The sequence below is a fragment of the Homalodisca vitripennis genome, chromosome 5 (genome assembly GCF_021130785.1).
Source record: "Homalodisca vitripennis isolate AUS2020 chromosome 5, UT_GWSS_2.1, whole genome shotgun sequence".
NCBI classification, from domain to species: Eukaryota; Metazoa; Arthropoda; class Insecta; order Hemiptera; family Cicadellidae; genus Homalodisca; species Homalodisca vitripennis.
Genome location: NC_060211.1, coordinates 93,934,944 through 94,002,196, shown reverse-complemented (window position 1 = coordinate 94,002,196; position 67,253 = coordinate 93,934,944). Strand labels below are relative to the sequence as shown.

General features: G+C 33.6%; 1 protein-coding gene across 3 annotated transcripts; it reads right to left on the bottom strand.

Annotated features, from left to right (window-relative positions):
• Positions 1-6,705: 6,705 nt before the first annotated feature.
• LOC124362538 (remodeling and spacing factor 1-like) lies at positions 6,706-58,988 on the bottom strand. 3 transcript variants are annotated; one of them, XM_046817136.1, is made up of 21 exons: positions 58,616-58,988; positions 53,665-53,852; positions 52,905-53,101; positions 49,022-52,059; positions 47,826-48,137; positions 43,145-43,314; positions 40,924-40,974; positions 36,289-36,425; positions 35,918-36,081; positions 35,241-35,437; positions 33,515-33,829; positions 30,372-30,518; positions 28,502-28,755; positions 26,539-26,678; positions 25,006-25,117; positions 24,387-24,501; positions 14,864-14,971; positions 12,849-12,951; positions 11,814-11,834; positions 10,523-11,555; positions 6,706-8,496 (listed from the first exon to the last, which is right to left on the bottom strand). In XM_046817136.1, the coding sequence occupies exons 1-21, from the start codon at positions 58,770-58,772 to the stop codon at positions 7,620-7,622; spliced, it is 7,836 nt and encodes a 2,611-aa protein (XP_046673092.1). In that variant the 5' UTR covers positions 58,773-58,988; the 3' UTR covers positions 6,706-7,619. The 3 variants fall into 3 exon arrangements, with proteins under 3 accessions (XP_046673092.1, XP_046673093.1, XP_046673094.1); XM_046817137.1 differs by having other exon boundaries at positions 28,502-28,752; XM_046817138.1 differs by lacking the exon at positions 11,814-11,834.
• Between the last annotated feature and the right edge of the window lie 8,265 nt (positions 58,989-67,253).

The following is a 67,253-nucleotide window of genomic DNA, read 5'->3' as shown; positions in this document are numbered from 1 at the left end:
TTTAAAAACCGTGAACAAGAAACAGAAGAAAATAACAGATCTCTTTTAGTACAGTTTGATTCACTTATCCTGTTGAGTTCACTGGCCACGTTAATTATTCATTTATAATAGTTTTAAAAGCCAACAATGGGTGTTGATATATTTCAAAAACGAATTTCTTAAGTTCGGGATTCATGACGAGTTTTATTTATTCCCGTTAACGCCATGAAAGTACAACTCTACTGCTGGGTGAGTCTACTTAGTTATTAAAGCCATTTTAGAGTTCGTATTTGATACAATAGGTTATTAAAAAAATACCATCAGTTAGTCTGGATGTTTTTTAATCTGGTCAAGGGTCCAGTGCTAAGATCGCCGAACTAGAGGGAGTCTACTGTCTACTACTTGTATTGTTTCTGTGGATGACCTCTATCGTTATCTAAGTCAAAAAAAGAGAATCTTGAACATAACCATCATGAACTATTTAAATTTATCTTGTATTTAAGATTTATTTTAAATTGTTAAATGCAAAAATATATTTACAAGTTTTTGTTTGAGGATTCATTTTGTTTGGTTCCACTGTGATCCAACTGATCCGAGTTTTGAATATTTGTCTCTCAAGGAAAAACACATACAGTTATTTCTATATTCCTATTATTCTAAAGACAAAACCAATCAAGCATCACTAGAGTGTGTCTGATAATAAATGGTTACATTGAAATAAACATTGCTATTTAGTATAAATAGTTTATTTCACAAACATAGCAGTGTATTGTACTATTTATACATTGAAGAAACTTATCTGTAAAGCTGTAAACAGTTCAGATATTTATAAAAGAGTTAGCATACTAAAGTAGTATGCTAAGGGTAAAGAGGATGTCTATACATTTTGTCACAATAGTTATTACAGATTCGTTATTTATTTACACGAAATAAATAAAACTGACATGGAACATTTATTGAAACAACAATAAATTATGTACATCTTGCATTACCACCAATGGAAATTGTGATTAAAACTAGTAAGTAGCTCTTTGTGTACTTGTACAATAAAGATGAGTGTTTACTATTTTGGCTCCAAACTGGTACAAACACGTGTACATATTATAAAATAATAACAAGAATTTGAGTATTAAATTTAAATTAGATCTTGTATGTAATAAATTGAATAAATGCATTGCATGCAAGGATTAATCATAAAAAATATCTGACAACGATTTTATTGATAAAAATAGGTTCTTTAATATTTTTCAACTTCTACTACCATTTATTATAAATATGCATAAATATCTTGCAATTTTTGTTGCCACCAATTTACTACTACAAACAATGTTTTCATATAATAACAAATTATGAAATTAATGTTTTTTCAAAACGGAATTAAACATGATTAGCTACATATAAAACACATTTTAATCTATTCTCATTGTAATATTATGTTAATTTACTATTTTATACTACGAAGGTCAGGTTTCTAAATTGTTATCAAGTTGCTTTGTTTTCTTTAGAAAAATACAAAATGTTTTCAAGTAAATGTATTACTGATCATAGTTCAAACACAGTTTAAATATTATGAGAGAACACTGTATGTGTGGTAAGGAGGTATTTTGTCACTTCACAGTATATACTAGTGTAAAACATATTATTTCCAGTTAACTTTCACATGGGATAACAATTATATCATATCAGTATTTTAACGGTTCAAAAGTACTCAAATATGTCAAATCCTAATCATATTAGTGGTTACATTTGAAAATAAGTTATCATACATCACATAATGTGACATTAGAGCCATTAGGTTTTTATGCTATGAATAAATACGTACTGAATGTTTTAGGCCATGCATGATATAAAACAAAAAAATAATTCACAGAATTTTGTACTTTTATGAAATAGAACAACAAAAATTCCTTTCTGGTGCAATAGGAAGGGTCAGTGTGCAACACAATACATGTTTGCTATGATGTTGTATGTAATTTTCAAAAAATTGTACAGCAATCATTTATAAATCTTAAATGGTATGGTAAAGAAGAAATTTAACAATTGTGGGAACAACAGTTATTGTAATTCCTATTAAAATTTAAATACCTATTTCGTTTTCCTCTATAATGTCTAACTGCTGAGCTATAACGGTTTCTTTTGGAAAATATGAATGGCCGCAATCTTGAATCCTAATATAAAAAATGTGCAATATAAAAGTTGTTTCAACGCGATGACTGCGGCAGACGCCTTACGGCACATAACGGTATCACTCAATATAGTGAGAGACTCTAGTAAAGTTGTTAAAACAGTCCCGAGCTTTTGAAGTAAATTTTTGTCAAGACAATAATTTTGAACTAATTTAAATGGCCAACATCTTGAAACTTACTATTGGTTGATACTTACTACCACATGTATTCAATGTATGGTGCAGACCAAATACAAGGTGCATTTCTGCTACAGAGAGGTTTGGTTCTCTGAACCAAATTTAGTTTTAATTTATCAGATATTATGGCAGTTATTGTATTAACTTGTATTGCCACAATCCTGCATAAGCATGTGTGCCTTTTGACACATATACAAATATTTGGATCATGGTGATTTACTGTAATTGGGAAAAAATGAAAAATATAATTCTGAAAATACCATCATGAGGATTATTGCAATTAACAGATTTCTTTGAAATCCACATTCAAGAGGAAAAGCTCAGATAGAATAGATAGTTACTGGCAGGGTTTAAATCTGCTAAGTCCTATTCCAGAACCAACTGGATAAAATATGTGATGGATATTCCTCCTGACCAATGAGCACAACATCAACAAAGATTATTTTCAGTACATTAACTCAATAAACGCAATTGATATTAATTCACATTTGAGAACAAGACTTGGGTAATTTTTCAAACATCACCTACATGACATCAGTTTACAATAAGCCCTTGAGCTGGCCACTAAATTCATACATGTACTATATTTGACAGACGAATTTAGAATATTTTCCAATTAAATCTAGCCCAAGAATCTCTTAAAAGTAAAAAAACTTATGTTTGGTGTTATTCAGTTTCTAGTACAGAATTATTGAAAATGTTTTTCTTCTTGAACATCTTTAATATAAACATTTGTCATTTTATCCTAGTTTTTAGGTTATATATTTTCTTATCTTTAGAAGCAATAAAATGATAATAGGAATTAAAATAAAAAAGATTCTACAATTAGTTTTAAATTGAGCACTGATAAAGACAAATAAAATACTGAAGATATAATTTTAGAACAATTTTACAGCAATTGATCCTCTGAACGGAAGCAGGTGTGGCTGCTCTTCCGGAATACAAAAAAGTTAGTTTTGGTATTCTGTGTTTAGAGTAATATTTATGATCCTTATAAATAAATCATGCACAGTTATTTATTACCCTAGAGAAATGAAAAATATATATTTATATTTTTTATTGGATGGACACAAAGTTGTAAATGTACTTAAGTAGATTATTCTGTGGTGTATCATAATTGTATACCACAACAACAGCATTGCATTTGTATTGTGCAGAAGTAATTTTTTGTTTGTCTACTGACTGGTGCCGAGTTTCAGGTACATATATGATGTAAATTTTTATGTTGTCAAGTATATGACTTTGGCATGTTGACCGATATATTTTCTGATTTTTAGATTTTGTGCATTCTTATGTCTTAGATCTGAAGAAGAAGATATATATATATATATATATATATATATATATATATATATATACACACCAGATCACAAAACAGTTCCTATTTTGCTAATACAATAAATGTAAAACTTTCAAATTATCCAGTGTCAATTAATAATTTTGAAACAAAAAATTTACTCTTTTACTCAGCACTTTTTATGTAAAAGTAGATAAAATTGAATTAGTTTGATATCAATTAAATTTCATTACGATTATGGAAATATTTCGTTAATAAACAAATTAAGTGTCCTCATAACAGTCCAAACAAAATGTAAAAGTAATCTCAAGGTAAGTCTTCTGTAAGTCAAAGTAAGTAAGTAGTCTGTCTTGAGACAAAGGTATTTATTTATTATGAATAATACTTATCTCTCAAACAAAACATTGGAATTGAATGAGAATCCTTACTACTATTAATATGGTCTAGACTATTTGAGGAAAATTAATTTATGCTTGGTAAACTGTATATAAACATACTCTTTTACTTTTAAAAACCCAGAGAGAAACTCAATAGTTTTAAATTTATTAATATATTACTGCATTTGGTGGAGCCGAACCTAACAATGTGGAAATGAGTTTATATTCTGTTAAAATTAGAGGTCTACTTAAAACGGGTTGTACTTTTATTCTACAAATAAGAATAATTTTAAATAAGTAACTTTATAACTTTTAAGAGGAAATAATAAATAACCAATCGATAATGTTTTCACCTTTATGCTTATTTTATCTTTGTAAAGTGTTAGTGAATTTCATTTAAATCTCAGTAATTTTAAGAGGTCTAAGGACAAACCCAGCTGATCCACTAGCTGTGGCCCGCCGAGCTTAGAGGACAACTATCTCCAATTCCATGTAAGCTGAGTAACGAATCAGTATAGTAAAATGTAAAACAAGGTTTGATACCTGTAGCACCAAACTTGCTTTAATGCTAATGGTGTGACGAGTTATTGTTAAAATGACTAATTTTATTGCCATCGAACATGCTCCTACTACAGTTCAATGTAATTCCTATATCACACGTGACATGGATGGAGTTTTGTACTAGGCCTAAAATTTAATCTTGGCATCAATCCTTCATGGTTGCTTAATGCAACATGGTAATCACCAGAATAAGTTATAAAAATTTCACCCTGTAACATGAACTCAACATATATAAAATAAAACAAGAATTTATGAGACAACGTAAACACTCAAAACTGGATGGTAAAAAGTCTAACAAGTTTGAGACAGACAAACACAAGTGATTTGCCTGTAGTTTTTGTGCAAATGTTAAATAATATTGTAAATCAAAGAGAAGAAAATTATACACGATTTTAAATTAGTACGTAAGAAATAAACATTACTGCGAAATATTGTGTAATAAAAATCAATATGAAGCTTTACAGCGTATCCTTGATGCTAAGGTGACTGATTTTTATACGGCCCAATTTTCTTCTAGTAAGCACTGATAAATATTATTATGTGGACATGTTCTTTTATGAATTGGTTAAGAATGACAAAAAAACTATTACTACCAAGCAGGTTGTGGGTCCACCTCATAGCTGCAAGAAAGTTTGGAGATTTCCCAAGTACAGTGGATAGATAAATTAAAGTTCAACTGTTCAGTTGAACATTTAATCTTAGTGGAAATTTTCTTGCATGGTTTTAATACAGATTGGGTCTTTAAACCAATTTTGCTTCTAATCTGATTGAGCCTAAACACTGCACGAGTGGCAAAGCTCACTGGCTAAAGGTGAGTCATCTGACTTTGGTTGGTTTATCTCAAATTTCAAATGTTGGATGATAAATGGTACTGTACTCCTTCAACAGTTCTGAAAGCTAATAGAGTACATTTCTATATCCTTTCAAAGTTGTCAAATCCTTTTTGTATTGCCCTATACAGTAGTAACCTGTAAGTGTATGCAATAAATTCACTTAACATTTTATACATATAAACAACAATATGAAATGTCATATACTGGTTGAAAACATTCATACAAGTATCAAATTTACAGAATGCCAATACTGAGCAAATGACTGCTAGTTTAACAGTGAGTACATTTTATCAGTCAATTTAGAATAGTCTTGGGTTCAGTGATCAACTTAATAATTTCTTTACCTTTTAAAAAAATTAAAACTGCAAACAAATTCAACGAGTTATTCTGAATGGAGCTAGTGCAATAGTTCCCACATTATCTATATCTAATGCCAAATTGAGGATATCTACCTACTGCCCCCTCTAAACAACATCTAGCACACCTCTCATCTAGCCTTCATGTTTATTAACCCTTTTAGAACTGCATATTTCCAAATTTTCCTTGCCTAAACACCATCCAGTTTTCAACCAAATTATAATGGTTTTATGAAAATATTTGTCTTCCAAAACTAACAGACATCCAAATGATATTTTTAACACTTACATTTGTATAAACAAAGGAAGAATTAAAAATAAATATTTTCTTCAAAAGTTAAATGTTTTTTTTTTCCAAATAATTAAACTTTAGAACAAATACTACATTTTTTTTATTTGAAAAATAATAAAAAATATTACAATACAAACACAAACATTTATGGAATTGTAGGTTAGTCATTGGAAGATTGCTAGTTTTACCAAAATATTTCCATAACAATAAAACTGAAATATGAGAATACATTGTACATTTATGTAAACAATGATTGGCATTTTTGTCTCTCTAGCCCTAGTTCAAATGTCTTACAGTAATTTAGAACTCAATAACTCAACCAACTGAATAAAGCGAAAACAAATCAACACTACGTTAGACAGATGGATATTGTGTCAGTCACGACAATAATAAGTACTCCCAGATGTCAATCGTGAAAAAACAAATGCACATTGTCTTCTTTCTCACTCCATCGTGGTTTACATTGTTCTCAATTCTATGGTATTCAACAATGTAAAAACTATCACTATGTTTGGAGTCAAAATTTGGTTGAATAAACGGTTTGATAATCTCAGATCTAAACTACTAAAACGTTTTCAGTTGGTCCTAAAAGGGCTAATAGGATAATGTTCTTGTTATACCTGAAAACTCATAGAGATTGACACGTACTTCCTGTACCTCCTTGTATTGTTACACTACATAAATTTATATTTTTTTATAAACCTATTAAACATTTAATATTACCACATGCATTAAGCCATCAAGTAAATGATAAAGGACATGATTACTCACTAAAAAGTGTTTAATGCTAATACTATTTGATCTGAAAAATAATTTAGATTACAAACATACATATAAACATATAGAAAGAAAACAACAAATAATAATTTATAAATATATAACAATTATCCACAAATAAAATATATTACTGTTTGGTACTACAGCAAAAAGAGTGAAGACATTATGGAGATATAATTGAACAAATAGCTCACATAAAAATAAAATGAAATTACAACAAAACAATAAAATAATTTACTATTGTAAAATTTGAAAAAAAAATTCAAAATATCTTTAACAATACCAGGTTCTAATATTAATTTAGACAATAATTTTAAAGCATAAAAATCACTATTGTTTGGTGATAAATCTACAATATACATATTACGATATATTTACACTTAGTTCATATTGTACAAAACATAATACAAAACACTTAACCTATTACTAACGTAATAAATCACATTATTAAATAGCTGCATCATTATTTTTGTGATGTGTCAAGAAGCATAGTCCATACAGCCAAGTGTGAGCACCCATACTTTATACCATTTGATATAAAATAGACATCTTCTGATAATTTTACTATTAATTTAATTTCCTAGATATAGAGCAATACTGATACAGATTATGTTTATTTACAAATTTCATGTGATAAAATACAAAATAAATAACAAAATATAAATGTCTGATTGAATTAAATTACATAACAATAATTTTCGATCAATTATTATGTCAGTACTTGAATTTAAATTCTAACTGTGATTATCTGTCTGATTCCCGGTAAAGGGACGGTGCCACCTGAACTATGTATCAATGTCATCCTCTCTCTGACTGGAGAAGTAAGATACAAGACCTCCGAACTCACCGCCACTCTCTTCTTCCGTGAATCCTTTACTGCTTGCTGGGGCGGGGGCAGAGGCGGAGGGCTGGGGCTCTCCATATTGTTCATTGTACTGCTGCTGTGCAGGGTACACTTGTGGCTCTTCCCTGGCAGGCATGGGAGTAGGGTAATTCCCGTAATGGTAGCTTCCTCCGGTTGCAGGAGGCGGAGGATAACTACCGTACTGGGACTTGGGTGGCGGGTTGCCCTGGGGAGGGTACCCAGGTTGTCTGGGTATACTAGAATCGAAGCGGTGGGGTGGAGGGTGGTACGCCGGACCTGATGATTGTGGTTTGTTGGGAATGTGAACTGGAGCAGATTGAGGATGACCTCCACCCTCTTGTTTGATACTGATGGTACCTCCACCGGAAGGTGAAGGGTCCATAGGATGGTGTCCAGGATGGAAGGGAGGCCTGGGCATCCTCTGAGGGTTGAAGGGTATCCTGGGAGGAGGAGGGTATTGCTGAGGGTAATGAGTAGGAGGGTAGGACTGCGGTTGCTGTAACATACCCCTGATGACACTTCCTCCGCTCCCACCACCAACCATCATCTCTTGGTCAGACTTCTCTTGTGCCAGTTGCTTCTTCCCCCGGCCCCTCCCCCGTCGTTTGCCCCCACCCTCATCCATCCCCAAAACAGGCTGACCCATCATATTGGATGGCTGAGGAGGCCTCATAGGCAAGGACATTCGAGTGGCAGGAGGGGACGACATTTGCATCCGGGGATTGATCCCTGAGTGCATGAATGTAGACTGCAGCGTGCTTGGAGGATTGGCCATCAGTTTTAGGGGTGAGACAACCCTGTAAAAATATTACTTTGTAAGTACGTTAAAAGCCTTATATTACAAACAACACATAATATGCAACCCAAAAAATGTTTAAATATACAATTTATCAATATTGTACTGATATTAATTTGTTGTTGAGTCTGTAGGGATGACATCCTTTCTGACAAAAACTTACCAGCTTTTAATTATAATTGTACAATAAAAGAATCCTATATTTTTTACACCTCTGTCTCGATAATACAGGGTGTCTATAAAAGAACTCCGGGGTTTAAAAAATTAATATTTTTAAAACTATAAAAGATAGCAACATTTGATCAATTCCTTTGAAACAAGCAGCTCAAAGAGTTTTACTCATACCAATTGGGAATGTTTCTCTCAACAGTTGGCAGCACTGCGGAGCGTTGACCTTGAAATGACGTAGCGGCTGCGGCAGGCAGTCAGTGTCGTCTGGACTGCCGCGCTATGGCGACCCCTCAACAAAAGGCTCAGTGTGTTATTTGGCTCATAGAAACTAATTCTGTTGTTACTGTACAAAGAAACTTTCAACGTAGCTATGGTGTTGACCCGCCTACAGACAAAACAATTTGTCAGTGGTTAAGTGCGTTCAAGGAAACAGGAAGTGTTTTGAAGCAAAAGTCGCCGGGTAGGCCGCGTGTGTCTCAAGAGAATGTAGACAGAATCCGAGCTTCATGCACTCGAAGCCCTAAGAAATTGGTAACAAGACGCAGTCTGGAATTGGGGTTACCAAGATCAACAGTCCATAAGGTAATTCATAAAAGACTTCGTTTAACTGCCTATAAGATTCAACTTTTACACCATATCAAACCGGCAGACAAGGTTAAGAGATTCGACTTTTCTGTTTCCATGCTGGCTAAAATTGATGAAGATAATGATTTTTTTTAAAGTGTGGTTTTTAGTGATGAAGCTACTTTTTATGTGAATGGAACTGTAAACAGGCATAATTGCAGAATTTGGGGTTCACAGCCGCCCCATGAGTTTATTGAGTACGAACGTGACACGCCCAAAGTGAATGTTTGGTGTGCTCTTATGCATGAGAGAGTCATAGGTCCCTTCATTTTTGCCCAAAGGAATATCAATGGTGATGTCTATTGTGACATGTTAGAGGAGTATGTTTATCCTCAGTTGGATGACATTGAGGCGGAGAAAGGTTTAGTTTACTTCCAACAAGATGGGGCGCCGCCACACTTCAGTTTGCGTGTGCGTGAGTCACTCAACGCTCGTTTTGGTAACAGGTGGATTGGAAGGAAAGCACCTATTCCATCACCACCAAGGAGCCCTGATATCACTCCGTTGGACTTTTTCTTCTGGGGGCATATCAAGAATCTTGTTTATGCGGAGAAAATTCAAAATGTTCGCCATCTCAGGGAACGAATAGTGAATTGCGTGGCGTCCGTTCCCCCAGACATGCTCGCCAGGACATGGGAAGAGGTAGAATACCGTTTCGACGTGTGCCGTGCCACTAACGGAGCTCACATTGAACTTTACTAAGTTGTTAAAAAATCTTGAAAATGTAAGCTTTCTAATCATGTATAAAACATGTATGTACGTTTTTTACTTTATTAAAATATTTTGTCTTAAAACCCCGGAGTTCTTTTATAGACACCCCGTACTATTTAAGTCACTATGTGGCCATGCTTGAGGCAGAAGTTAACAATTACTGAGTATTTTTTAATATTTTAAGGTATAGATTCACCAACCAATTTTAATTTAAGAAACATGATGAAAAACAATTTGGACCACAAAAATTCTATGCAAAACATGATAGAATTTACCACCAATCTTGAAGTTAGAGCTTCTGTAAAATTACTTTTAACCTATTTTTGTTTATAACAAGCAATATTATTCTTTGGAAAATCCAAATGATCTCTAGCAATTGAAAGCAGGTTGTTAGACCTTATTTGATCTTTATCACAAAAATATCCCTAGACTATTAGATGATGACTACTTTCAAACACATAATTTTATTCTTTAAAATCACCAGCTTTAGGTTATGACAATGGAAATGAACCAGAACCCACCTGAGTAAAGGCTGAGTGGGTTGTGTTGTGGGTGGCTTCTGGTCACTTGGAGTATTCCCAGCAGGAGTTTGGGCAGACCCTGGGCTAACAGGTTGGATCGTCACCGATGGTTGCACAGTTTTTATCTGCTTGGCAAGCTTCTTGTCTTCCATTTTTTGCAACCGCTCCTCCATTCGAGCCATTCGCCGAGCCACCTTCTTTGGAATCTCTCCCTCTTCCAACACATCATCATCTGAGTCATCTTCATCTTCTTCTTCCTCTTCTTCGATGTCATCCATTAAGTCTTCATCATCCAATTCATCCAGTTCCTCTTCATTTGGGATGTTCTCAATTTTTATATTCCCTTGAGGAAGGTTAACAGATTTCCTAGTAGAACCAAACTGTTGAGGCCCTCCTTGAAATGGTACCAAAGTTCTTTGCATCTTTAGAGGGTACTGAAACTTCGCCTCTGGTGGTGAACCGATAGGACCAGAATTTGGTGACCTCACTGGAAAAAATGAGGGCTCACTTGATGGAGTCACCAAAGTGGGACTTTTCCTTCCAACAGCATTTACCGGAACTCCAGATCTTATTTTTAAGGGAGGGCTGCGGTTCATAAATTTAGAATCAATGGAACTGTTTGGGATCTTCTTCGAAATTAAGAGATGTGCAGGGTCTGTATGGTCATTAATGTTGTTCCCAGGCATGGCGATGTTAACCTCACTGTTGGTTTTGTCTGTGTGTTCAATGGTTGGAACCTTACTTACTATGGCCTTGTACTGTTCGTCTTCAGATATCAGACGTTCTGGGGGAGGTGCTATCATTGCCTTAGGTGGTCTGCCTCTCCTGCCTGGTACACCAACTGGTTTTTCTTTGTTCACGATTTTGGGTGGGGATGGCTTGATAGGTGAAGATTTCATGGGGAGAACATCAGACTTTGGCTTCGGTTCTAGTCCTTCTTCCTCATTGACTTTTTCTGTTTCTTTCACTTTTATTTCTTTTTCATCTTCACTACTTTTCTCGATCTCCTCATCATCTAGACTTTCTTCTTCATCTGAAAAAATACAGTTAACATACAGTGGCATAATTTAAATATTTAAAGGTAAAGAATAACAAACATGTACACAGTAAAGTATTATTAATAAAAAATAAAAAAGCAGCATTAATGTTCTATATAGTATAAAAAGTAATAAAATGAAAATAATACACCATTCAATTCATTAAAAATACAAAATTATACTGTATGAATTGTGAACAAAAGGCTGCTACAAAACTGTACTAACATTATTTTTAATAATTATGCGATACTCACCAAATTTATGTCCTATGTCTGCTGTTAAAAAGAATATTTTTGATTAAACTACATTCATTAAATCATTTATTACTGAACAATAATGTTCTATCTTACCATCAGTCATGGAAAGTGACTGTTTGGCCAATTCATTTTTCTGACTTATCTCTGCTAGAGTACTTCCTTTGAAGATAAAGTTGATCAAGCTGAACCTAGAGATCTGATCCAACTCTGACATAGTATAAGAGTGCACCAGAAGCTCAAGCACACTTTCTGATGACAGAAAGGGTACATTTTTAACATCTGATTAGAAAATAGTTTAGTATGTCTTCAACTTATAGTAGGCTAGGTTCTTTTGTGATTTTTAACAGCAATTTCTTCTGACTGGATTTTAAATTGAGATAAGATCTAGTTGTTTTCATTACAACTAGATCTTTACAATGATGTATGAATCAGCATAGGCTGTCATAACCATTGCATTTAAATGCTTGGTAATCACCTAAAGTAAATAGAAATAAATGAAAATCTTGTTAATAATGAAAAAGGCTCTATTGAAAATTCCTTTCTACTTTCTTTTCAATTTATTTTTTAAAGCTAGACTGTAGTCATGTCTAATTTTCATACTGGCTGAAATATTTAAAAATTGTTATTTTTATCATACAGTATTTTAATACTATTTGTAATTAAAATAATGTAAATATTTATTTGTGGAGTCAACTGATAATGAAACCTTTGCCTTCAAGAGGGCTCATCCAAAAAATAAAAAAATATTGGAAGTGTTGCTTTACTAATTACTAGTTTAACACTGTTCAAATTGCTCCAAGTCTTTAATCATGATTCTGAATGTCTGGTAATAAGTAGCCTAAAGTAGAGTATATGCTCAAATGCTAGAGTTTACACAGGTAACAGAACATGACAGTGTTAAAAAAACACATGGAGGCGGAAGGTTTCTTTCCTTAAAGCACCAAAGTTATAACAATGCTCATTAATTCCTATTTTAAATATAACTATGAAAAACCAATAAGTTGGTTGAACTATAAAAACAACTGATTTTACCTGAAGATGATCTTGATTCATCCTTTTCCTCTTCCTTGTCAGCGACAAACTCATCCTCATCATCAATGATTGCTCTCTTCAAACTCTTAGTTTTCTGAATTTCCTAAAATTATAAAATTAACATAATCAAGTTATAATATGAGAAAGGAATATATAGACTTGGACGAAACCAGTAACTTAACGATTTAATGAGAAATCCACGAGTAAACACAAAAATGGCATGTTACATACAGGTTCTAAAACTGTTGAAATTGTAGGGTACACCTCTATGAAGGTTAACTTTAAGTTATTTTATCCCAAGATGAGCGTGTAGAAAGAATGTTTGAATACTGCTTTTAATGTCGAGGCACCATCATGTGAAAATGTTTTTTAATGGTATTCTGAATTCCGGAGATACTTTAGTTTGCTTCAGGACAATGACTGTTCAGGTAGGACATATTCCGCCTTTACTCAGGAAATCATTGATTGTGACCACACAAAGATGGTACGTGATAGGAATTACACTTACACTATGATAAAAACTTCAGATCCACAGCACTGCAAACACATGATTTTGTATAAATCAGAAATCTAGCTTCTTATTGGGTGTCTCACAATTTGACAAAATTGGTGTTTGATTCTCTGAAAGTTTTAAATGTCGCACCACTTGTAACATATGTCTAGTTGAAGATGTCCGTTGGACTAAAATAAAATGTAATTACTGATTCTGTTTCATACTATTGATATAGCTTATTACATATTGTATGCTATATTTGTAAAAGGCAACACTACAAAACAAGAAATAATATAATCATCAGAAAAGACAAAACATTACATAAATTGTTTAATCAGTTAAATTTGATTCTAAATTTTATCTACGTTAAAAAAATACTGTTTTTTTCAGCATTCAGCATATTAAGTATTGCATTAACCACTTATCTTCAGAGTTAACCTCATTTAACAGCTATTTAAAACTACAATCAAATTAAACTAAGCTTAAGATTGTTACAATTCCTTAATGCTTGATAAGTGAAGCATTCCCTGCTGTAAAGTGCTATTTTTATAAGTAAGAAAAAAAAAACTGTTTTAGAACTCTTTCAAATCCTGTATTTAAATTTTATTTAGATAATTGGCATTTGATTTAAACACTGCTATATAGGTATATGTTTTGTAGTCACTACAATGATTAGTATCTTTATTAGGACATTTGTATCTGCAAAATTTTTAAAACGTTGAATCTAATAAAACTTTATTCCGACCTTTATAATTTTAAGTACTTTACAATCAATATTTAAAATCCCATCAGTATAGAAAAACGATACCATGAAATAACCATAAAACGTAGGTACTGTTTTAAAACTGTGAGGAAACAGCTTGTAATAACCTTAAATGCTCGTTATAATACCTTGCCAAATAGATCTCAATTTTGTGGAAATTAATCTGAAGACATTGTTATTGAGAATTTAATTTTCTAAACCATTCTCCTACCCAAGTAATTGTTTATAACAAAAAGCCGTCCACTTTGTGTTTCGTAGTGGACATTGTACTTCACTGATGAACTGTTTAACCCACTACGACACCACTCCATTTATCACTCATTGTATTTTCACTGTAAATCTCTTACATTCTGATCTTACAGTCATGGGATCACCATTTGTTTAAAAAATGTTAAATGGCCACAATAAATACAAAACACCATCGCTGTGGAGACGGCCAACAAAGAAACAAAATCGCATGTTCTGAGTGCCAACAGAAGCACTGTTGACTGAATTATGGAAAAAACGGTACTTACGTTCCAGACATAACTCGTATTTCAATATGTTTACATAAATATTCTATTTTATTAAAAATATTAGTGAAATTTTAATGTAATAATTCAACTGATTGGGAACTATATTAGGCAATGATGTTAAAATCCCGTGGTTGAACTATCTTATAAAATGTGCCCTGATGATTGTGAGTGATAAAAAATTAGTTGATTAATAAAAAACTCTTATTTGTGAATTATTTTTAACATCTAGTAGTATCAAACTAACCTCATCAGTGTCGGAGCCTAACACTTCCTGGTAGTTGATCTTCTTGCCTCGAGTCCTCCTGGCAGGGAGTTCCTCTACGTTCAAGTCCTCCAGGCCACCATACTTTATCTGAAACAGAGGGGACAAATGACTGAGGTAAGATGAACTAATCCGTTAAAGTACGAATGGGCTAATTCGAAAAATTATAATATTCATACAGAAATTGGTTTCTTTAATCTGAGTTTAATTCAGATTATCTGTTGTTAACCCTTTCCACTCCAGTGGTGAAGGAACCCCAATACACAACAGTGACACACACATAAGCTTTGATGTTTGGTTAGACAGATTTAGTTGTTTTGTTGGCAACTAATGTTGGTATCTGACATGATGTTGCTGTCTCTAGATTGTTATCAAACCAATTGAATAAGGATTCATTGCTAATAAATCTTAAAAACTTGAATCTTTGTATGATTGCTCAGAAAACACCCATAAGCTCAAAAACTGTCTTCTCTTATTGACATTATTAGTTCAGTATGCAGCTGTTTCTATAGCAAGACATATACATTGTTTACATTTTACATTAATAGGGTTCAACACATTATCTACCGATGTGATAATACTCATAATATCAGACCTGTGCCGTCTGGTATCCAGTATTAATCCTCAGTTTAGTTTCTATATGTTACATAATAGTTATAAAAATGATTTTGAAGAATAAAATGAAATGAAATGAAAGAAAGTTTATTTCCTGTATAATTACAATACTATTACAATTAGTATTAATATATAAATTGATAATTAATATATGTACAATAAATAACTAAAAGTATTAAACATAGTGTTTGGAAATTAGCCTACATGGGCAAGCAGCCTGTGCGTAGACTAGAGTCGTATTATTAATACCTAATATGTATTTACAAACTTATCTCCCAGGAATGTAGCACTGATATATCTCTAACCAAAGCTGTCTCCATTAATACAATGTTCATCGCCATCAGTGCATTCCAGCACCTGTCAACAGGTTATTTTTCAAGTCCACAGCCGAAGATGGGAATGAGGGGAGGATAATGTAGTATTCAGTAATGTCTACTGTAGCAGTTAGTCGTAGGTAAATCATAATCATGAGCAAACAGTTGGTACAAGAATGGTCATGACCACCCACACTCGGACAGTAACAAGGTCTCGGCCTCCTCAAGTCCAATATGCAGAAGAAAACTTGTAACTTTATGTTTGAATATTTCAATAGACAAGGTTTCGAATAAAGAAAAATTACTAAATTTGTTACATATATTTCTAAATAAGGTCTGAGATATATAAAATGAGTTAGTATTTGAATATGACTTAATTAATGGTATGACAGAGATCCCCACTCTATTAGAGTGCCTGGTATTATAAGAATGTGACGTTAAAGAGAAAATTGTAGAAAAATGTTTATATATGTTTGTTAATATACTTTTTATATACAACTGGCATAAGGAAAGAATTGATGTTTCATGAAAAAGATTGTAAGTAGGATATCTCTTACTTTTCCTAAACCCTGCTTTTAAAATACTTTTTTGAATAACAAAAAGAGGTTCAAGGACCGATTTTCGAGCTCCTCCCCATGCAATGTTTCCAAATGATAATACAGACTGTACGTAAGCAAAATACGCAGTTTTAATTTCTTTGTCACTTAAAATATCACTTAATCTTCTGAATGCATAAATGTATTTTCTGACTTTTTTTGCAAATAAGCTACATGTTCCGTCCACTTTGGAAGATTGGAATACTGGTCTTTTGGTGAAAATACCAAAGAAGGGGAATCTAGCAGATTGTGACAACTGGAGAGGAATAACTCTCACATCGGTCCCGAGCAAGATACTTTGTAGAATAATTCTAAATAGAATAAGAGAGTCTGTAGATGACAAGCTAAGAAGAGAGCAAAGTGGTTTTAGGGCAGGAAAATCTTGTGCAGACCAGATCAACACAATGAGAGTTATTGTAGAACAATTTACAGAGTATCAAGCAACACTATACCTTTCATTCATAGATTTTGAAAAAGCATTCAATAGTGTGGATAGAAGGAGAATATGGGAGGCAATGCAGACGTTTGGTATTCCCCAGAAAATAATAAATCTAGTTAGGGCATTGTATAGTGGGTAAGAAACCAACTACCAACTACTACTTAGGTGCTGCACCTATTATTTTTTGAGATATTTCTTTGCAAAATAGTGCATCATGGTAAAGTTTCTGAACCATTTCATGTACTTTCAGGAGTTAAACAAGGATGTATTTTGTCTCCTATTCTCTTTCTTATGGTTCTTGACGTTGTTTTGAGAAGGGCGCTTAACAGACCGAGAGGTATACAGTGGAGGTTGGCAGAGAGATTGGAAGATCTTGATTTTGCAGATGACCTATGTTTCCTTTCTCATACCTTTGGTGATATGCAGAGCAAGTTAAATGACCTCAGATTGGAAGCAGCTAGAGATGGACTCAGAATTAATGTTAAGAAGACAAAAGAAATCCGAGTCAATAGTCAAAACCAGGAAAATCTCAAGATCGGGGATGAAAGTGTTGAGAGAGTTCCTAATTTCTGTTATTTGGGAAGCATGATAAGTGAAAATGGTGGGGCAGACGAGGACATAGCCAGCAGAATACGCAAGGCAAAGCAAGCCTTCTCACAATTGTGGCCTATTTGGAGATCGGCAAAAATAAGAAAAGGCACTAAGTTACGGATTTTTAATAGTAATGTGAAGTCGGTTCTCCTATGCGCCTGTGAAACATGGAAGGTAAACTAAACGGCTCACAATGAAGATTCAGGTGTTTGTAAATCGCTGCCTACGTAACATTCACAGGATATGGTGGCCAGATACTGTGACAAACGAGGAACTATGGCGTAGGAGTGGGCAAGAACCAATCGAATTGACAATCCGACGCAGAAAATGGGGCTGGATAGGTCATACAATGAGACGAGACCATAACAACATAGCTAGACATAGTTTTGATTGGAACCCTCAAGGCCATAGAAAAAGGGGCCGCCCAAGGATGACCTGGAGACGGACAGCAGAAAAAGAGTTGAGAACTGTAAGAAAAACCTGGCAAAACGTGAAGCAGATGGCTGAGAACAGAGAGGAATGGCGTGACTTTGTGACAGCCCTATGTTCCACCTAAGGAATAAAGGAAATAAGTCAAGTAAGTCAAGTCCGTCCACTTTAAACGATGATCGAAAACCACACCTAAATACTTATAGGACACTACACTCTCTATACTCTTACAATCACATATTACATTTGTGTAAGTTCCACAATTATGAATTTTCAATTCATTGAATGGGCATTCTGAGTTAATGCTTAATCTTAAAGAAATAGGCATAAAGTTTGTTTTTAAAGATGTTTAATGACAGAATATTTTGATCCAACCACTTTATGAGTTTTATACTCATCAAATCGCTCAATGCCTTGGCCTGTGCTTCTAGCCAACTTCTTCCTGAAATAAATATTAAACTGTCATCTGCGAACAGAAAAAGTTTGCCTTGTAACTGAATTTTTGCAATATTGTTGATATATATTAGAAACAAAATTGGGCCTAATGTGCTGCCTTGTATTACCCCGTAGTCTACACTTTGTGGATCGCTAGTTTCTCCGCATATAGACACAACCTGCTTCCTGTCATTCAAGTAGCTAGTGAACCATGCTAGAGCAGTACCGCGGATTCCTATCATTTCCATTTTTTTTAGCAAGATTGTGCGATCAACTGAGTCAAACGCTTTTTTTAATTCTAAAAATATGAGTAAACACCTATTATTTTTTGAGATATTGTCGTTCAATTCCTTATTTACATCAAACAATACATCATTAATATTCTTGTCTGATCTAAATCCATATTGGCACACACTCAATATATTGTTGTTTTGTAAATATGAGACTAGCTGATTCTTCACTATACGTTCTAAAACTTTGGAAAACACGCTTAACAATGAAATAGGGCGGTAGTTGCTTTTGTCGGTAAAACAATTTGATTTATAAAGGGGGTAAATTTTAGCCAATTTGAATTTTTGGGGAAATACGCCAGTTGATATGCTTAAATTAATTATGTGTGTTAAAGGCTACAAAATAATATGCATATTAGACTTTATCAGGTCCGCCGAAACCCCATCCCATCCAGGTGCGGATCCCCCTCTCAGTCCAGTGATTTGCCGTGCAACCTCTTGTTCAGTCACAGTGTGTATTGTGAAGTCCGTGTTCAATCTAAAGTCAGAGTCTCTCACCACTGGGTTCCCACTTACAATGATATCGTCTGCTAACTTTTTACCAACAGATGAAAAAAACATATTGAAATCATTACTAACTTGTTTTAATATTTCTTTGTTATTTATGGTCGTTCCAGGAAGAAAATTTTTTATTGGAAACGCGTCTCTAATTTTAACCCTCCCGGCCAATTCATTCACTATTTCCCAAAACAATTTTGCATCTCTTTTTTATTAATTCAGTTTATTCCTGTAATACTGCCGCTTTGCGTATTTCAAAGTGTTGCTCAAATGCTACCTAAGGTTTTTAAATTGGTTTCGTAATTCACAATTAAAAGGTTGCTTTTTAAGAATTTTGCTTATTTTATCTCTTTCCCGTATAGTGCTTATTAGGTCGGTTGAAATCCATGGCTTGAGTTTTTTCTTACGAGTAACAGGATTTTTAATTTGTTTTTTTGAACTTGATAACGCACCTGAAACAATATGAGCAAAACTATTTGCACACTCATTTGTATCACAGCAGTTCAGTACAGGTTCCCAGTGAGTATTAGTAAGATTGTCGGTGAACAGTGCTCGGTCTGTGTACGTGATGGGCAGTGAGGGGGTGTCTTGGGCAGTACTGCCGAGTGCAATACTAAGTGCGGTGCTGTAGTGGTCTGTAGCACTGCTGCCCGCACACACCGCCAGTCGTCGTATCTCACAAAGATATGGTCCAAGCAGGTCGTGCTGTGATCTGTCACCCGAGTAGCTCTGTCCATGCATTGTATAAGTCCGTGGCCAGTGAGGCAATTCAAGTATTTATCTAAAATTTCGTTATTTGTAAAAAGATCAATGTTAATGTCTCCCAGCATAATGCATTTTTTGTTGTGTTCTAAGTTCATATAATAGTTGTCGAGAGCTTCAATAAAACTGTTTACATCACTATCAAAAGTTCTATATATTGCTAAAAAGTTAAAGTGCTTATTATAGTAAGTAAATTCAAGTGAAATTCCGTATACGTCTCCTAAGGTTATTTGTGATGCTGTCACTGATAAGCGTTTGTTTACATATACAATTACAGCGTCGTTCTGGTTCCGTCTTTTGTCCGTCAGTACAAGGTCAAACCCATCTATATTCACCCCCTCCTCTCCTTCCCCCAGCCAATATTCTGTAAAAACTATAATATCTAACCTGTCTACTAATAAACTTAAATACACTGATAAATCACAAAATTTTTTTAAAATGCTTCTAATATTTGAATGGAACACATTTAAATGAATAAGTGTACTATCCCTGGGGAAAGAATAAAAATCTTTATATTCATCTATACAATCTATTTCAGTGCATATAACTGGAAGAATACCATCATCATTATCGTCAATCATGTCCTTTTCGCCCTATGTTCTGTGAGAGCTGAATGGTTTACAACTTAAAATTTTACAATGAACTGAAATTACTTACTAAATAAAAGGGTCTCACTTTCACTGTTTCGGTGGCGTATTTTCCCGTGACTGGGGCTGACGGTCTTGTAGATGGTCCAGTTCTCGGAGGCTGTGGAAGATCCGGATTGCCCGCGAGGTATGTGTTTTTCGCACAAACACCTTACCATCCTTGCACCATGCGTAGGTCAGCGTACCAGCTCTTACCTCGGCTTTCCCGCACTGCAGCAGGGCCCTGTTGTGCTGAGTCAGATGTTCATTAATATAAACTGTTCCCGGATTGAACGAGGCGTGCAGGTCCGTCGTATGAATATTCCTCTTCTTTTTCGCCGCATTCAACCATTCAGCTCTCACAGATCTCAGGGCGAAAAGACATGATTGACGATAATGATGATGGTATTCTTCCAGGACTACGATGGATGGGTGGAAACGTCGATCTCGGGGCACTGGAAGGCGGTGGGCAGTAGATATATCCCGCTCGTCATATAGCACTCCAATGACTCTCGCCACTGACTCCAGGACCGCGTAAACGTTTTCCTCTTGACTGCGGAACGCCACGAACCTCGATGTTGTCCATCCTTGAGTATTGCTCGAGATCAGCGACGCTCCACTCAGCATTCTGCAGTCTGATGTGCATAGCAGCATTCTCCTTTCTCAAGCCGTCACACTCCTCTCTCAGCTTGACGTTCTCATCTTCTACCGCAGCCAGTCTCGTAATTACTAATGCGAGAGAGTCCTGAACCTTTGTCATATTTTGTTCAAGACTATTGAAGCTCGTCTTGAACAGCTTGTTGTCTTCTGCTATCTGTCTCTGAATGGTCTTTAGTATGTTCATCACGGACGCATCCTCTGGGTCAGACTTACTTCCCACAGAAGATGAGTCCTTTTTACACTCCTCACACTGCCACGACCCACCACTAGAAATTAAAGCTTTAAGCTTAGCGACAGTTCGAATTCGGCAGCATCCAGGATGGTACTCAGCACTACAATCAGCACACCTAACCACCTCAGACGGATTGGATAGTTCTTCTTTGCACTTAAAGCACACCATTTTCATAAGGAAAAATTTAAAAGAAAAGCCAATATTAATAGAATAGTTTATATGAATATTATAGAACGAGTAGGCTCGCGACAGTACAGGTCGGAACGGGCAGGCAGGCAAACACGCAAACTACGCTATCCGCTCGGAGCGCTTATCTCTGTGACCTTCCAGCTCGGCTGACTGATAACGACTGAATAGATGAAGATGTCGGCAATTCTTGTGTCATAAAATCACAATAAATATAATTAGTAAAAGGCTGACTCCACGATTCCGAAAAAATAAATCTATACGCATTACAAGTTGCAACTGTGATGCACTAGAGCCCTACTAAAGTGATAAGTGAGAGAGTGCTGCTGAGCGAAATCGTAACTTGCGATGTTGGAGTTGCCCTTGGCATCGGAGGCCCAATTACATCACCTGACATTAGGAAATGTTACGGTCTGGTGTGCACTTATGAGAGTCACTGATCTATGGTAAAGCTGGTGGGAGGGCCTATCTTAAATTAATGGTGGTTGGAGTTGACAGGATATCAGCGTATTCTTGTGTAAGTGTACCAGGACAAAAACACCTTTTTGCATTTTGTCTACACAAAAGAGAAAAAAAACCACTTGATTTGAGTTATTTAATGTTTTGCAAGGTATTTATTAATAAATTCTAACCATAATAGTAGCTTTTAAGACATTTAAAACCGTACGTAGAGTACTTGGAAAAATTTCCAGCAGTTAAAGGGTTAAATTCCGATTCTTATACCAAATTTAAGATCTTGAATTAAATTTGATTCAGATTTCTTTATTATTTGTAACTAAAAATATAATATGCTAAATGAGTTGGTTTTGTTTACCTTTAAAGCAAATCTAGCCAGTAGGAGCATCCAGCCAGAAATTTAAAACTATCTAATTAATTTAACTATGATAAAACATTATAAGATGTTAACATACCTACATATATTCATATATAGAACATATTTATATAACTACATAAATTATGAGCTCAGAAAGCGATTGTTTGTTTACCGCTGATCAGAGGACACAGAGGATGTGCCGCTGCTGAGGCGACACATGCTATGCATAAAGAGACACAGGAAATAGGAAATAGCTAGTAATGGTATTATCAGTGTTTTGACACAATATGAACTGGAAACAGAATATATTTAAGACACCAGCTCTGTAAACCCAAGAATAAACATAATTAACTCACTGATTATGTTTTTACACCCCTAGTCAAAAGCATGTTTGGCAACATTAGCCATGAACGTAGAAGGTATTAAAAGTAAGGTGATTTACAATATTAAGGGGCGTCCGGGGTCCATTTTGGGTCAAAATTTCAATTTTTATTTTTTGACATTTTTGTATTCTTTGGAATCTTACGAGTAATTTGACATATCATACATACAATTTGGACGAGTGCAACCTTATGTAATTAATTTATTTGTAATGGTCTGCACTGTGTTTTTCGCTGGCAGCGGCGTCAGGGCGAGGGACATATGTTTATACATACTACAGTTGTAATAATATAAGCTACACAAACTTGTGTTGGTAACACTGTTTGTTCTTTACTGTCATATGGTTCTTTCTCATTTGTTGTCATCTGTTACAACCAAAGTTTCTGTGTTATTTGCTTTGTGAATTGTGTTGTTTACACTTCCTGATGATAAAACTATTGGGGGGAAAGGTAGGTTGACTCTCGAGGCTATAAATGAAATTTAATTATACTATGGGCTGGCCATTAGAAGAAATGTTGACAGTCTGGAAAATATGAAGAGGGCAGTTTGGGCGGAGTATTTCCATCTCATTTCAACAAATGAAGAACCAGCGCAGTTTGTGTCCGAAAACTGCTGATACGTGGTGCAAATACCAACAAGCTATCCAGAAGAAAGAAGCCTATGACCACAATGAACACTTCCACATTGCCCCTGTAGTAATGGAACAGGTAAAGAAATGTTCAAGGACTTAGCTAAACCCGACGCTGCTGGCGAAATGTCTTCATGGACAGACCCAAAATCCGAGCGAGTCGCTAAACAGTGTAGTGTGGTCGCGTATTCCAAAATCGACTTTTTAGTTACGAAAAAGACCCTTGGGTTTGGTGTTTATGAAGCCATTGCCTGTTTCAACAAAGGATACATTGTTAAATGTGAAGTACTCAAGAAAGTAGGTATAATTCCAGACAAAAACTGTGTTGAGGTTATGAAGCGATTCGACAGGATGCGCATAAGGAAGGCGCAAAAGGCGATAGAAGATATTGAAAAGAAGTGTCGCCAGAAGCGTGAGGCAGCTAAAAGACGTGTGTAGGATATATATGAGCAGCAGGAGGATCCAGATAACCCAGCCTATGCAGCAGGAATGCACTGAGGTACATGAGTCACTATTGTTTAGGTTATAGCCTAGAAAAAATGGAATTCCCGAAAAACTGGTTTTTTTACACTTCGGTACCCATATCTTCCAAACTACTCGAGGTATTAGTATAGTTTTTGTTTTGTTTTGCTCAAAATTTCATGGTTTTTATTTACAGCACAGGAAATTTGGTTTTAAAACCTAAAACCAATTCTACATGGTTGCAAAGTCAAAATTTTCGAATAAAAAAAGTAAATTTTAGAAAAATTTGTTAAAATACCTAAATAAAGTTATTTTAGAAATTCCTGTGCCATAAATACTCTAAAAGACATACATAACAAAAGAAAAAAAAATTTAGTAAGTTACGTCGTAAGGTTTTAGAGATATGTGTACCTTAAAATGACTAATTTAACATGCGCAGCATATGGCCCCCGGACGCCCCTTAATAAAGAACTAATTTTGACCTTTAAAGTGGGGCATAAGGACATGTCCATTACAGTCGAAATTGTGCTAAATGTAAATAATTTACCTTTCTTTGTCTCTTCTTTTTTGGAATTTTGGCACCCTCTGACTCTGATAGCTCATCTTCGATTGTAAACTTTTTATTCCTTTGAAACTTTCTTCTACCTGAGCTATAATTTTTCCTAGAACAAAAACACAAGTTAAATAATTTGTTTTACTTTATTATGATAAAAAATAAGCATTATAAGCCTTACATGTTGTCAATTGTAATTGGTAGTGTTTTGATTTATAGCTTTTGGTTCCACATTATCAAGATCATCATTAAAACTATTATATAATGATTGAGTTTATAACAAATAATTTTCTGTCTAACATTTGATCGCAGTGCCACATACTAGACATAGAGAATTAACATTTTTTATTTTTATAAATGTAATTTTCCTGTTAGTGAAATTAATGCAAAGTAGATAACAAATTTTATTTTTGGTCACAAGAGAACATGTAAAAGCAAACTACTCACACTGTTTTACAACTTCCAAAAAATAAGTATGACTAATATGTTTATACTACAATATAAAAAGTAGTAGTACAGTACTTAAAAATAAAAAGATATATTTTACAATAAATCAGTGTTATAGAGTATTGAGGTGAATAACCAAAAGGTTTTCATTGTAAACATCACTTACTTCTTCTTGCGCTTCCCCCATGTTGAATCGTCAGATTCACTATCGGAGTCCGACCAGAGTTTTTTTGTTTTTTTCCGCCTGGGTGCATCACTCTCTTCACTGTCATCGTTTACTAAAAAAAACAATTATTTAGTGATCAAATCAAAGAAAGTTATGTTTTTCTAGTGTCAATGGAAAAGTAAGATATATAAATATTTCATCACTCACTGCTACACGAGTCAGATACTGACTTTAGGAAATCGTAGTAGTAGCAAGGTGCATCCACCGCAGTCAATGTGTTAAAAACTATGAGCTAGAGAGTTACAGAATATGTTCTTAACACCTTTACTGTAACATGAGTCATGTTCTGACTTTAGGACAGCCGAAGCATTAGTAAGGACTACTGTAATCAATGTGTTAATCATATGTGAGAATAGGGTGGTGTTAAATAACAGTAACTAAAATACAAGTGAGAAGTTAAAAAGTTGTACTAGCTGAATTCTTTGTGTATGCAATTGAAAATGATTTGGACAAATAAAAAATTCCTTTAACTTTATAATGATGGGTGTTTCAGCGAGTTTTAATTTTAGGATATACAGAGAAAAAAACACTAAAGAGCTTTTACATTAAAATCCAAGATATAAAATGTTCAGTTTATGAGGTAAATGAGAAAAAGTTTTTTTTTTCTTAATTAATGTGTACAAATACAAATAAAATAAAAATAAAATTGACTATAATGAAAGAGAGGTGAAAATAGAAATGTCTACTCCTTGGACATATAATAGCAACTTTCATATATCACAGTTAAATAAGAAAACTAAAAACAGAAGAATTAAAAAGCTGCCTCAAATAGTAAGAAGCTACTTGAGTAACAGAATAATTTTTGGGTGATGACCAAAGAATTATATATAAATAGAAGTAAATACACAAAAAGCAAAGAATCTGCATATTAAAATGATCTAACCCTTAAAGAATTGTAAACAAAGTTTATTTGAATTATGAAGCAATTGACAAACAACGTTTAATGAGTCGTATATTACAACTCTGCCAGTTCTAGAGATGTGTACCCTGCTTTGTAATTTTCTGTCTCCAGTGATTTACGTTTTAATTGAGTATATGTTCTAAAGTATCAGAAAGGATCTAGATGCCTCCCCCCCACTAACACCCATTCGATGTTAACTAGTGCCAAAACACAAAATTTAAAGTTGCTTTTTTATACCAAACTTTTTATCCCCCATTTCGTATAACTTATCTTGATATCTCCTTTCTCTTGTTTATGAAATTTCTAGGGCATGTTTAAGATATAGTGTAGATTGAGTTGACACACAATGTGTTTATTGTGATTTATGATTTATGCATGTCACAGCACATTGATTTGATTTGTTAACTTTACCACCTCAATAAATCAGATTGTGGATCTCAAAACCTGGTACTACTTTTTTCTTTTTTGTTATCACTATACTATTTCCAAACAAATCTTGTTTTCTTCACATCATTATAATGTTACCATCTTTTAACATTTTTTAAATTTATTCTGAGAATCACAATACTTACTAAATTCTTTATCAAATCGAGACCGCCGAGCTCTTGAGGACCGCCTGACAGGACCCAAATGACCTCTCTTGGACCTTCCTCTTCTTCCCACATCAGAGTCATCTGAATACTCCTCTTCCTCTTCTTCTTCCTCTTCAGAGCTACAAAATTGATGGTATTAAAGTAAAGAACTCAATCAGTAATTCTTTGTTAAAAATACTAATGATAAAAAAAGTATGGTTCGGTTCTGTGAAAATTATTTATTATTAGAAGCCTGTTATGAACAAACATATCAGTTCAGCAAAGCAAAAAACAATTCATGATTTGACAATTATGGTTAGTGAAATAATAGAAAGAACTTCCAAGTCTAAGAAAATGAGGACTAATATCTTGTAAATATATTTTTCTATACGAGTTTTAGTAGAATTTAGCATGAGAATTTTAATAGTAACACCATTTGAACAATACAAAAATGTTTGTTTTTAGAAGAAGGATATGGTACGAGTTTCATGCTTTATTGCAATACTTCTATACTTGTATTTTTTAACAATGTTTTAAAAACACACTACATAAACGGTAAGTTCAGCTTATAAAATGCTAAGATTTATAGCAGATTACAATGTTCTGGTTACATACTACACAACTGAAAATGAGAAAAATTAATTGGAAATATACTAAAGAAAAGTATATAACATGTTATTTTGAGCACACAAATAATAATAAATCCCAACATTTAAAATTTAATTTGATGGTTTAAAAATAAACATGAGTTGAGCAAATGGCCTAGTGGTTAAGTCTAAAATTACTCAAATTGTTGGTCTGTAAATCATCACAATAAAGCACAATACACCAGGAGGAGAATTTTTTTCAAATTTCATTTAGCACGGCCTCATATATAAAATAAGCAGATAAACTCCTAACTCAACCTTCCATTGAAATTAGGCCAATGAACTAACTGAAACGTAATGTACTGACTAAACTATACTAATAACTAAGGTACAAAGTTTTGCACCAAAATTATATAAAATTTGTGTATACCCCAGACGTCTATTTACTGTTTTATAGATATTTACTGTTAAGATAGATATGGTGACAGACTCACTCACCTTTACAACAAAATATTATCCACTTTATAAAAAGTTAGAAACTTCAAAATGATAATCTAAATAGTTGGTCCAAACCAATGCACATAAATTTTAACAACTTTTGAACTTAACACTTCTAATTAGGATCCCGTAATTTTACGGAATGCTGAAAATCCTAAAGAATGTAGATCATGTAATTTTGCGAACTCTACTTGCTCTGTGACATTTACTGTGTTGTTAGTAACAAAAGTTTCCCACTAAGAATGCATGTGCTGTATTTCATCAACTTGTTTACAACCGGCAGCTTGCATTTTTATCTATCAAGATGTCTGCTCAGGTTGACATGGACTCACCTGGCTTAAATGATGATGTTATCAGTGAATTATAGAAGAGGTTTGAGTGATGTAAATAAACAATTACAAATATTGTAAAAGGTTTGGTTTCTTTCTATGACATTTTGTAAAATAAATACCTATTTGTTCAAAAAAAGATATAAAATTGTTTTGTATAGTTATAAATTTCAATAATGTAAGTAAGTATCTTTCCATCCCTTTACTAGTTTTTGAGTTAAGATTTTTTAACACTTAATACTGTCAGCAATCTATGAATGATAACTTATTTCAGGTTAAGTACTTGGGTGTTAACAGCAAAATAAAAACCTATTAACTGATAAAACTGGTCACAACTTAATGTACTTTATAAAACAACTTGTTAAAGTTCTGATATGTCATAAGTTAATTTGGAGTGAATACAGTTTGTACCAAATATAGTATATTTTAGCTTTTAACAACTTAGTCATGTTGTAAATATATCAATAAATTAATGTAAATATCAATAAAAATAATATTTTACTACCATATAACATATGGTTGAAAATTAATTTGAAACAATAAGCTCACCTTGAGCCCTTGAAATCCTCATCTGAACCATCATCATCATCACTGGGGTCATCAAGGCAGTTGAGTCTTCGGTGCTTTTTCTTGCCTGGCCTTGGTAGCACATTGTTCCTCTTGGGAACCACACTAGGGAACTCTTCCTCTTCATTGTCATCTTCCTCCTCAGACGACTCTTCTCCACTCTCGTCTTTCTCCTTCTTCTTGGGTTTCTCTGCTGTTACTGCTGCTGGCGCTATTGCTGCATCTGGCTGATCCTGCTACGAAAAACGTCAAAGATACCAAAAGCTATTAAAAGAGTTGAAAAACAGAATTTTAAAACTAGGTTTAGTAAATGTTGTATTTTATTATTTGAAATAGCTCTGAGAATCATAAGCCTTTCATTATTTGGTGATAGACAAAGACTTATACTGAGCTACTTCAATTACAAACTGTGCAAAATCTGGCTTCCAGCCCCATGTATAATAGCATACACAAGAATTAAAAATGATCAGTATGTGATCATAAACTCAACCAAGTCATGGTTAACAACAAAACAACTTGTACATAAAAGTCAGGCATACACTTGAGGGTGCAGAGTAATTAGAGCAAGTACCAACTATGTCACTTCACAGATCAACACATCCGCATAAGTATTTCACTTTCTTTTGTGTGTGCATTGAACTTTAAGCCTTCAGGTTTTGATACCTGATGAAGACGATAGATTCCTATCCTCAAAATTAAAGTGTTCTATTTTTTATATTAACAATATTTTAAGATGTTAAAATAAAACAAAATAATGTTATCCTTTCAATTCTTTATCAACATGTAACACGTTTGTTCAAGGTATCAAAAATAAATCTAGAGTTAATACAAAACATCCGAGTCACTGTGTGCAAACATCTCTTAAAGAAGTAATGATATACATTGTTCAAAAATACAAATGTTTACTTTTTATCTACTAAGTAATTTAAACTTGTATTAAACCTATATTTGGTCTGCTATATTTAAAACGATTAAAAGATAGCACTGAAGTATTAACCCATTGCGGATCACTGACGAGCTGGGCTCGTCACGCAGCGGCCGGGCCTAACGGCTCGATGACGAGCTCAGGTCGCAAAAGCGGTCTGCTTTTAAAGTTTCCCTCCAAATAGTTCTATTAATGTCTGATAGATCGGGTGATCGTCTTCACTTGTCAACTAAGAGTGTTTAACAACGTTCTACGTTTAAGAGTTTTTAAAAGTTTTATAAATATCCTACAGATCGCAGTTATATGTCGAAGTTGAAAAATCATTCATATGAGTTTACTCTCTTCTTTTTAGCGCTTCTGATTGGGTGTTTTCCTCAGTTGTTATTATAATACTTTTGAGGTTAGTGACACAGAACTAAACGACCTAGACGTACATGTTGGCGGGTTTAGTCTAGACAATGGCCCGGATGTTGTAATCGCTTCACCCGAGCCGCTTTATTTAGTCTATGATTCATCCCTGCCACCCCGGAACCTTGCTCGCGTTATCGTTCCTACATCACGGATACCCCAGCAGGCCCATGTTCCATCTGAACGAATACCTTCACAGCTGAATTTTCTAGTATACAATAGCGAGCGATACGATGTGACGCACCATTGCTGTTCGTGCGGCTGCTGACCCTAAATTAATTCCTGCCCGCTGGTGCCCGCGCGCCAAAACAATACGATCTGCAATGGGTTAATAAAGACCAAACAGGATATTTGGAGTGTTATTTATTGTACTTGTAATTGTATATAGTATTGAATGTTTTAATATTGAAGAGTATTAACAAGTCAAATTTAATCTGATTAAAAATGTGTAATACCAATTTTAGTTTAGGTTTCATAATATTATAGCTATACATAAACAAAAAAGTAGAAGTGACTTACACCAGCTGGAATAACTTCACTGATGTTTTCTGTATTTACTTGTTCATTTTCCTTTCTCTCTTCTACTTTAGTTATATTGATTACTGAATTTTCAGCAGGTGGTTTCAGTAGGCCAGTATTAATGACTGTAACTTCATTGACTTCATCCTGTAAAATAGTAAACATTACCTACATGTAAAATTATCAATGAAAAAAATTATCTCGGAGAAAATAACTGATGCCAATAGGCATAGATGTTAAATTATCCTATCACACCAATCACATAGTAGGTTGCTATATATTACATATTTAGATCAGCTGATTCTTATCTCCAAGATAACAATTGATCTAGGCATTGAACATAAAATATAACAAATACCTTTAGAGTGACCCCTCTAACTGTAGTGTTTCCTGGATATGTATGAGGTTAGCATTTAGTTTTTTGATTTTTCAAAAAATAGATTTATATAAAAAAAACTGTACTTTGCACATTATGGAAAAAACCACTGCACTAATTTCATTACTGTAACTCAGCTACCTCTTCTGTTAATTTCTTCTTGATGCTGTAATTCAGGCAATTACGGAACTTATACGGTAATCCTTGTTATTATAATGTGCTTTTAATGTTTGTAAGAAAGTCTACAAGTCTAAAACTTGGTACAAGAAACACATATTCGCTCTTCATAAAAGAGGTTGTAAAACAAATGCTGTAGATTCCTCAGCAATGTCAGACTTAACAGTGTCCCAGGATGGATCAACTGAACTTATTTTACATACGCCTCTTATTTATTACCAGCTGGGGCAACTGTAAAATTAAGATAGAGCTGTAACTCTTGATTGTTCTTCCTTCTTACAGCAATGTCCAGATATTTCCTGAGAAGTTGGGATTGGGAAGAATATAAATCAATTTTTGATGTGCATCTCTAAGGCCCCATCGGAGGCATCTCTTTGTTTGTGGACAACACAAATTAGACCTATCTAGCCCTTGGGGTGAGAGTTGTGGCTAAATAAAAGTACTTTAACACTCCATATCAGGTCTCATGTCCTCGATCACTCTCTCTTCTTCATTGGTGGGTCCTCTGTGATTAAAGGGTTATTCCACAGTTACATCGTTGTTAATCTTCTTCTAATTATGTAGAGACTGATTTCCTGTTTCTTTTCTCCATAACTGAATACACAATTCAACAGAAATTCCATCTACACTTTAAAGATTTACATAATTATGTGAACTTCAATATCTCAATTAAAAGGAACGAATGGACAATTTTATAAACATAAGCAGTAATCTAGTTAAAAGTAATTAAAAAATTATATAATACGAACAACTAAATCTAAAAAATCCTATACAAAATAAAAACCCAAAAATAAATGGTTGGATTGAATTTTGTTTGTTGTAGTAATCCCAAAATTTGGTGTCCATTGTACATAATTTTTTAGAGATAATTCCTAAAACCAAATGAAGGGATATTTATGAGTGGGTTGTATTACACTTGGTTGATACTAATATGGAGAGCACGGCTATACAGAACGTAACCGTACTAAGTAGGATGACAGGATATACTCCTATGCCACGTTGCGCCTATGGGAATTCCATGAGTCTAGTAATGTTGGTGATCTGAATGTATCCATTTATATTGCTACTGCCCAGATCGGTATCTCATCCAATGTGCAATCCCACCACACATCTTATTTAGCCCGCTACTGTTGTGATACATTTGTTAAGATGAATACACACTACATTGTATGCTTGGATTTATTGTCAAGTCAAAAGTTTCTTTATTGTTTATTACAATATACAAAGCTGTCCAGAATGTAACAAGTTTTACATGGCACGGCAATGGGTGGGACTCTTGCTGCAATCATGGTGTCAGAGTTTTCCAATGCAACCAGCTGTAGTAGATTGTGCATTGTATACAGTGGAGTGTTGAAATGAACGGCAATTGAAAATCTTACCAGTTGTGAAGTGCGATATGTGATAAGGTTTTTGAAAAATCACAAACCAATTGAAATTTATCGCCAGTTTTGTGATGTGTACGTCAAGGAATAATGAGTACACACTGAGTGAGGCAGTGGTGCATTGATTTTTTTAAATGGACAAACCAGTGTTAATGAGCATTGCAATGGTAGGTTTAATTTTGTGGGTGATGAGAATCAATGAAACAATCTGTGAAAATCATCATTTACAAATTACAGACCTCTATTTTCCCCAAATTTCACAGAGTTTAGTTCAGACTTGGTTACCACAAATCTTTTGCCATGTGGGTTTTGAAAATCCAAACAGGAGACCACAAAAAACAGACATTACTGCAGCACTGACATTTTTGGAAGACAACAAAAATGGAAACAAAGTAATCGATCATATAGTAACCAGCGACGAGACTCGGGTAATCAACTGTAAAACAAAACGACAGTCGATTGAATGGGGACACACACATTTTTCCCAAAAAACCAAGGAAGTGTCTGCAAAAAAAATCATAGTTACTGCGTTTTGGGATGCTCAGGGGCGATTATCATTGATTTTCTTGAACGTGGCCAAACTGTCAAATTAGAAAGGTATTGCCAAACACTCAAAAACTTGAGATCTGTGATACAAAACAAGTGTCAGGGAAAACTTAGCAAGAACATTTTGTTTCTCCTTGACAACGCTTGTCCACACACGACCAATTATTGTATCCAAGAGCTCTTGTATCGTATTGGATGGGAGGTTTTCAATCATGCACCGTACAGCCTGGATTTGGCCCAGAGTGACTATCACCTGTTCCCAGCAATGAAGATGTGGCTTGTTACCTATGATGTCTTAATTTAAATGGCGATTATGTAGAAAGATAGCCTAAGAGTTTACCTTGAAAATGTAAATAGTAAAAATTGTTATATTCACTTTGTTAATTATTTATTTCAAATGTCAATTACTTTCTGGACAGCCCTTGTATTAATATAGTAAATAAAATATGTAACACAAACAAATAATTTTCTAAAACTAAGGATTTGGTTATATAAATGTCATTTGAGTTCAGCTCTTTTGAATTCAAATTTGTGAATATTTGAATTTTTAATCACTTCCTTCAGGTTAAAATTATCAACGTTTCACTAAAAAAGACAGCAAAGTTTTAAAATAAATAACATCAAGTTATAAAAAATGCTAGTACAGAGGATAAGTGCAGTACCTGAATTGCAGAGTTAATGAGGTCATCATACTCATTAAACCGATAGCTGGTGGGACCCTGGCGGCGCTGTCGTAGCTGGTATACCGGCTCCTCCGAACCCTCAGTGTCCGACCCAGAACTAGAACCAGAGCTCTCTGAACTCTCCTCACTGGTCTCTTGTTCCCGGGGCACATTCTGATGACCACTCGGTAACACATTATCCAGACTTATCCCAACATACGCTAGCCGCTTGCGCCTCAACTCCTCGTTCTGCCTTCGTTTTGTGTCCCGGTCGTATATCTTCAGAGTCTCCTGCAACCGCTTCACAAGCACCGTCTAGGAACACACAATAAGAATGCAATACAGGCGTGGTCCACTTCGACTTAAGTAGGTTCTTAAGAATAAATTATGCTCAATTTACTCAATGTAATGTCTACCTTTTAGCAAAAACTGATTCCTTTTAAATATATTTCAATCCATATTACACTAGAAAATTTGTAGAATGTTAAGAATTTAATAATTTTAATTTAATTTTTCTTTAACTTTAATTTTAATTTAATTTAATTTTATTATGAGATGATATATTGAATAATCTTAAAGACCTACAGTTAAATTCATGGCAAGTGTCAAAGAGTAACTAAAACCCAATAAACACAAGAAAAATCTTCAATATACAACTGATAACTTCATAATAACTTAATACTATTGTAGGAGCTATTAGGTGATTAGTAATTTACTAATTAGATATTTATTTTAGTCCATCTGGGATTGTATACTGCAATCTTGGAATTATACAGATGGGAGTGGCGGACATTACTGAGAAATTTCATATAAAAACACGGATTGTTCCTAGGGAAAATTAATGTAAAAATGAAGGAAAGACAATATGGCCAATGCCATTCTGCTCAGCTACAATAAATCCTTTTGTTGTGTCAGCTTTCTAATGTGCATTGGGACATGTTGTAGTGGTGAGATAGTTACTTTTTACATTTCCAGCAAGTTAGCAAACTTATTTTACTGTACATATTCGAATGATTATTTTCTATTAAATAAACTTATATTAATACCCTTTTAAAATATATTTTACTGTACACTTGTAACCACAAAAATTAAAAATATAGTGCATTAACTCAGTTTGAAAGTTTTAAATGCAATAAACTTTTTAGTATCATAATTTATAAAATTCCATGGGAAACAGTTCCAGTGCAGAATTTGATGTTTTTTAATCACATAGATATTATATTATAGCATAGTGCCTTTGAACCGCACTATGCTATAATATAATTAAGATTTCTTCATATCGCAATTCCATATCTGGCTTTAATGATATTGGGGAATGTTACAAGTATTACCATTATACAAAAAACCCAGTATAATCAATTATTATCCATTCCATGAAAAATTAATACATACCACCATCGATTCTTATCTCTCCACATTGTTACTATTGTATTTGATACTGTTATGTATCACTGAGCACTCTGGAATATGTTCACTATAATTATGTTCACACATCCTCAGATGCAAACTATGTCCTCAATTATACCACAATGAATCATATTTGTTTTGTGGTTTGGCTCACAGTCTCTTTCATTTATAATATTAGTGACTGATTAATAGTTGGTACTGTAGATAAATGTATTCTCACTGAAATGGAATAATTTTCTAACAATGAAAAATTTGTAACATATTCCTAAAAAAAAATCAAATGTATATTTTCCCTTTAGATTTTATGGTGAGGACCTACGTGTTGGCAAGGCGGGCAATGCCAGTCACCCTCCGGCACCAGCATGAGACTTGGCCGCAGACACGAGGCATGCCAGCCATGGTCACAAGTGTCACACAGCAGGATCCACTCAGGATGGTCCTTCTTGCCACACTTCTCACAGGCAAAGTCATCTGTATCCTTCGATTCCTCTCCCTCCTCCACTTGTGGATCTGTCACTGCAAATCAGAAACAGGATCACAGCTTATTATACAATTTTGTTTCTTGCTGAACCAAACCTAGAGTAAGTAGAATAGTTAAAACATTTTGAATTGTGTATCAGCCAAAGCTTGTGTACAACACCAATTTGAGAGAACAGCAACCAAAATGATCAAATATGGAACTCTTAAATTGTAGTAATGACAAATAACAATGACTGGGTAATTGATCCATAATGTGACTTACAGTAGGCTGATTAACTCCCTCAGCCAGCAGTAGGCAACTGTAGCTCGTAAAGAATTACAACCATTGGAAAAACAAAATCATAATAGATATCAAACAAATTACTATCAATACATCAATTTTTGAATAAGACTACAATTTTGGAATTAGGCTATCTATGGAGGTTAAAATAATAAACAAAATAAAGGTTAAAAATTAAAGTAATCTATCAATTAATTATCTATTACAAAAAAAAGTATGTTAAGATTATTAATCACCTTTCTGAGCTGTGCGCGCATGTCGAATAGGTTTCACTTCTTCATCTCCTTCAATGTCAGATTCTGGGGAAAATTCATGGTCTGACTTCAGAGTAACTGGAATATCTTCCTCTTCATCTACGATGTCTTCAAAGTGATCTTCTTCTTCCTCTTCTACCTCAGAGCTGAAATTATTTCTTATGTATAAATTTCTTGAGACAATCAAATGTAAAATATATGTCACTTTAAAAGTCACTAATGAAAAATTCATCCCGCCGCACTGGACATCTTCACAAACTTCTACACGATGATATGTCATCGTCTAGAGTCTTAAACAGTTCAGTTAAATAAAAGTGTACTGGAAATCATAACAAATATCTCAATTTCCTTACCTTGATCCAGAAGATGATTTCCATGGATCCCGTTCATTAAAAGCCCTTACAGGATTTTTCTTCTTCTTTTTTCTCCTCCCTTTCTTTTTTTCAACAACTGGTTCCTCTTCTTGAATATCTTCCTCACTTATGACCTTCTAGAATATGTTTTTGTATTAGTAAAATACAGAGATCTGTTTACGAAATGTACCTAAAAAACTACTTAGATTTAACAAACTTTTAGGAGAAACAAGCCTGAGAATACCAAGTCACTTCAAAGGAATTTGCAGAGATTCAGGGAATGAATATAAGTTTAACCACAAGTAATATCCCCTACCTTCTGCTTTTAAATAATAGAAATGGTAACTTATAAAACGAGCTTCCAAAATATATTCTGTTTACGTCAAAACTGTATGGATATATATATATATACATATATTTATATTTACAGAGAACATGTACAACTACAAAAAGTAGAATGTATAGATAAAATTAAAGTTAGCGATTGTCTGTTTGGCCCTGAGCAGCTAAGTTCATGCAGAGAACAAGCAGACACACCGGCGTTAGCAATATAATGTAAAAATAGGAAATACAAACTTGAATAAAAATATAATACATAATTCATGTTATTTTGTTAATCTATGATTCTAAATAGTTTTTATACACAAGGAACAACAAAAACACGTTTTAGAAAACAATAATTTACGTACTGCAGATGAGTTGTTGTCCACAAATAGACACAGCAGACTCGAGATGTACATTTATATGTAAAATACATATACGAAACACAAATTAAAACAAAAATATAATTTGTTAAACTACAGTAATTTGTTAATTTATTGATTATCTATCTACATTTTTGTTCAAACGTAAGTACAAAAATGTGTTATTGGTAATTAACGTAGTGTCGATCAGCTGTCATACACAAATAGATTTATATGGATTTGAGATTCAGCTTCCACATATTAACCCTTAAAGCGCTAATTTAAATTACTGTCAAACGCTAAACGCTAAGACATAAAAAAATATATTTTTTTTAAAATTTTCCAATGCTAATTTTTGTTTCATATTCCTTGGTATTACCTTTATAAAGAAAAATAATAAACATGTCATATTAAATTTTTTTGAGAATTTTATTAACAACCAACACACACGTAGTTAAACAGCTGAATGAAACGAACGCGTCTGTAGGCGTATGCCGCGTCAGGGGCCATACAAAAAATGGCGGCGATTGCTTTCAATCCGAGTAGATAACCAGAAAAAAAAGTAAACCAGAATAATTTATCAGTATTAAAACATAATTGGTATACTAATGATCTAGCTGACATAAAAAAAAGATTATTATTTTTGAATGGTATAGTAAAAAATTCTAAATCGGCCTCAGAACCTGAAATAAAAGCTTTTTTAGACCTGAAGAAACATTATAAACAATCAGTAAAAAATGCAAAATTAACTCATAATACAAAATTAATAAATAATAGCAGCAACAAATGTAAAACTGCCTGGAAAATAATAAAAGATAATGGAAAAATGAGTTTTGTAAATAATTCTAACATTGGAATTTCACCTGATTCATTCAATAATTCCTACATCAATTCTGTAAATGAAATAAAAAATAAAATGGGCTGCCCTAGATATGGTTCAGAGGAGCTTATTAAAAATTTGCCAGTGAATTCTCAAAATTTTGCATGGCAACCAATTACTCCTAATGAAGTAATTACATTAGCCAGCAGTCTTAAAAACTCAAATAGTTGTGACATTTATCTAATGTCCAATAACCTTTTAAAAAATATAATAAAATCCATTGCAAGTCCTTTGTCTTACTGTTTTAACTTATGTCTTGTGGAGGGAATTTTTCCTGACGAGTTGAAGTTAAGTCGGATATGTCCGGTTTTTAAGAAGGGGCCCAAGGACAAGCCGCAGAGTTATCGCCCAATTTCGATTATTCCTGTTTTATCCAAAATATTTGAAATGTTGGTTTATGACCAGATAAATGCGTATTTTGAAGAAAACAATTTTTTAAGTAATTCTCATTTTGGATTTAGAAAGGGAAAATCTACTATTGACGCTGTAGATATGTTGGTGCAAGATGTGCTATCAGCCTTTGAGAACAAGGCTTTTGCTCAGGCCACCCTTTGTGACCTGAGCAAGGCTTTTGAATGTGTAAATCATTCAGAACTGTTAATGAAATTGAACTACTATGGTGTTTCAGGGTCACAATTAAGTTTTTTTAAATCATACCTTAGCAATCGAAAACAAAAGGTTTGTATAGATGGAGAATGGTCCAAGGAGTTAGTGGTCTCATACGGTGTACCTCAGGGCTCTGTACTGGGGTCGCTCCTTTTTTTAATTAGTATTAACGATCTTCCAAATTCAGTTAAAGGTAAAACCTATATGTATGCTGACGACACTACATTTTTTAATTCTAATAAAAACCTTGAAGAACTTAGATCTCTTTGTCTAAATACTCTAAAAGAGGCTTCTGAATGGTTCATGTCGAATGGATTCCATTTAAACGAAGAAAAAACACAAAAAATCTCATTTTCTTTGAGAAAATTTAATGAAAACTTTCTAAAAGATAACCCTTCTACTAACGTAAAGTTTCTAGGAATGTATGTTGACAAGACTCTTACTTGGGGACCACATATTGATTATTTAAGTATTAAATTATCTTGAGTAATATTTTTATTAAAGCGGTTAACTTATTGCATTCATCAAAATTACATTAGATCAGCGTACTTTGCAAATTTTCAATCGGTATTCAGATACGGAATAATTCTGTTTGGAAACTGCAGTAGGATAGAGGAAATTCTCGTGCTACAGAAAAAAGCTGTCAGAACCATTTCTGATGCAGGGCCCTTAGAACATTGTAAACCCATATTTGTAAGCTTAAATATTCCTACAGTGATCAATGTGTATATCTTTGACTTGATCCTGTATGTTTTTAAAAACTCTGATATGCTTAAACCAAGCAGTCGTAAGTATGACACAAGATCTAAAAACCAGTCAAACATTAATTCTTGTAGATTGACTAAAACATTGAATAGCCACATTGTCATCTCACTAAAAATATATAATAAATTACAAAACTTAATCATTAAATATCCTGAGAAAACCTTCTGTAAAAAGTTGTATAAATGGCTGATAAATAATCCCTTTTATTCCATTGACGAATTTTTTAATTTGAATATCATAGACTTTTGAATTAATATTATTCAAGTTTTGAATTGTTATGTATAGTGATAATTTTAATTAGACTTAGTTGTACTTGACATGCTTGTATGTATACATGTGAATTATGACTTTGTCAATGCTTCACTGCTTAATGGCAAATAAATTATTATTATTATTATACCGTTACAACGTCCACCAACGGTGACAAAGCGTTTTGTCTAGACCCGACTGTCGAAAGGAACATCGATCTGCTCTCTTACGATAGCTTTAACAACTAATTCTTCGCCATTTCAAAAGTAAAGCTTTTGCGTTTGTAGACGTAATCCGCGTTTAAAGCATCGGCAGTTCCGCGTCTATAGGCGTAAGCCGCGTTGGAAGGGTTAACAGTTGTAATAATGTAAAATCATGATTTTCCAACAGCACTTCTATTGGCATCGGAATCAAGTGAAAAGAGACCCAGAATTGAGTAAAGGTATTGATCCATTCCTGGTAAAAACTTCAGGGATATTATAAAAATTACACATAATCCACACTTTTCCAGATTCTTATCGTTGGTAGCAGGCCTGGTTACAATTCCGCGAAAGTATCGTAGCTCTAAATATATATTGCCAATATATGAAGAATGTACTGAAATGCGATTGTTCACAATCTGTAGAATGAGTAGATTCTGGGGTTTTGTGTTTGCATTTGAGATAATTAAAGAATAGATTAACCCCATCACAACAAAACAACTACCAAAGTAACAAACCAAAACAGCTCTTGTAAACAACTGTCTGACACTGGTTGCGTGAGGTCCTGCACCTGTTCAGACTAGCTATTTTTACAATCAGACACAGAACTTGCGCAACTTTGTGGCAGTGTGAACACAGATAGTTTCATCGAGATTTGAATGTGACCGTGAAATTGGCCAGCCAGCTTTAATTGTCCAACAGATTGATACTAGTTTGGGGGGTTTGCTGAGACACAGGGACAGAACTAACCACGATAAACTCAACTACACTAGTGAAGACTGGATCAACTGGCATCATATGGGGCTTGTGAACAAACAATATTTTGATCTTCATTCACAGTTTCACGGACCACAGCATGTAAAATACGATATTTTGAGATTAATCAGGTCCTGATTTAAGGAGCTGTCAAATTATTTATTGGTTTCATAAGTTCTTAAAGACAACAAAATTACTTTTTAGATTTTCCCAGTTCTGCAGGAAGATTTCCGATGTAAAACTCCTGGCTTGTTCCAGGCTGGATGGCCACCAGGTAATAGTTACGATGATTAATAGTGTGGTAGTGACAATTTTGAACTTTTATCACTAAACAGATCTAGGGTTAACTATGAAACTGCTATATAAGCGTACTTGTAATGCCTCTTTTGAGTCCACAATGAAGAGAACCATACAGAGGAATAACTTAAATGATATATTCAATACACACAAAATAAAATAAATTAATAAACAAATAAAGTAATAAAACAATAAATACCTTTGACTTCTTTTTCTTTTTTAGATTTCCTTTCTGCTTCTCTTCACCATCCTACAAAATACAATTAATCAAGGTAAAAAAAAAGATTCAAGACGAAGTAGAGGAATAAAAGATTAATAGAGTAGAGTGCCAATTATACAATACAATAGGTGCTAGGGGTGTTAGACAGGAGATTTTTCAAATAATCAAACATTTTTGAGAAAAGTCTTTTTTGTTGAGTTGGATGCAAATAAGACATTATTGGGCAGAAATACGCAGTAAAATACTTCTTTTCACATATTGGCGTACAGTATGAAAATATGTATAGTACTTACACATATAAATTAGGGATAGTGCATACAATAAATTTTGTGTCATGACTTTAGATGTGATAAAAACATACTAGTTTGCTTGAGACCTGTTTTCTTGCTACCAAATCTTGTGGACGTTTCAAAGACAGCAGTAAGATTGATCCACTTGTATTTTTTAAAATTGTTCTATACTTTTAAGATTGCCAGAAAGACTAAGAACAACACATTTATGTGTCGCTGACATTGCTAGATGTCACACAATACAACAAACAAAAATGAGGTTAAGTTTACACATGTACTTTGAACAGCAAAACAACCGGACAGCTGTGCCAACGTGCCCCTTTCAGTCGCTCATTTATAATTAACTTTCTGATCTCTAGTATAATGTCAGAGTGGCAGGAATTCTGAATTTATGCTACCGCCTGAAGCGATTTTGGTGAAACAAAATCAACGATCTACTGTATTTGATAAAAATTCACTTACCATAATACAATCTATCTTGAAGGAAAAATTTAACATTAAAAAATAAAACTTAACAATATAATAATAAGGCCTTCCGAGTCTTCACAATATTAAAGCCAACTAAATCTGAGTCCCAAGCAATAGTTAAATGCATACATTTTTACTTTCAACAAAAATATTTAGATTTAAATTACATAAATAAAGTGTGATTAAAGGAATAACAGAATACAAATTTCAAAGCATGAAAACATAACTTTTTTTATAAAAAACCAGTTCCCAACAGATATTTTTGGACATTTCTTGCATTCTGTTTGATAATTTATGATGGGAGTGAAAAAAACACAATAAAAAGTATTTCACATAGTTAAATGTGGAATACAAATATTTATCTTTTAACACGATTTTAGAGTTAATCATGTACAGCTTCATGTGATTGTCTCCCTCTATGTCAGGGGTAGGAAGTGGCAAAATGTAAGAACGATTTTACTTCTTCTCATAGTCAAACTCCCTTGTGAGATAAAAATAGGTAATAAATAAAAAAAAAATACATTTCAAGGTATTTGAAAATATCTAGAGCTTAAATTTGTTAAGTATTGTTAGTGTATAGTGTATAGTGTAAAAAGTGATTAGGGAGCCAAACTGTTAACAAATCTAGATTTGCAATAATGAGAAGCTTAAGTGACTGTCATTATAAATAACAAATAAGTGGATTGGTCAGTGTTGTTTGTCTGTTAGGTTAGTTGTTTGAAATTCACCACAAAATTTATTAAAACTAGTATACAATATTTAAATTCTCAGACTTTTTTATTGTATTGCATATAGTTGAGTGGAAAATTAGGCTTTCACAAGTGTTAAGCTTTCTTTGGTGTGGTGTCATCCAACGTCACCAAAGAAATAGAGATATTTGTTAGCCGAAAAGATGGTTCCAACTGTTGTTTAGGACACAAGAGGTATTCTACTTGTGGAATTAATGTAACATGGAAAGGCAATCAATTCTAAATTATACTGCAAAAGCTTGAGAAAACTCAAGATAAGGCATCCAAATAAAAGAGCACTATGATTTATTGACCACTTGTGCCCTGTTTGTATATTAATATCCAGCCAAATTCTCTTGGCGAGCACAAAACATGTTCTATGAATTCAAATGATACATTTTCCAGTGACAAATCATGTAGTACTTGCTTTTTATTCAAGCATTTGAAAAAGTGGAATGACTCCAAAGTATGAAGTCCAACAAAGAATTTTAAAAAATCCCATCAGTTGGTTGTATTATCAGGAGCCAGAACTATGTTAACTAGATCAGAAATATGGCAAAATGCATAAAAATACTATATATGTCAATATGTTTTCATTTTCTGTATGCATTACAGTTTTTTTAGAAAAACAGAAGTTATTTTTACATTAATTCTCATGAAAAGTTGCATATGTTTTTACACTGTAAGTATTTATGATACTAAGATACACACTACCTTCTTCTTTGGTTTTTTACTAGGCTTCTCTGTGACATGACGGTTTTCATCTCCAAGTTTGGGGTCAGCTTGTTCTTTGATTTTGATCTGTGCTAGGCGACTGGACTGTCGTACTGAGCGGCTGGTATCGCTAATGTCTATGTTCAAGTCTATTCCTAGAAATGCACGGCCTAAAACACAAAGAATACAACTTAAAATGTATTTCAAAGATTATTCGACAGCAAAGGATGTTTATAAAATATGAAAATAAATTTAAATATTTACATGAACATTGTTTGAAAGTCTATACACTATTCTGTTTTTACAAAATCTATTTGAATGTGTTTTTACCTAACAACTGAATAACAATTTTCCTTACATTATAATTTAAGATTAAAAGTTTACTAAAATAGTAGGGTTAGTAAAAAAGAAAAATTCAGATGTAAATAACAAACAATGGAAATAATAGGGAAATCCTAATCCTCCAAAAATCGTAATGTTAGTCTTCGTGACACTGAAACACTTGGGTCCACTTGATTAACAACAACAAAATATAACTACTCCAAAAACTTAAAAATGAATTTATTTCAAAAATAAAATTTCACAATAACTGAGAAACAAAAAGGTGTAGATAAAACATAACAACCCAACTTGAAAGAAAGCATTGCTACAGTCAACGATTATCCACCATAATAAAGGGGGGGGGGTTTCAGATGACTACATCACAGTTGATCCACGCTCATGAGAAAATGGATCAGATCAAATATGACACATACCTTTGCTGAGAACAAACAATTTAGTGATTTAACATTTGAAGAGATCAATCATGCCAATGGAATGTTGTGTGGTCTTAGTTGACCTGTCATCTTGGTTTTTGATTTAGTTGATATATATCAATAAAGATAAGTTGATAAAAAAATGTAATTGTTACCATTTAATCTTATATTGAACAATACACAGCTAAGGGGCAAATGCAAATGATGAATTTAACTGGGAAATATCCATCATACAGATCACACAATGAGTGAAATCTGTGACTAGAGAACCCAACCAAATGAGGTAGTTTCAAATAATTTTGCTATGCAAGGAAAGAAATATGCGCTTTCTCCTTATATGTTTATAATGTTTAACCATTTACCGACAGCTTATTGACTAATTAGGGGTCAAAAACCTTTTCTATATTGCCATGGATTGATCAATTTATTAAGGCAATCATTCGGATGAATACAACCAATGACCAATGTAATCATCATTATAATTCTAAATGTTACTTATTAGCAATATAAACAGTTTTCTTAAAGTTATTTACTATAACTGAGGTGTATAAAGCTGGAAAATATTTTATATTCTTATGAAAAGTTAAAGAATAGGCTTTTTAAATATCGGAGTAATATTTCTATCTTAGACCGATTTTACCCCTATAAACAGGTTGTTTGCCCAGCAAATACTATCTATCAATAAAAAAATCAGCTTCTCTATTTGTGCCTGAATAGTTGAAAAGTAGTCTATGGACTGACTTAACCCTTTAAGCGTCATGAAAAATTACACCTGATCTTTGATAAAGTTACAATTTTTTAAAATTTCTAATGTGTAAAGTTAAATTTTTTTTCGTTTCTGTATGTCAAAATAGAGTTATTTAACGGCGAATAAAATTTGTTTAGCCCTTTTTGGATTTCCTAGGCTAATTTTTAACTTTTGAAAATATCGTAGAGTAGCAGTGTAGTTGTCACTAATATTTTTTTATTTATTTCAATTTGTATGGGAATGAAACACAGTTTTATAGATAAACATATACTATATTACAAACCAATAAAATTAGAAAAATACAAAAGTAGACAAAGAATGTTTATTTGGTGGCGGGCTGTCACAACTGACATTTCACGCGTCTCCCGCAAGCCACTGTTATCGCGTGGACTTTGAACCTTCTTATCGCTCGGCAACCTGTAGGACAGCCTTGCGGGGCTTGAATTATGTTTCTTGCTTTCTGATAACATCCTTATGACCGTAGTAAAATATGAAAAAGTTTGGGGTTGACAAGTAATTGCTCAAAATTACCGAATCTTCAAATTCCGAATCGTCTGGATTCGCCATTCACACGAATAATGGTAAAAAACACTAAATAAATACTGGAAACTGCTGTATATAATATGAATAATTTACTTTAAAAAGAATAGGACACAACAGAAAATTAGCGATAACCGAAATACATATGCGCGTACCGGACGCTTCCCACTAACTGGCTAGATGCCTTGACGGGAGCTCCCGTCAATGACTTTGTGAAAGGCGCGGGGCCACGCCCGCTAGACAGTGTTTGGCCAATTAGAAGCAACTGCCACTCCCATTGTAACAGAATTCGAGGCGGGGCAACCCGTCTGTATGTCGCATGACTACTAGAACCATCTAGCAGCGAAATATTCAACTAACATAGCAGTAAGAAAATAAAGAATGCAAAAACGCGGATCCACGGCAATAACGTTTTGAGCTTGTAGTGGCCCTCCGCGGATCCGCGTCAATGACGCTGGAAAGGTTAAACTCTTTACACAATACTGTATTTCTTTAAAAGAAATATGTAGCTTGCAATGCAGTGGATTGTAATTTTTGGATACTTGAGGAGAAACTGGAAAGAAATTATTAATTCTCTTAATCCTGGCTAAAATCTATTCAAACGGCCATATTCCAACAAGTAACATTTTTAACACGTAGGAATGGGAAAAGTTCTTGGGTGTAGAAAATCATAATATGGGATAATTGTACCATGGCTTATAAGAAGACATTGCATTGGACTAAACACACCTTATGCTAAGACCTTACATTAAAAAACTGGTGAAATAATCATATTTTGTGCGGAACGTTGGTATTACTATCCGAAAACTTCAGACAAATGCTCGCAATGATACCTCTCAGCACCAGCTGAAGGAATGCATGCTTGAAATACTTCACTTTTTGATGCATAGTAGACAAATGCTTCAAACAACACTTCAAATGAAACAATTACTGGAAATCTGTACCTGCTAATCCAGAAACCGTAAAACTAACCTTCCCATGAAATTTCTGCAACACTGCAAATTCAAAAGAAGAATTGTTAGGCAAAATATTCCAAAGCAATCACACATGATTGAGTGCAGATCAATTCTAGTGGCTAAAAATGTTGACATACTCAATAATCATTCTAACAGAATTCTGATTGGATCTCATAAAGGTGAAGGTGTACTACTTTTGTGACTATTACTCATTCAGAGAGACAACATTCTAGTTTAACTTCAATTTTCAGTATACCTTGTGTTTACTATGATTATAAATAAATAATAATAAGTAAGGACTAAATTTGAAAGCAAGTGTGCAGTTTGAATTAAGAAAATGGATACTTCTATTAAATGTCACGTGTTCTATTTGAGTCGGTAAATTATTTGATCTTTATGTTTATGCAGAAAACAAACAAACAAAACATTTAATCCATTGACTGGAAGAGCTTAAAAAAAAAAAACAGTTTTCAGTAAAATAACTTTCTTTCCCACAACAAAATAAAGAAGGGTATTAAATCGAATAATATATTTTCTTGGTGAAATTATGTTCACTAGAATACTTAATTTACAAACAAAATAATTAAAATCGGACTGAACTACATTGAAGCGTTGTGAAAATTAGCTATTTTGTAATAGTTTTAATTGATTTTAAAGTGTAGTGTTAAATTTAGGATTTTTCATTTTGGGGGGTAGATGTTGAAATGAGATGAAACGAAATTTATTTTTCATATGAAATGTCCATCTATGGCATATATGACATTGTTCAAATGTCCACCGCGGTACGGATTCGAGTGGTCCAATTTTCAATTAATCTGTCGCAAAAGTCCGGTTGAATTTGAGCGATGGCCTGAGTTAAGTTGATCGGTTGATTGAGGCCTATTGGCATAGACCAAAATGAAAAAACAAAAAATAAAATTATTTCATATAATTATGATAATCAAATGTGATATAAAACCTTCAGTGCTTCATGAGTAAACTGTGGCTCGTGCTGGATTTAATTATATGCTATGTAAAATAATCTCATCTTTGTGTTTTGCATTTGTCTAGAATTTATTGCTTGATTGAAATGAAAGTTTTATTTCAAGAATACTAATTTTTTAAAATTGAAATAAGTGTATCTTGTCACAAGCAACAGGTTACTTGAACCGCACTGTGATAATAACACTGTGGAAATAAGTTAATATTTGGGTACGGAACGAGTAACTATTTCTGTTATTCTTGCAAAATATTTTGTTAAAGATATGAATCCAATCTAACTTTACGTCCTAATCTAACTAGCATGCTTCACGACGATCCGCTGCTGAAATATGATGACCAGTTAGTTCTTTGGGTAATGAGTAATGGGACACACATATCGAAAACATATGTTTTTACAGGAGTAACCGGTTACTCATTGCGCACACAAATAATGTTCTTAAAATTCCAATAATGCAATTAACAGATAAAAGTTATTTTATCCAATAAATGATAAAAACAGATTAAAGTTGCAAAGATGGCAATGGTGAGTTAGTTAGCTTTCTAAGGTGTATGTGAGATTTGATTTCATCTCCTTCGATGCTTGGTATGTATCTTGGTCTTTTTTAAAATTATATATTGTATCATTAATTATGAATTCCTTAAAAATTAATAGTTCCTTAATTTTGTTATGAGATTAACTTTGATAAAGAAAAATCACTTACTATGTCTTCCTTGAACCTTCACGCTTTTCTTCTTTTTAGTAGTTTGCTCATGTTCTTCACCATCGTCATCAACCTCACTGATTTCTTTTTTAGTTTTAGAAGCTTGTACACTATTTGTTTTAGATTTACTATCAGTCTTTTCTTTAATCTTACTTTTCTTCATAGGTGATTTTCGCTTTTTAGAAGCAGATGTCTTCTTGATTTCTTTTTCGTCATTGCCAGTTTCAGGTTGAGTCTCTTCTTCACTACTAGATTTTATGTTCCGTTTCTCCTCAACACTTTTACGCACAGTTTTATTTGGTGTTCTCTTACCTGTCACAAAACGTTATTATACTAAAACATAAAACATTACGGTTACATCTATTGTGTGCCTAAAATATATATTAATTTAATAAACATTTTGTATTTATTTTTACTAAGACTGTGTAAAGTGCATTATTGTACTTAACCTTCCGAAGGTTCACTATACAACTGCTCATGGTCAGTTTGTTTTTAAGATGTGCAGTATTATTTAAAAAATACATATTGCATATGTTTGTTTTTTTTCATATTTAAGCTGAAATTCTAATATTGTGTAAAATGTATAAAATCATTTATTAAAAGCAGTAAAAGCATTCAATTTTTTCCATTTTATGCAAGGCTGTTTCTTTTACTGCTACTTAAATCTTTATTTACTGGTTTTATGTATATGTTTCAAATTATTTGTTTTTAGTTTAAGCTTTCAGACCCCACAGAGAGCCAAATTTCTTTTGAAGAACTTGAATAGTCTCTAATTACTAGTGTTGTTACCCAGTTAGAAGCACATACTGGTAAATGCGGCTAACTTAACTTCAGACTTTGTATGTATTTTTATTAGGTTCTACTTTGCAATAAATGTTCTTTTTCTTTCAATTTATAGCAAAGTGGGATATGATTAATCTATATTCAACAGTCTAAGCTATAGTGCTTCACATCAACAGAATCTGAAGATATAGCATATCTTTGTTAAATCTGTCTCTAATGATATCAACATTTGAGATATTAGCTCTGTATAAAAAGTATGTTACCATGATGATTCTACAGCACAATTTGTCAATAATTAATTTAAACTTTATTAAAAATGTTGACATTAATTAGCAAGATATGTTTTCTATTACTTGCACAGATACTGTGAAAAATGACATAAAAACATAGCTAAATTTATAGATAATATATACCTTTGATTTTTCTCCGTTTTCCTCCAACTTCTTCTTCCTCTTCTCCTTCATTGTCATCTTTCCTGTCTGAAATTTCATCTTCTGAATCTTTTTCAGTACCTGTATTTTTTCTGCTATTTCTTCTTTTCCTACTTTTCACAGACATGGGATTAATCCCACCCTTCAAAACATCTTTTCCATCATTTTGCATACTATTGTTTTTGTCTGTAGTCTCATTCTGTGCTTCCGATGCGTTTTCATGACTATTTTCTTCATTTTCTCTACCATTGCCTTTAGCAGCCTTTTCTTTTTCAGTAATTGCAATTTGATTCTTGTTTGTCCTTTTCCTCGATTTTGGAGTAAATAGCTTTCTTCTTTTGGAAGGAGACTTTTTCTGGTTAGACTTTTTCTTGTTTGGACTATTGTCATTTTCTTCTTTTGATGACAAGGGCTCTTCAATATTTGTCTCATTGTAGTTTTCTTGACTATGATTATTTACTTTATCTGTTTTAACTTCATCATCACTAGTTCTGTCTTTTGTTAACTTTTTGATATCATTTTCTTTATCATCCAATATTTCATCCTCCACAGATTTAGATTCAAAACTATCTCCTGTACTTACTAATGCTTTATCATCAGATGTATTATTTGATTCAGCATTTGGAACAAAAACATTTTTCCTTTTTGAATTCTTTTTTCTACTATTTTTGACAGATTTTTTTGAGGCTTTGGAAGTAAACTTATTACTAGATTTCTTTTTTTTATCAACTATGTTTTCTTCTAACGAATTTTGTTCAACTTCCTCAGGTTGATCACTGATTGTATTTTTAGCTTCTTCATTATCACTACCATTTTCAAAACCTATTTTAGCTACCTCTTCCGAATTGTTAAGGTTAGTTTCTTCAGTACTGTTACAAATTTGTTCCGGTTTTTCATTTAGGTTGGAATTGTCTTTCTCTTTGTCAGTTTGAATTTTTATATTGTGATCCATACATTTATTGTGTTGCAATTCTTCATTTTTATCATCAGGAACATGGTTTTTGGGCTTCTGAATGTTTCCGTCTTCGACAGTTTGCTTTTTATAAACATCAATTGCTTGTTTTGAAGTTTTAATTTCATCATCTTCATCTTCATCCTTTATCAAGTCATTATTTTCTAATTTATCAATGTTTGGACTAGTTTCTGTATTCCTGCTTGAATTTGATTCACTTTCTTTGGTTAAAATATTATTAGAAACTGTGTTTGAATCTCTTTCTACTGTAACATCTTCTGATGAAAATTTGTTTTCACCCACATCATTACTACTATTATCATTCAGACAACCAAGTATATCATCTAATACTACTTTGGTCTTTTTAGCCTCTGGGGGAACTGACTCATTGTCAACTGAGTCAGTACATTCAAAAGACTTCCTTCTCATTCCTTTCTCTGTTTGTTTACTTAATAAAACGTTATCTTGTTTCTCATTATTACAATTTACATTAGACAAGTCATTTGTTTTTGGAGAAAGACTTTCTCCTGTTAAGTCACTGAGCTGCTCTTCTATAGATTTTTCATGTACATCCTCCGGACTTATATTTTCAGCTATGCCATTGTTTAACTTATCAATCTTAGTATCCAAGTTTTTTAATTTTAAATCTTCATTGCAGTTTTCAAAATTTGAAACTTGACTGTTTGAAGAAGATTGTTTCTGTTTGTTTATTACTTTTGAATCATTGTCACTTGAGCTGTTACTGATCTTTTCTTTTGTGACATCATCTTCTTCTCTCCCTGGGTTTCCCGTGTCACATTCTCTGCCTAATCCTTCACCCGTGATTATCATTACAGGTTCTTCGATTTCTTCTCCAACTTCATCATCATTTGATTCTGCTTCTAAACACTGTTTTTTTAGTGGCTGTTCATCAATTATTGCTTCATCTGGTTTTCTTTTGCTATTTGGTTCGATATAAATAGAACAGTCTTTATTATCTACAATAGGAACAGATGCCTTACTAAATAATTCATTATCGGTTGGAATGGTAGAGTGTAACTCTTTTTCATGTTTATTTGTTACATTACCAGATAAAAGTTTGGTTGTTGATTTAAAGCTCTGATCTATCACAGAACTAACATTACTCTGTTCAAGTTTACGACTAAAGATTTGATCAAGTTTTGATCCTGAGGAACTTTTACCAATTTTTCCTTTAAATAAACTTGAAATATTTGATTTAAATAGGGATCTTTGTTTTATTTCTTCAGCTACATTAATATTACTAGTTTCAGGAGTGTGACTTTTGGTTGAATCCTCAATTGTAATTGGCAAATTAGTTTTGATTGTAACATCATGTTTTGGAATGATATGCTTCAAATTTGAACCATCTTCAATTTTTTCCGTTATAGTTGAATTTGTAGTAATAAAATTACTTTTACATTCCTCACCTTGCTGCAAAAAGTTGATTTCTTCAGTATTAGCATTCTTTGAATAATCCTCATCAATATTTTTTAAGCCATCATCATTCGCTGATTCTAAGCTTTTTGTAGAAGATAAAATGGTTTCACCACAACCAACACCTTGTATGGTAGCAGATGATGGAATAAGGGGTGTGCTGTCATTTTTTGTATTCTCTACACTTTCCATTAAATCTTTCTCAACCAGTTCCTTACTATTGACATCTTTAGCATCTATAGAACACGAGATCGATCCTTTACTGTCAACATTTTCAGATGCACAAGACTTATCTGTTTCAATAATATCAGTCTTGCATATAGTGGTACTGGACTGCAGATTTAATTCAAAAGATTTTCTATCATTATTGTCTTTGTTGGTGCATGATATATTTTGTTGAGAACTTCCAGAATTAGAGTTGTCTTCTTGTTTGACAGAATGTTCAGTTTTACTATCAGTGCTACTTGTGTTGTCAGCTGTGTTCTCTTCACTGGTAGATACTTCAACTTGACCTGTGTCTATGATTGGTTTTTCTACCTCCTGACTGTTGCTGTCTTCATTTATCAGTTCTAGTCCCAACAGCTCTTCACCAGATGACAACTGAGTGATGAGATCGACTAAACCCTCTCTGTCTCTGTAACAAATGTTTGGTTTAAATTTAAAACATTTCTTTTATTTATAGTTGTAATATCTGTATTTCAAGAAAGTTACCAATATTTCAACTAAACAGAAATGTTATCATCAGCTATAAATCTATATCATATTCAGTGAAACATTAGAACAATAAACAAATGTAGTTTCCTAGTTGATATTTACTTGTGACATTATGTACACCATTAAACAGAACTAAGATAGAAACACATTTTTACAATCAAGAAGATGTTTAACAAACTAATACTTTAATATTATTAAATCGGTTTACAAAATTGTTAAATTCCTATTGACAACAAAGTTACGACATATGGCATAAAAATCTTCTTATAGCTACTCACATATATAAGGAACATTAATTGCTTGTTCTAGAAACAATTTTTAGAAGCATAAAATTCCTTTTGATTATATAAAGGAGGCTCATTTGATCATACGGCTGAGGAGCTAATGTTTAGAAATCAACAGTCAATTTCAGTTCACCAGAAGATAGGTGTAATTATATGAAATTCTTCATTGTGCTGCGTTGTTTTATAAATAATTTTATTGTTTATTTATTTTAAAGAAGAAGCTTGAATAGTATAAAAAGAATTGTTTTGTGCTATATTTATTTAAAAAAGGAAAAAGTGCTACAACAAATTTGTTTTATTCTTCTACAAAAGAAACAACCTGCAGAATATACAATACTTTTTAATGCACATAATCTTTAATTCTTGATACATTTTTTAAAGCGCTTTATCATTTATGGTTAATAGTTTACAATATTGAATTATTGTAGATTGTTTTGATTGTATGTTATGAGTATATAAGCTAATTACAATAATCACTTACTTGGCCACAAGCTTCCAGGTTTCCTCATCCTGATCCTCCTTATACACTCTAACATTAGCGGCTGAGTCAAACTGACACCAGTAGGACTGCCCGACTTTGTCCCGTCCTAATGGTTCAGTCCTGAGCTCTTCAGCAGTCAATTTGTTTATGTCATTCTTGAACTTCACATTTAAATCAAACTGGGCATCCAGTAGATTCTGAAATATTCAGACATAGTTCAACAATCATTCAGCCATTTTATTAAATTAATGTCACGTTATAAATGGTCACTACATAAGTCAGTTTACATGGGCAGAAAAGACAGTTGAGTATCTTGAAAAGTACAGCAACTCTAATCGCTTATCTGGTCCAAATGAATACCAATACAAATAGTTTACTAATAACACATCTCTGTAAACTATATGATCCAAGTTGACAAATTAACTATAGTCTTACCCTAACTTCATTGTTCAATTTGTCTCTCATCTGTGTACTCTAGTTATACATACAGTCTTATTGCTTGCTTACTTGTGTATTTGTATTGTTGCTTACTTTGAGTATACACTGACAGACAATGGTATACAAAAAGAGGTAGACCATTAGTTGCTTTTAGTTTTAGCTCCTCTTGGTCAATGGAACATTATTCCAAACATTATTTCCAAAGTAGAGAGTTTTGATACACCCTCTATATAAAATCTCTTTAGCGTTAGAGGAATATAAAAATAGGCTACTAACCAAATGTACTATTTTCATAAAAATGGGCCTAAATCTAAATATTTACCTTTAAGATTCTGAGTTTTATAGGAACTTTGCATTTTTTATAACCACACCGTTCCAACTCCCATCCGTCTTCACTGCAGTAGTAGGAATGGCAAAATTTTACCAAAGCTTTCTCCCATTTTTCAGCAGATACGGATTTTCGAATTTTCCTAAGTAGTTTAACATGTAACTCAACCAGTTCCGTAGGTACTGAAAACACAACAGATTACGTACAATATAATAACAATTACCTAATTTTTTACATGTTTTATATATAAATCTGCTACAGATTTCTTAACTGTATTACATTAATCATAAACTTTAAAATATATTTTGAACAGTTACATCTTAGGCAAAAGTTATTCAGAATATAACATCTGTGAAGTTTTTAAGGCATGTTATTCTGTAAAATCCTTCCTGTTTGTATAGTGGGATCAACTTTACAAAGTACACCTGTAACTGACACGCACAAAATGCCTGGATGAAGGACCAGCAGGGTGCAGATATATCACTTTTGCTTCATCTTCTTCCTTCATTCTTCTCCAACACATACACTAGCCACCACTTTTGGTCATATAAAAATATATATATACAGGGTGATTTGGGTAGTGTTACCGGCACTTTTTGAGCTTATTGTAATATGAAAAACAATGAAAAATTTCATATAAACATAGGTCCGAAAATGCTTTGTTACTGAGTAATGTCCAACAAAAGATTTCACCCACGATTTAGTACCGATAATTTGCTGGGAGTTAGGGAAGAGGGATTTAAGAGATGAATGCAGTTTTTTCTAATGGTTTTTGACAAGATAAATTAAATAAAGTTTGTTCCATAACTGTATCTCTCTTATTGTTTAAGATGTACTATGTAAAACACAAAAAAGAGCATTCAAAAAACGAGTTTTTTATGTTTAACATACAATTAATATGTTAAATGGATAATAATAACATAGATTTTTACAGAGAAACTTGTAGAAAATTTAATACTGAAGAAAATTGTGTACAATAAGGCAATTAAAATGAAATATTAGTTTTTTTAATTAAACTTTACTACAAACACTCACTGTGTATAAAAACAAATGAACGAAATAGAATGATGAAAAATTATTCGTACGCTTGATAATGTTTGAAGTAATTTAGAGAAAGTTTTCAAAACTCTGTTCTTATACTTCAATACAATCGGCAGCTCGCTTTCGGACTGATCGTGTAGCCCTCCGCAGCATGGTTATTCTTGATTTGTGAGGCAGCATCTGCAATATGACACAACAATTCTTCCTGTGTTTTAACTTTTTTCTCGTATAATAGATTCTTCATCCGACCCCATACACAGAAATCCAACAGCGCTAGATCTGGTGATCTTGGTGGTAGACGACAATTTGAGTGGTAGAAAACATTTTCTATTAATTGTAAATATTGTATTTAAAAGTTTTTGGAGTTTTTGAAATATATGCTATAAACAGTTTTATTTATTTTATCAGAAATAATTTTGGTTTTATGTTGAGTACTCGAATTTAAAACTCGTGTTAATTAACCTTGAACAGAAATAGCAAAAAGGAAAAATCATGCATTCTTAAAAAAAATTGATGTACTCATCTTGTAAATAACGTAGACCTATAACTTTTGTTTCATAAGATTAGGAATTAAATTTAACACAAAATGAACAGATATTTGTGTTAAATATTTGTTAGCTATATAAGGTTCCATCAACAGACTTGAAATTTAAAAATTTGTATTTATAATATAAATATTGAAAAACATAATTTTCAAGATATTACATATTTAGTTTTTTTCATATTTCCATAAACTAAAAATGCATTGCTTACAAAACTCTTATATTTTGTCTAAAAGTGGCTTGGTACTTTTAGCATATCACCTGATATAATAGCCGGGGTTAAATAAAATAAGGAGACAGAGTATGACGTTTTTACGAAAACTTGTAAACCCCCTTTCTTAAATTATTATCTAACTATGAACCCATTAACCTCTCACTTGGAAATTTTAAGAATCACTTACTGAAATATAAACTATTTATAGTAACTTTTTAAAACATAAAAAAATTCATTTTTTCAGAAAATCAAAATTTTGAATTTGTTAAAAAAACTTTATGACAGTGTATGTTGTGTTGTACATCAAAACAAACAGAATTTTAAACTGAGTAAAATGACACTACTCCTATCTCTCAAGCTCAATTAGGAGAAAAGCTATGGTAATTTCAAAATGTGTTGGTTGCGTTTTTTTGGTGGATTTGAGAAACATTAAATAGTCTTACTTTGAAATATTTAAACAAACAACAACAAAACTGACAATTTTCCTAATCTATATGAGGACTACCTTCATACCAAATTTCATAAAATTCTGAGAGGTGGTCATGTTTATACCCTGTGTTGATTTGATATGGAATGACCCGAGAGTATTACCTCAACATTTCTCAGTATTGACCGGGTGGTAGTGATGAACAGGCGGTAGTGTTTTTTATAAATTGTTTTTCATGTTTATTTTATTGGGAACAATATAATATTACAGCCTACATGAATTTAGTTAATTTCATGGTCTTTGATCATGTGTTACAGCATTAATTTTACTACAAAAATATGTAGGATATTAATTCATTAAAAATAAAAATCCATAAGAGAATATTGAAAAATAATTTTTATCAGAAATGCTTGCAAATATACAAATATCAGACTGGCATTTTAAGAGGGTAACACAGCAAAATGGCTACGCCACCCTTAGAGTTAAGGTTTTAATTGTGAAATTAATTGCTGGAGTAGCAAAATACGAGTTTCTTGTTAGTAACCTATTAATATAGTCCTCCAGAACAAAATAATATAAGACTTCAAGGAATGGAAATGACAAAGTTATAGAACATTAAAGTGGAACTACTTTCTTGTATGGAGTATATTTCCTTGTTCTAAATAGGGGTCCCATGGTGTCTCGAATTGGTTGCTGCTGATGTCAGCTGTTATGCCGTCTTTGCTTATGTAAAGTACTGAAATCATGGGGATTTTACAAAAAAAAGAAAAGTTTCTGTTAATTTAGACTTTCTGAAAAGTTTGTATCGGGCTGACACAAGTATGACAAACATCTCTCCAGGTAGTATATATCACTAAAAGATCAAATTCTATAGGGTCTGATCACGGATACCTTTGGCCATTACTGATAGCTATGAAACGCAACTTGACAAAGCAAACAAATATTAAAAATTGACAAAACTATAATTTCCTCTTTTTCAATAACCTGCCAGAGCACCTAAGGAGGGAACATCCAAAGCGCCTCAAGAAACAGCTGACAGCATGGCTTCTGGATCGACCGTTTTACTCGGAGGGAGAATTCCTGAATACCTCATTCAACGTATAAATTGATACTGAACCTTATCTAATATTGACGCATGGCTGTTCTCTATGAATATGTCAAATAAAGAGTTGTCTATTGTCTATTCCTAAACTATCTTGTAAGAAAAATAAGTTAGTTCCTCTTTTAACGTTGTATGACTCATTATTTGTCATTTTCAAGTCCTAAAACTTTAAAATGTTATGTTCAGAAGGACAAATGCAATAGGTTACAAATAATAAAGAGAAATGCAAAAATAATGCTATCAAATTCAACCAAACTTTCTGAAAACGAATAAATAATGTAATAATCAAACATTAGTTTAAAAAATTAGCAAAACTAAAGAAACCACAGTTACTTCTGATCACATACTCCTCACTGTGAAAAAACATGATGACCTAATTGAAAAAGGAATAAAAATATTTCCTAATATTTTAACTACTCATAATCCACACTCAAAGACAGACATAACTTTCAAAACTAATTGATGGTATTAAGAGGTAACATGCTGCGGTAGTTGAGGAAAGGATAACAAGGCAGTGAAGTCTACCACACGATTGTTTAAGGTGCTGTACTATGCTGTTCTGACCACAGAACACTCACATAAGCTATTAAGCATAAATAACTGAAAATCATAGATAACAAGGGGCAGTAATTGTGAAAGTAGGCCTAACAGCCGGAGTGGCAAAATACGAGTTTCACGTTATTAACTTATTGGAATCATCCTGTTGAACAAAACAATATAAGGTTTCATGGGCTAGAGATGAAAAACCAACGAAGTTGTAGAAATAAAATATGGAACTACTTTTCATGCACAGAGCAATATTTCCATGTTGTACATCCGCGTCGGGCGCCACGTGACCTTTTGTGACCATGATTCAACCTCGTGATGGCGTCATCGGACGTGCCGCCATGTTTTGAAACGTAAATAAAAAATAATACTGAAATGCGCAGAATTTTATCTCAAATGAAGGATGTTTTTCTCAATTTCGAGCTACAAATTAATTAGTTGTGTTTGGGTTGAGACTAGTGGCTCTGGCCCTCAGCGCGGGGCAGCACCAGAGGTTACTTTTAAATTATGATTGGCAACGCTGGTTGTTAACTTTACTGATAGACCTACTAATTTTATATTTTGACTTAAGAGTTTACATTTTTTTTGTAATGGTTGTGCTTAGTTAATGTCAAAATAATGATCTGCCACTACAGTGAATAACATTTACCATGAAAATTTCTGGGCACAATGAGATAAACCAATATTGATAGGTTATATAGCCTACTACTATAATGCTCATTATTTGATGACCTCTGCAAGAAGACTAAAATTGTTCTGGCAAGTCAGAAAACGTGAATGGTAATTTAGATTTATTTGAGCACATTGTACTTTTTATATGTACTAATAAAGGACTCCTAACGAGCTGAGATAGGTTACTTTTAAATAAATTTAATTGACTTATACCACAGCCAACAAAATTTTTAAGCAAAACATGTAGATACTATTAAAATTCCCTAAGAAAAATTAAAGCAATAGTAGATAACCTAGCCAATGTAGAAAATACACAGTGACAGGGCCTAAACTGATCACTAGGAAGACAGATAGGCCTATAGTAAAAATGGCATCTATGAACTATAATTAATGTATCTTACCATCTGCTGGATTTTCAATCATTTCTTGGAGTTCTAAAAATGTAGGGTGAGTTATACCACAACTGTTTGCAAAACGATCAAAGAATGAACAGATTATGGCAAAATTAGGGTCATTAGCACAAATATCATGACAGGAAGACTCTTTCTCAGTCGCCATTTTCAGTTTTCTCAATCACCACACCGATATGGAGAATTACATACAAAATACTACTAATTGTAAAATAATAAGAAGACTATACATCCTCATCACAACACTTATAAAATACTTTATTAAATGCCAAGCACAACAACAAATCACTAATAATTCACTCTTGACCAATGACCATTAGTTAAATTTCCAATAAATAATTATATTCCCATTGTACATTTTTTTCTTTTGTATGTAAACGTCTAATCATAGATTATAAACACAAATATGTCTGATATAACCATTAGATTCGATTTGGATTTGTTTTATAGATTATACCAAATTGTCACATTTCGTAGATTGTGTTTATAATAAAGTTATAAATATTATTTATTTTGGAACTGAAAATTAGTAGTCATCAAAATTAGTTTTACCATCCATTGAAATTTATTTTATCATTTCCGCCGATAAGAATAGAAATCATCATTGCCTTATAAAAAAATTAATAAAACAGAAATGTCAAGTGAGCACAACTTTCTCAAAAGCAAATTTGTGGTCCAGGCAATCAAATGTTTTACTCAGGTCTAAAATATAACGCATAATGTGTTTCCTGAGTTAATGCTGTCGATTAAGCACCGTACAAAGTCGATCAGAACAGTAATAGTTCATTTTTCAGCAAGGAGCCCTTGCTGTTTTTGAGGAATATTGTTCGCGTTATGCTGATCTTGAAGTCATTAAAACAATACAACAACTTTCTAACAATTTTAAATATTTTTGGGAGACAGTTGGTATTGGATCTGAAAGTCTTGAGTTAATATTTACTGCATTGTTTGAATGGACAATATACCTTGGAAGTCTTTAAATTTGAAGGAAAACCTCTTGGGCCATTGATTTTAAGCAACATTAGCAATTTGATAGCTTAGAAAAGGCTCATAAAAACTTTAGAGAATAGTGGAAATTTCGCTTACTCTAACAGAAGAGGTGCATTTCAGGATGTGAACAGTATTGGAAACTACGTGATAATTAGGTAGTAGAACTGACGGAGTTTACTGCGATGTCTAACAGGATGGTTGTTCTACTGATATTCTAAAATAATATCTATTTTTAGTGATTTTCTTCAAAGTCTCCTCTACGTTTGTCGTAAAGTACTCATTGGACTTGCTGCTGGCCACCATGTTCATGGAACCTTTCACCCCACTCCCACTACTTATTTGGCATAGCACGTATTGAGGGTTTTTCTAGAGGACTTTCCATTATTTATTGTTTGGCAAATAGTTTTGCTTTTGTTGGTAGCTCTATTGATACAATATTCACTAGTAGATATTCTCAGTCCTTTCAGCTGAGGGTGGAAAGGGGAAATTAAAAACTATAAACGATCGCAACTCGAGCGGCGATCGAATACACCAAAGAACATTGCCAATTTTTCGAATTCCAAATCATAATGAAACAATAACATTCCAAAGGAAACAGGATTTCTCCGGACATTTTCCATCGTTCAGTGATACAAAAAACAAACTTCAAACAAATAAAATTCCAAATTCTCTACAAAAACAAATGCACAGTTTGCATCCGACAAAATTGAGGATATCACTCATTGCATACGAATTGCAACCTGATGTTTTCACTATCTCTGAGCATGGATATATACCCGAAAATGCTGCTCTGTTCAGAATGGACAATTACCAATTGGCAACAATATTTAATTGAACGCAATACGAAGGGGAAGGTGTGGCAATTTTTGTCAAATCGAAATTGGTATTCCAACCCTTGTTGGCCACATCCTTGAGTTGGACTTGTAGCGGAAAGTATATAAATCAGTTTAAATTTTGCTAAAAAAACTTGTAATAATTGGCTTATATAGATACTTGATCGGATGCTGCACAATATTTTTTCAACGATTATAGTCCCTTCTAAATTTTTTACTTTCCAAGATTTTGAAATTCATTATTACTGGTGACTTCAGCATTGATGCATAGACCGCACCAACCCTCTAACACAGCGGTTTCGCGATGTTCTCACTATTTTTATTTAGTCTGGTCTGTGAAAAGACTAACTCGAGTGACTGTCAGATCGAGTACAGCCATTGGCAACGTTATCACAGACTTTCCGGACGTCTCTGTTACTGTTCTCGACGCGGCCATATCTGACCATTTCGCAACAGGAGACTGTAATCAAACAATTCAATCCTAAATTCGAACCCTCTTCAGCAAAATTTAAAAGAGATTTAAAAAACGAAAACATTCAAATTCTCAACAGATTTATAAAAAACCAAGGTAATTTGTGGATAGTTTTGAACAAGTAGAGGATGCATTTACTGCATTCAATGGCTGCTTTAATTATTATTTAAATATCACATGCCCGTATAGATTGCTAAAAGAATATTTTAAAAGAAAGAGTAATACCTGGATTACTTTGGATATTCTCTATTTAAGAGAAAGGCTCAAACTTTACCATTAAATTTATTTTATTTTATTTCCAACGGATCAACCATTACAAAAGCGAGCATAATAATTTATAATTATAGTAATAAGTTAGCAACAATGACTAACACAAAACTAAAAAAACTAAATCCAGGCAATAAGGCACTTATGGCCCCCTAAAGGCACCATCAAAAACCAAACACGAGCACAGGTGAGCGTGCGCGTCCGCGTTTGTGCGCGTGTGTGTTTTGAAATTCATAGTTGAGTGGTCAAGCACTGAGAAGCACATAGAGCTCTCTTGAAGGAAGCTAAGGAAGCGCAGAAAAAGTCCATGTGTTCTGGTAGCAAGCATCCAAGTCTCTGCATCCTAATCACAGGACTGTTGGCTGCATAGGAAGTTGTCACCGAAGTTCTTGCAAAAAGGACTCTAGATCTTGTGCCAGTGGGAATTTGGAAATTTATTTTCTGTAGCAGGTCTGGGCAATCGATGATTATATTTAAAATATAATAAAAAAGATTTGAAAAATTTGTGAAGAACGTTAAAACAAAATTATTGCTAGGAAATAAAAGTCGCTAAAGCACTGGATATCGAACAAAAATTGGAGAACGAAGACACTTTTTTATAGAGTGGTTGGGAAGTAATATAAAGCGTTGAATCACAAACAACTAAAAAAAATTCCGAAACACAAAACTGACGGTAGGCTGCACTTTCCATTAATTAGATTAGATACTGGCCAGAAAAGCTTTTCATACTTTGGGCCTATTCTTTATAATGACCTTCCCGAAGACATTAAAGGTAATGTCTCTTGTAATGCTTTTAAAGCCAAATTGAAATAAATTTCCAACAATTGTAGGAGTTTAAAATTGTTTGGCTGTTTAAATAGTTATTAGTTTCAATTTAGGTAGCTAAGTTATTTGATATAAAACTTGTACCTTTTGTAACTTATGAGACAAGTTATTCTGGAAAACGTTTGTAAACGAGAAACACTCTTATACATATATATATATATATATATATATATATATATATATATATATATATATATATATATATATAAGAGTGTTTCCATATATATATATATGAGAGAGAGAGAGGGAGAGAGAGAGAGAGAGAGAGAGAGAGAGAGAGAGAGAGAGAGAGAGAGAGAGAGAGAGAGAGAGAGAGAGAGAGAGAGAGGAGAGAGGAGAGAGAGAGAGAGAGAGGAGAGAGAGGAGAGAGAGAGAGAGAGACTTTGATACTTTCTTTATTTATCCTGCCATGGTTTAAACCAATGGTCCACTCCACCACCATGACAGGCAACAAATATTCTTATGTAATACAATGTTTGAGCTGTAGCCTGATTTTACAAATTACATTTCTTTATATCTATTACCTTATTCTATTTTATTATGTGTAATAAAACTAACTGTTTTTTAATCTACAACAATATTGTTACTTAAATTATATATCCTATATATATATATAATCTTATCACTAAAATATACCCTACTTACAGTACAGTTCTATGTTTTACTATTTACTTTATATGTTTATTCAATACCAACATTCTTTTTATTCTTTTTTTTGTATGGTTTCAATTCTAAATTCCTATACGTATAGGCAAAATTAATCTTACACAAGAAAGAATAATAATCTTACACAGTATTGATGTACTATAAACTTATAATTCATATCTTTCTAAGTTACATTTTGAATTTTCTTAACAAAGCTGCATTGCTTTCCCTATCACTTTCCCGCAGTTCTCTTTCTAGTAAATTCAATAATCTAATAGATGTCACTAAGAAGGACTTACTGTAGATAACAGTTCTATGAATCGGAATTTGTAAAGTTATTCCTGAAAAACGAGTATTTCTAACATGTACATCAGTCATTCTTTTGTATCTTTCAAACAAATACACTGGTTGTTTATTTTTAAGTACTTTGACTGCCAATTTCATTATATTCAATTCCATCCGCTCCTTAATTTTCAATAAACTAAGGTCTTTATAATATGGTGTTACATGTTGATCCCACCTTAAATCATAGATATATCTTATGCACGCATTTTGCGCTTTTTGTAACTTATCAGTTAACTCATTATTTAATCCATTTTCTCTGCCATTGATCCTAGTTTAGAAGTTAATTCTTTTAAGCTTTTTCGAGTAGGAAAAGGGTTCAGGGACAAACCCCGCCCGATCAAAGTGATTGTTGGCTGTGAGGATTCTGTTCGCATGATCACTAGGACAGCTACCAGGGAGTTTCTACGAGGACTTGGTGACAATTTCACTGGAGTGTCTATCAGTCGTGATAGATCCAGAAAAGAAGCTGAACATCTCAAGAATCTTAGGGCAAAGCTGTCTCGTCGATCAGAGTCTAGAGAGAAGAATCTCACCATTAAATATATGAATGGAACTCCAAAAATCGTTCAGTAAAAAAATGTATAATCACCAACGGCGCTCCTCACTTGTCTTTTTTGTATGAAAATGTTAATGGTATTCGTTCCAAACTCTCCTCTTTGCATGCCTTAGTTCCCTTATCCTTGAATAATGTTATAATTCTCACTGAAACAAATCTGAATTCCACAATCGCTTCTTCTGAACTTGGTTTTGTTGGATATGATGTTTATCGGAAGGATCATTCGCCCTTAACTAGTGGCAAACAGGATGGCGGTGGTGTCCTTATTGCTGTTCATGGGTCTCTTCTGAAGTACTGCAACCCGATCTACCAGTGGAAGCATTGTGTGTGGTAGTAAATCTCACTTCTCGCTGTAAGGTGGTTGTCTGCGCTGTCTATATTCCCCCTCAAGCCCAAACAAGACTTTACTCACTGTTTGCTGATTCACTTGTGGACATATTGTCCGTCTACCACAACTTTGACCTCGTATTAATTGCTGGCGACTTCAATTTGCCTGGTTTCAATTGGATTCATCCCGATCCTACTACTGCTTCTCCTTCTGCCAACGTCATCTTGGACTTAGCTTCACATCTTGGCGTATGTCACCTTAGCAATGTAGCTAATGACAGAGGAGTTCAACTTGACTTGATATTCGGATCTCCTGATATCTTTACCGTGTCACGTGCCGAAGAGCCTCTTCTTGCCCACGAACCATGCCATCCTAGTTTTTTTGTCTCCGTTAATGTTTCGTTACCATCACTTGGGTGCCCTGAGCGTCCTACCTTCATTCGGAACATTCAAAGATGTAACCTAGTGCAGGTTAAAAATGATCTCCAGCTTGGTGCCATTCAGCTCGACTATGATTGCACTGACGTCAATCTTCTGTTCTCCAACTTGAATATCACTTCTCCAACCAACTGTTGAATATCACTCTCCGTGGAAGGCTGTTCGCTGTTATGTCTTTCCCAAATGGTTCTCCAAGGAGCTTAGGGAGCTTGTAATTCTCAAGAAGACTCTACACAAGAAATCCTTTGCCCTTGTCGACTATAATAACTTTCGCATCATTCGTGATCGGTGCAGGGTTGTCTCCAGGGACTGTCGTTCGAGCTACATCAATCATGTCAATACTACCATTTCATCTAATGTAAAGATCTTCTGGAGCTTTGTTAAGGACCTCAATCGGACGTCTTCCATGTCAAGCTCCCTTAAACATGGCGCTACTGAGGCTTTCCGCTCTGAAGAGATGTGCGAGCTGTTTGCTGACTACTTCTCGTTGGCCTACTCCACTGTGTCTCAAGATGAGCTGCCTGTGCCCAATTTTTACACTCCATTCATCATATCTGAATGTGCAGTCACTCTTGAAGACGTTGAAAGGAAGTTCGTCCTCTTGGATTCCACCAAAGGCAGCGGTTCTGATAGCACCCCCCCCCCAGCAGTACTCAAGTTCTGTCATTCTGAACTGGTCCCTCAAATCCATCACTTGTTCAATCTCAGCCTATCTCATGGTATCTTCCCCTCAACATTGAAAGTTAGATTTGTGGTCCCAATATTCAAATCTGGTGATAGTCGTGATGTTACCAATTACAGGCCCATAGTCATACAATCCGTCCTTAGTAAGGTTTTTGAGAGCCTCGTTTTATATATGGTTCAGCCTCTATTTAAACAAGTTATTATTGATGAGCAACACGGTTTCACCTCCGGTCGCTCCACCGTGACAAACCTTCTATCACTCCAGTACATGGTGATGGAGGCCTTCAGCCGCAGAAATCAAGTTGATACCGTTTATATGGACTTTAGCAAGGCATTCGATAGGATCAACCATCGTCATCTTCTTGCGAAGCTACAGGACTACGGGTTTTCTGGCACAATGTTGCAATGGTTCAGCAGCTACCTTACCGATCGTCAACTTGCCGTGCGCCATGGTGCTGGCGTCTCAACTAGCTTTACTGCAAGTTCTGGTGTTCCACAGGGGTTTCACCTTGGACAATTCTTGTTTTAAATCTTTATCAATGATATTAAGCATGCCATCAACGTCCCCTTTCTTCTCCTTTCGGACGACATTAAGCTGTTCGTGGAGGTTGCATCTCAGAATGATTGCCAGTCTCTGCAGGATTCAAAAATTCAAATTCAAAACCTTATTTATTTCCAAATAAAGAAATTACAGTTCCATAATAGAGTAATATATACTATAGTAATTTTCAAGTATGATTAAAACATTAACATTACTTAAAATATAGGAAAAAAGTACCCACATAGGCAAGCCTGTGCGTGGGCACGAGTCGTTGAAAAGATAGGTCGACCCACATTGCCGATAAGTTTTAATCATATATAACTCAGATATGTAGCACACTTAACACACTCACGTACATACATAAATAAATAATCCTAGCTCCCATGCTCTTGACGATGTTTTTGTCTGGTGTCGTGCGAATGATATGACTGCGAATCCTTCCAAGACCAAGGTGATAACGTTCAATAGGAAATTAAATCCAGTGGTAGCCGACTACTTTCTCGATGGCGACCGGGTGGAGAGATGCAATACCATCAAGGACCTTGGTGTTCTTATCGACTCTTCTTTTGAGTTTGGTTCCCACATCAGTCAAATCTGCGCCAGGGCCTCTCGTATGCTTGGTTTGGTCCTCCGTTCTTCAAAACATGGCTTGAATACCCATGCCTCTACAAGTCCCTTGTCCGCCAGTTACTTGAGTATGCCTCTGTGGTTTGGTCTCCATATCAGCTCTGCCAGATTCATCATCTCCAGTCGGTGCAAAGACGTTTCATCAGGTTCCTGGGATGTCGTGCGGGATTTGACTTCCGTGAAGTTCCAGTCAATGAGGTGTCAGCTGCTTATGGTCTTCTGAGTCTTGAGCGCAGGAGGAGGGTGGCTGATTGTATCTTCCTTTCCAAGCTTCTCAATAACCAAGTCAGCAGCCCCTTCTTACTGGAGTCAATCAACTTCCGCGTTCCTGCCAGATCCACCAGACATCAGCGTCTCTTCGAGCCTGACCATGCTGGGACCAACTATCTTCGATTTAGTCCCATACCTAGACTCATGCGTTTCGGGAACGACATTGGCTCTTCAGTCGACCTCTTTGTTGCAGCCCTGGGTGAGGTTCGGCGAGCTGCTGCTGATGAAAGCCTGATCTGTGTTGCTTCATCCTCCAATGTGTTACTGTTATAATTTATTTTGATGTTAGCTTGTCATTTAGTTTACGTTGTTATTGTCATACATATTTATTCCTTGTTATCTTTGTCTATTGTTATATCGTTACATTGTTATTTTATATATATATATATATATATATATATATATATATATATATATATATATATTTGTTTTTTTCTGTTAATATTCACATATTTTGTTACAGTTATTTGCTTGTTTTCTCTGCTTATTTTTATACTGTTAACGTATTGTTATTTTTTCTAAAGTTATTTTCCTAATGACTTTACATTTAAATTCTTGTTTTCGCTTGCATAGTATAGTAGTTGTTGCTTGCTTTCTTTGCATGAACTCCATTATTATATAATAGTTGTCTCACATAATTTATTCATAATTTAATTATTAATACTTATTTTTAATCTTGTTACACTTGTTGGCCATCTTTATTTTTGTAACAGTGTAAAATGGTGTAAGCCGTTTGTGAATAAAATAAATAAATGAAAAGCTACAGTACAAAGAAGGTGACCTTAATAATAATTATGTCAAAAATAAAG

Coding starts and splice junctions, on each gene's coding strand:
- LOC124362538 (XM_046817136.1), bottom strand. CDS start 58,772: ATGGCGACTGAGAAAGAGTCTTCCTGTCATGATATTTGTGCTAATGAC. Junction 53,102..53,664: donor TAAAACTCAGAATCTTAAAG/GTAAATATTTAG, acceptor TGAATATTTCAG/AATCTACTGGATGCCCAGTT. Junction 35,438..35,917: donor TGCGCGCACAGCTCAGAAAG/GTGATTAATAAT, acceptor TCTGATTTGCAG/TGACAGATCCACAAGTGGAG.